At 37.2% G+C, this 72,089-nt stretch overlaps 1 long non-coding RNA gene across 1 annotated transcript; it reads right to left on the reverse strand.

Annotated features, from left to right (window-relative positions):
* Positions 1-8,243: 8,243 nt before the first annotated feature.
* LOC140497187 (uncharacterized) lies at positions 8,244-54,163 on the reverse strand. Its single transcript, XR_011964563.1, has 2 exons — positions 54,021-54,163; positions 8,244-8,329 (listed from the first exon to the last, which is right to left on the reverse strand). It is a non-coding gene; the product is annotated as an uncharacterized lncRNA (long non-coding RNA).
* Positions 54,164-72,089: the final 17,926 nt, after the last annotated feature.

A 72,089-nucleotide genomic window follows, 5' to 3' on the forward strand; every position in this document is an offset into this window, starting at 1 on the left:
ATGATAAGAAATATCTAAAACCAAGAGCAAGCACTACCTGTAATAAGCATAAACTTGAAGCCTTCCCAATATTATCAGGGTAAAAGCAAGAATGGCCATTATTACCACTATTATTCAATATTGTACTAGAAGTGCTACCACCTATAGCAATAAAAGAAGAAAAAGAAATCAGAGGAATAAAAGTAGGCAATGTAAAAACAATATCACTCTTTGCAGATGATATGATGATATACTTAGAGAATCAACCAAAAAAACAAGCTGAAATAATTAACAACTTATACAAAACTGCAAGATGTAAATAAACCCACATGAATCATTGACCTTTTTCTATGCTACCAATAAAACCCAGCAGCAAAAGATAGAAAGAATTTCCATTTAAAATAACTTCAGAAAAAAATAAAAATAAAATAAAATAAAATAACTTCAGATAATATAAAATACTTTGGAGTCTACCTGCCAAGAGAAACCCAGGGAAAACACTTCAGACAAATAAAGACAGATCTAAATAATTGGAGAAATTAATTGCTCAGGGCTAGGTTAAATCAACATTATAAAAATGACAATTCTACCTAAGTTAATTTACTTATACAGTTCCATACCAATAAAAGTATGAAAGAATTATTTTATAGAGCTAAAAGTAATAATAAAATTCATCTGGAAGAAGAAAAGGTCAAGAATATCTAGGGAATCAGTGAAAAAAATGTGAAGCAGCTCCAGATTTCAAAAACATTTGTTTATTACAAAATCATCAACAACAATAATCATCAAAATAATCTGGTACTAGCTAAGAAATAGAGTGGTGGTAGATCAATGGAATAGATTAGGTACACAATACACAGCAGTAAATCTCCATAGTAATATAGAATTTGATAAACCCAAAGAACCAAGCTCGGGGGAGAGGGGCAAGAACTCAACATTTGACTAAAATTGCTGGGAAAATTGGAAAGCAGATTGTCAGGAGCTATGAATAGACTAACATCTCAAACTATATACCAAGATAAGGTTAAAATGGACAAATGATTTTGACATAAAGGGTAATATCATAAATTAGGGGAGCACTGAAAAATGTACCTGTCAGATCTTTGGAGAAGGGTAGCACTTTCCCAAGTGGGAGGTTTGGCACAAAATTAAGAATTAAAACAATATTTCTTTCCATGTTAAGCTTTTTAAAGTACATTCAACTTTGAATTACCAGTGATATTTTCTGAGCTGCAAATATAGTCTTGTGAACCTCTGAGCAAATTTCATCAGGTATAACACCAGTCTAACTCTAGACTTGCACTTTAGTAAGATCCATTAAATTAGGAATTGCACGATTCGTTTCATAATAGCTAGTTGGCTGTCTCTTTGATCTTTCTTTGGATATGGACAAGGATATATTTTTGCAAATTTTTATAGCTGCAAGTGTCCTCCTTCCTCAGGGAAATGCTAAAGAATTGAAATTGCTTGCTCAAAAATATATACACGCCTACACACTTCTTTGTTGTTCAGTCATTTCAATCATGTCTAATTCTTCATGAGCCCATTTGGAGTTTTCTTGGCAAAGATATTGAAGTGATTTATCATTTCTTCTCCAACTCATTTTACAGATGAGGAAAATGAAGCTAACAAAGTGATTTACCCAGGGTCACACAATTGGTAGACGTCTGAGGTCAGATTTGAACTCAGGTAAAGGAATCTTCCTAACTTCAGTCTTGGCACTCTATCTACTGCACCACCTAGCTGCCCTCACACATTTATATATAATCATATTAATCACTGAGGCATTTTTCCTCACATTGGGATCTTTGCATTTTGGAAATGTATGCCTTTCTCCTCTATATAATCTGAACTAGCAATTATATATAGAATCTCAGGGGGAATAAAAATGTAAACATGCAGTAGCAGGGGACCTCTGATCTTCATGTGTGAGAATAATCCAAGACCATTACTCCTGGCAATGGCCAGGCAATTTTAGAGGTGGTACTCCCAGGAAAGAATCATGCTTATGCTGATCAGTTACTATCCTGTATACAGAGTTAAAAGAGTAGGTGATACAGTGGATAGAGCACTAGATTTAGAGCCAGAAGATGTGAATTCAATCCAACCTCAGACATAAGAGTTCTGTGCCCCTGGGCAAGTCATTTAAAAAAATCAAGATAAGAAAAGAAGAAAGGAGGAAAATATAAATTAACATTTCTTGGAAAAAGGTAACACAAATGAATTTTACCCAGTAAACAGCTGAATGAGAGGGAGAGAACATTGGAATTTTGAAACTTTTATATGGGAAGTAGAAGGAAGGGAAGGAAAGAAGAAAGGAAGGAAGAAAGAGGAAACAAACAGAGTAGTTGGGGAAATCAAGATAGGGCAGGTAAGTAGAAGTACATGGGAAGAGCCTATGAAAAAAGCATGGAATCAAATTAGTGAAAGCAAAACTAATTGCTAGGATCGAGTGCCAACTTAAAAGTGGAAAGAAGGAAAAAATACAAAAGAATTAAACAAAAACGCAAACCTAACAATTATAACAACTCCCCAATAAAATGTTAGAGAATGATAGCAAAATCCAACAATTTCATGCACATAGAAATTACATTTTAAAAGCAAAGGCATATTTAGAATGAAAATGAGAAGCTGGAACAAAATTTACTACATACCGATAAATTATAAAAAACAAAAGTTAAAATCATTATGTCAGGCAGAACAATAGTACAGACTCATGGGGTCAAGAAAGATAAACAGGAAATGGAATTAAGTTTAAATGTATCATAGACAATGAAATAATATAAATACCAAACATATCAAATGGAATAGTATCTAAAGTCATTTTTTTAAAGCTAATTGAAATAAACCAAAAATTAACAATGTAATAATTATAAGAGATTTTATTGCTCTTCTCTTGGAGTTGAATATATAAAAAAATTAAAAGATGACCAAAAATATAATAATATATATTGTAGTATAAATATAATAATAAATACCTGAAAAGATGATTAGAAAATTTGAATTTGAAATACATTCTGAATGGATTGTTAAATATATATGTATACTTTTTTCATCCTTACTTGGTACTTTAAAAAAAATAAAACATCACTAGGACCCAAATAAATGTTAAAACATGGAAACATCTTTTACCAATCAAAATGTAACAAAAATAGTAACAAATACAGAGAATACAAAACATTTGTAGCCAAATGAAAACTAATGGAGATTAATGGCATCTTAAGCAATGAATGGGCAAAAGAACAAATCAAACACACAATTAATAATTACATAAAAGACAGCATACCAAAACTTGAGGGCAGTAGCTAAAGTAGTTCTCAGGAAAAAATAGATTTCTTCTAAAAAATTTATTTGTGTGTATGTATATACATATATACATGAGGATAAAGTGAGCATGTAATTCGTAAAAACTGGAAAACGACAACTTAATGAACACAAAACAAGCACAAAAGAAGAACTACTGGAAAAAATGAGAAATAGACAAAAGAGAAAGCAAAAAGTCTATAGTAAGAGTAAATAAAACTAAAACTTTTTTTAAGACTGATAAAGAAAATATACTTTTAATCTGATAAAAAGAGAGAAAAAATCAAATTAAATTAAAATCAAAAAGGAAAAAGTAAATTCACAACAGGAAAGAAATTAAAAATTATTATCAGAAACTCCTACACAAAATTAAAATTGAGAAAAACTGAGAATTTAAAGGAAATATATGCTTACCAAAAAATGCAAAATAACACACTTCCCCAAGAAAAAGCCTAAACAAGCCATAAATGAATTATTAAAAGAAAAGGACCTCAGTCCAGATGAAGACACAAGCAAATACTATCTAGCATTCAAAGAATAATTACTTTCTATGCTCCAAAAATTATTCTTAATAATTGCAAAAGAAGGCACTCTAGCAAACTGTTTTATGAGACAAAAATAGTCCTGATCCTCCAGCCAGAGTGAAATAATACAGAAAAAGACAACCAGACTCTAATCTTGCTAATAAATATTTAGGCAGAGACAAAATAAAATCTTTTTGTAAAGTTATAGTAATAAAATTTATTTTTATTAATTTATTTTCAGTAAGAAAAACTGGCTAATGGTAGTTTTCAGCAAAAATCCTTTACCAGACCATTGCATCACAAATATACAGACACTATAAAACTGAATTGTGGCAGTCTGGGTTCTGAACAGGTATGCAGAGGGTCCCCATTACACTTTCCAATAAGGGGGAAATGTGTTTAATTCTTAATAGACTATAATTATAAAATTTCAAAACTAATTATGACCAAGTTGGATTTATAGTAGGAGCAAAAGGATGGTTCAGCATTAGATTAACAATTAACACAAATAATCACAGAAACAAGAGAAACAAAATTTTTAAAGCACATGACTAAGTCAATAGCTTCAGGGGAAATAAAACCGCATACTTGGCACATATTTATTCCAAAATATCCAAAAAGCATTAAGATGAAACAATCCTTATTCAATCAAACAAAGTTTTTCTTTAAAACAAGAGTCATTATTATTTGCAATGGAGAAATATTGGCACTTCCTCAATAAATAAAGGAATAAAATACTCCTTACTATTATTTGAATCTAAGGTGAAATCAAATAAAAATAAGTATAAAGAAACTAGCCTCCTTCCTATGGAAGGAGGTCTGGCTTGTGTATTGTTGATAGAAGAGTTGATGGTAGGATCCTGTTTGGGCAGTGCATAGTGTGTGCAAAAGAGTCAATATGTGTAAAGGAGTGTCAAGGTTTTGGGACGCATGGTGGTTTGTGTTGTCACAGAACAGAAGGGAGTCTATGTATAGAGGAAAAGGAAAGAGGAAGTAGGAGTGGGAGAATCAGACTGACTGCAGAAGAGGGTAGGAGGGGGGATTCTGCCTTTGAGATCTACCTCCCCTCCTATTCAGCTATACTAGTTAGCATTGGGGAGATGCGATGAGAAATCCTAGACAGATTGTGCATTACACAGCATATCTGAATGACAAGTTTCTGAGCTTCTGGAAGTCTCCCCATGGGAGAAGGATGTACTGGAGCACGAGAGGAAAGAGAACATGGTTTTGAATGAGAAGGTTGTGTGAGTGAGAGCAGCATGATTGCAACTGACAACAGATAAAAGCTGCAGCAGCATCACAGATGCTCCTCCTTCCTGGGTCACCTGAGATGGGTTAGGAAAGATAGCAGACCTCTGGGAACAATTAGGAGAGGTCCAAATGTGTGCTAAGTTGATGAAATAGTCCATTTGGTCAGCACAGATGATGTACTGCTCCCCTTTACCCGAAAGCACATATTTCCATATTAGTATTGGAAGAGAAACAGGAAATAATCTTCGCCTTTGTGGAGAGATTGTCAAGTTACCTGGGCAGATGTCTTAGGGTTGGAAATACAAGGGATACTCTGGGAGGAGGGTGGTTAAATCAGAAGGCTTGGCAGACCCTGGCTATAGCCATGCCAGCACTAGTGTGTCCTGAGGGACCTGAAGTAGGAGAAGCTTCCTTCATGTGGCAATGGCGATAGTATTGCTGCCAGCTGCCCCTTGCTGTGTAACAAGTCCTTAACCTCCATGGCCTCAGTATCCTTGCCTGTAAAAGAAGGAAATTGGAGTAGATGGTTTTGAAGATCCTTTCCAACTCTCAATCTAGGAGCTGTATGATACAAGTAAATAAATAAATAAAAGAAAAAGCGGAAAATACCTTCTTCTCACTTAGATCCACAGTTGACTCTCCTCAGTGGCACAATAGGTAGAGTGGCAGGTCTAGAGTCAAGAAGATTCATCTTCCTGAGTTCAAATCTGGCTTCAGACACTTTTACTAGCTGTGTGATCCAGGGCAAGTCACTTAACCCTATTTCCCTCAGTTTTCTCATCTATAAAATGAGCTGGAGAAGGAAATGACAGACCACTCCAGCATCTTTCCCAAGAAATCCCCAAATGGGATCATGAAGGCTCAGACACAATTGAAACAACTGAGCAAGAGCAGTCTCCTCAGGCACATCAGCAGTGTCCAAGGATGGGGAATCAAGCATTGTAAAAAAGTGTGAAGTTTAGGAAAATTGGGGACCCCCTATATTTCAGCTTCCTAATCTCATAGATTTTAAATCTCTATTTGGCAGCTGGCCTTCTTAGCCACCAGTTCTTAAACTTTGGCACTCTGCAGATACCCTGGCATGATCCCAGTCTGGCATTTCAGTTTATGCTTGCTCTTTGTGAGACATGAGGGGTATCTGAGTTGAAAAGAAGAAAACTAGATAAGGAAAGGCAACACTACCATGCAGCTATTGGCAGCTATTTGTTATGCGTGCAAATTCCCCCTGCCACTTAGACACCATCAAAATGCTCTTTTGATGGAGTTTTGGCATGGTGATAGGGGATCTGGACCCTGGGTGTTTGTGACAGAGTGTGTTGGGAGTGGAGTATGGAGGATTGGAGGATAGAGCACAAAAGGGAATCAGCATTATGACTGAGTTTATTCAGGAAGTAGACCAAGTCAGAGGCTGATTGATAGAGCAGAAGGTGTGCTGGATTTAGGTGTCAGGGGATCTGGATTCAAATCCTAGCTCTGCCTTTTACTAGTTGTGTGACCTAAGGCAAGTCAATTTACCCTCTCTGTGCCTTAATGTCCCTCTCTATAAAATGAGAGGAATTAAACTAGATGGCTTCCCTTGTAGCTCTAAAACTATAGTCCTATGATTATGATTCAATGGAGAGAGTATATTCAGGTATGGATCCAGGCCAGTTTATATATAGGTTTAGGTATAGACTATATACATACATATATACATATATACACATGTGCATGTGTGTATGTGTATGTATATATGTAGCTATATAGAGAGAAAGATATGTAGATAGACAGAGAGATAGATAGATAGATAGACAGATAGAGAGATAGAAAGAAAAAAGAGAGAGAGACTTCTCAACAAAGGGAAAGAGATTAATAAGACCAGAATGTTCTATGAGTGAGGTATAACATTATCACCAGCTCTGCAACAGAGCATTGGATGCAGTTGCCCATTCAGAATCACTTATAAGAGATCAGAAAGTGATACATAGGCCAGCCCATAACACTTCTGATTGGGGCTCAAATAAGATCAAGATATAATTGGGAAATATTTAGCAAAATAAATAAAAATACAATGGAATATAGATAATGTTAATATGTGGTTTTCTAACTCACTTTATGGTCCATGGGGATCCTTATGTGTCTTAATGAACCCATCTCCATTTGTGTTTGACACCACTTCTGGGGGAAACTTGAAAAAACAGCTCTAGAGACTCCCTTCTCCTCATTTATAACCCTGTGGAATTGACTTACAGGGCAGAGTACTCTGACTCAATGCTTTGAGAGAAGTGGAAGCTGCCATGGTAGATTGTGGTTGGGCAGATGTGTCTGGAGCCCACATGACTGGGACCACATGGCATGGGCAGGTACTTTCAGAAAAGCAGAATGAACTGAAAAAAATAAAAAGGAAAAGGAACAAGAATGACTCTAGGCCGAAAAAAAATGTGGGACTGAGAAAGAACAGTGAAAGGAGGAAATTAAGGCCAAGAAAAGAGGGACAATATCTGGCCAAAAGTCAGTAGAAATACCAGGAAAAAGGGAAAACTGAGGCTCAGAGGAAACCATTTGAGCAACTGTAGAAGGAAGAGAAAGAACTGAGAGAGAAGATCCCACTACAGGATCTAAAGAAACTCCCTGTCAATTCACAGAATACGTAAAATGCTAATATTTTTCAACTGTTATGAGGCTTTCACAAAAGAAGCCCCCCTCCCCAACCTTGGGACCATCTGTAGTTTAGTTCCACATTCCATCACCATCCTTCCCTATGGAAGGGGGAGGAAAAGGGAAGAGCGAAGTTAAGGGAGAATAGTGCTAAGTTCAGGGGACACCTAAACTGAAAAGCAGACCCTTGTGTAGAGAAAATCTGTGGATACAGCAATTAGTTATGCCCACATGTTATTTATGTAGCATCAAAATATTCATGGCCTAATATAATGAAAACACATATACCCACTAAATTGTTGCCAAGTCCTGAGTAGCTGCAGTAACCAGTCCTGAGAAACAAATAATGAAATGCAGTGGGGAACTGGCCAGCAGGAGCCCAGTCATTCCAGTGTGTGCCATCTGTTCTGTCTTGTGTCAACCCACATGGACGTTTAGGGAGCCTGCTTCTGGACACTCATAAATGAGGCCTTTTCCTTTACAGAAACATATCTCCCTCCAAAGAAGCAGAAGCCCATGGGGACTGACTATACATTGTCATGCTATCAATTTCTTAATTATTTTTTTTATTAGAAAGGAGGGTTTTATTCTATGATTAGGGGAGGTAGGTGATGAAAGTTTATATGCAGAGTTGGCTGTGAGGAAAGAACAAAAGACATTAATAAAACATTAACATTTTACAATAAACATCAATGCCTGGTCTCACTTCTTATCCTTCTTGACTTCTCTCCTGCAACCTATGCAACTGACCACTTCTTCCTTCTGAATATTCTCTTTTCCCTGGGTTTTCTCCTGATTTTCATTCTTGATGTCCATGGGCTTAGCATGCCAACTCAACACATCCAAATTATCTTCCCTTCTAATCTTATCTCTTCTTCATATTATTAGAATATAATTGTTTACATTCTCATTATCTTCCCCCTGACCCAATCCTATCTGTCTGCCATACTATTAGAATGCAATTCATTTCAAATAGTGATCATTTCATTCTTTGTATTTACCTCCCCAGAACCTAGCACAGTGCCTGCCACATAGTAGGTACTTAATAAATATTTGCTGACATTGATTAAACTGCGTCACTTCTTTAAATATAGAAAATTTATTTTTCCCCAACTACACGTTAAAAAAATTATTTAATATTTGATTTTTTAAGTTTGAGTTCCAGATTCTCTCCCTCCCCTCCTTCCTTCCTGAGACTGTAAGCAATCAATTATAGATTATACATGAGTAATCACAGCAAATATTTCCATATTGAAGATGGCAAAATAGAAGGAGAGACCTGGTAGAGCTCTCCCCCACAAACTCAAAAAACTCATAAAAAATGATTCTAAACAAATTCAAGAGCAGCAGAAACCACAAAAGGACAGACTGAAGCAAATTTCTAGCCCAAGACACTCTGGAAGATTGACAGGAAGGGTCATTCACACCAGGCTTGGAAGGAAGCAGAGTTTGGCATGGGCCATGCCATGTTGACAGAGCTGGAGCAGGTCTTAGGGGACTGAATCACTGGCTGCTGTGGTTTCCAGACTTCTCAACCCACAAATTCCAAAGACAGCTTCAAAGGTCAGTGGGAAGGATCTCTCACGTGACTGAGACAGAGGCATGGTCTGGCCTCTCAGTCTCAGCTCCTGTCACAGCCCCAGAGCAGCAGCAGCCACTGCTGAAGCAGAGCTATTTCTGGAGCCCTACACTTAACAAAGAGCTCAAAAGTCAAGTAATTGTTTGAGAAAATAAGAAAACACAGAAAAAAGAAACAGATTATAGATTCTTAGTTTCTTGGTAAAGAGGTATTTTCTTATGTCATTGGTGACAAAGAAGATCAAAACATACAACCAGAAGAAGACAACAAAGCCAAAGTTCCTGCATTCAAGGCCTCTAAGAAAAATATGAATTGGTCTCAGGCCATGGAAGAGCTCAAAAAGGATTTTGAAAATCAAGTAGGAGAAGTAGAGGGAAAATTGGGAAGAGAAATGAGAGTGATACAAGAAAATCATGAAAAACAAGTCAACAGCTTGCTAAAACAAACCAAAAATAGTGAAGAAAATAACAGCTTTAAAATTAGACTAACCCCAAATGACAAAAGAGGTCCAAAAAGGCAATGAGGAGAAGAATGCCCTAAAAGGCAGAATTGGCCAAATGGAAAAGGAGGTTCAAAAGCTCACTGAAAAAAAAAATAGCTCTTTAAAAATTAGAATGGAGTAGATGAAAGCTAATGACTTGATGAGAAACCAAGAAATTACAAAACAAAACCAAAAGAATGAAAAAATAGAAATCAATGTAAAATATCTCATTGGGAAAACAACTGATCTAGAAAATAGATCAAGGAGACATATTTTAAAATTATTGGTCTACCTGAAAACCATGAGAAAAAAAGAGCCTAGACATCATCCTCCAATAAATTATCAAGGAAAACTGCCCTGATATTCTAGAAGCAGAGGGTGAAATCAAAACGGAAAGGATTCACCGATTACCTCCTGAAAGAGATCCCAAAAGGAAAACTTCTAGGACAAGGAGAAAATATTCAAGCAACCAGAAAGAAGCAATTCAAGTATTGTGGAAACACATCAGGATAACAAAAGATTTAGCAGCTTCTTCACTAAGGTATCAAAGGGCTTGAAATAAGATATTCCAGAGGTCAAAGAAGATAGGATTAAAACCAAGAATCACCTACCAGAAAAATTGAGCATCATACTTCCAGGGGAAAAAATGGAACTTCAATGAAATATGAACTTCCTGGAAAGAGGACTTCCAAGCATTCTTGTTGAAAAGACCAGAGCTGAATAGAAAATTTGACTTTCCAATACAAGAATCAAGAGAAACATGAAAAGGCAAACAGGAAAGAAAAGCCATAAGGGACTTATTAAAGTTGAACTGTTTACATTCCTACATGAAAAGATGATATTTGTAACTCATGAGACTTTTCTCAGTATTAGGATTAGTTGGAGGGAATGTGTGTGTGTGTGTGTGTGTGTGTGTGTGTGTGAGAGAGAGAGAGAGAGAGAGAGAGACAGAGAGAGAGACAGAGAGACAGAGACAGAGACAGAGACAGAGAGACAGAGAGAGAGTGAGCACAGGGTACCCTGAATATGAAGAGATGATATCTAAAAAAGAAAATTAAGGGTTGAGAGGAATGTACTAGGAGAAAGAGAAAAGAAGAGGTAGAATGTAGTAAATCATCTCACATAAAAGAGATAAGAAAGAGCTTTTACAACGGAGGGGAAGAACTGGAAGGTAAAAAGGAATAAGTGAGTCTTTCTTTCATCAGATTTGGCTTCAGCAGGGAATAACATACACACTCAATTGGGTATGGAAGTTTATCTTACCCTACAGGAAAGCAGGGAGGAAGGGGATAATAGAAGGGATGGCAGATTGAGGGAAAGGGTAATTGGAAGCAAGCACTTTGGTAGAAGGACAGGTCAAAGGACAGAACAGAATAAATGGAGGGTGGAACAGGATAGAGGGAAATATAGTCTTTCACAACATGACTGTTATGGAAGTGTTTTGCATGACTACACATGTAAAACAACATCGAATTGCTTGCCTTCTCAATGAGGGTGGGTGGGGAGGGGGGAAGGGATGGAATGTTGAAACTCAAAGCTTTAAAAATGAATGTTAAAAATTGCTTTTTACATGCAACTAGGAAAGAAGATATATAGGCAATGAGGTATAGAAATCTATCTTGCCCTACAGGAAGAAAAGAAGGGGAGGGGATGGGAGGAGAGGGTGATAGAAGAGAGGGCAGATTGGAGGAAAGGGTAATTAGAAAACATACTGTTCTAGGAGAAGGAGGGGAGAGATGGGGAGAAAATTTGAAATTCAAAATTTTGTGGAAGTGAATGTTGAAAACTGAAAATAAATAAATTTTTTTTAAAAAATTTCCATATTAGTCATTTTGTACAAGAAGCCTCAAATTAAAAAAAAAAGAATGGAAGAAAGTGAAAACAGCATGTTTATCTGTATTCAGACAATATCAGTTCTTTCTCTGGAAGTAGATAGAATGCTTCATTCTTAGTCCTTTGGGATTGTCTTGGATCATTGTATTGATGAAAAGAGCTAAGTCATTCACAGTTCTTCATTATACAATATTGCTGTTGCTGTGCTCAAAATTCTTCTGGTTGTGCTCACTTCACTTTGCATCAGTTCAGATAAATCTTTCCAGGTTTTTCTGAAAGCATCCCTCTTGTCATTTCTTATAGCACATTTCATCACAATCATATATCAAAGCTTGTTTAGTCCTTCACCAATTGATAGGCATCCTCTCGACTTCCAACTCTTAGCCACCACAAAATGAGTTGCTATAAGTATTTTTGTACAAATAGGGCCTTTTTCTTTTTTATGCCTTTGGAGGAACACTCTCAAGGTCTTTCTCAAGAACTTTGGATTTGACTGTGCAACATGGGAGACACTGGCACAGGACTACTCAGCGTGGTGTGCCCACATCAGAAAGGGTGCTGTGCTCTATGAGCAAAGCAGAATTGAGGCAGCACAAAGTAACCATAGGATGTGCAGATTTGGAGTATCCACCCCCAATATTCATACAAACTATCTGTGCCCAGTCTGTGACAGAGCATTCCGAGTTCATATTGGTCTGATCAGCCAAAGTTGGACACACTGAAATTTCACTTTAACATGGTGATGCTACTTTGGTCCTCTTCCAGAACAAAGGACAACAACCAAACCATGCCTTTGGGATATATACTGAGAACTGCCTTACTTCTCATGAAGGCAATCCTTTCCAGTCACCCAGATGCACAATCATTCTTGACTTTTATTTCTATTCTACCTCAGTTTCATCCATATCCAACTTCCAAATCTAGTTGAATCTTTCTCCACAACATGTCTCCCATACATCCCCTCTATCCTTATTCAGTCCATCATCACTTCTTGCTTAAACTATCATACTGGCCTTCTAATTGAGTCCCCTGCTTCCAGACTTTCCCCTCCAATTTATACTCCACATACAACTGCCAATATTATCTTCCTATAACATAAATCTGACCTCATCATTCCCCAGTTTAATTACCTTCTTCAGGTTCCTACTGCCTAAAATACAGCTTAAAATACAAACTACTTAGCTTACCTTTCCAACCCTATTTTACATTACTCCCCTCCCATACATACCTACATATACACACACATTCATGTAAACATACATACATGTCAAATATACATATATGCACATACATGTATGCAAATTTGCATATAACACATACACCTATCCATAAACATATATACATACATACATGACACACATTCATTAATATATACATGTATATAATACACACATGTACACATGCACATAATGCGAAACATGCACTGCAAATACATGCACATCCATATGCAAATATGCATGCACATACATATGCCTACAAATGCACATACACACAAACATACATATATGTACTTATACCCATGCATACATACACATAATCATAATCATACACTCTACATTCCAGACAAACTACCCTACTTTTCCTTCTTGAACTTGACATTCTACCTCTCATCCCTGTGCCTTTGCAAAAATTGTTTCCCATGCCTGTAATGAACTTCCTCCTCTTTACCTCTACCTCTTAGACCCACTAGCCTTCTCCAAGATTCTGTTCATGTGCCATCCCCGACAGGAATCTTTTCTTGGCCATAGTAATAGTTGGTTCTCTTTCTTGTCTCTGTGTCTGCCTTTCTTTCTGTCTCTGTCTTTCTGTTTTACCATGTCTCTTTCTCCTCAAATTATATGTATATACAGATATATTTTTCTACATAAATAGTTTCTACTTATGTAGGTATATGTAGACATATCAATATACACATATAATTTGAGGATAAAGAAATATGTATATGCATATATAGAGAGATATGCTCTGCCTTCAAGAAGCTTACATCCTACTAGGTGGGGAGATGCAACACATAAAGAAACATATATGTGTGTATGTGTGTATACATATGCATGCAAGGACAAATACATATGTATATATAAAGACAAATATATGTATGTATACACATGTATATACAAATATAAATATATGTATGGATATATACAAATATGTGTGTACATACATATATACAAATATATGAGTATACATATATATACATACACAAATATGTGTATATATATAGTTATATAAATATATGTATGTATAATTGTCTCTATACTTACATGTCTCTTCATTTGTTACATCTCACACACACACACCCAGTAGGATGTGTCTAAGTTTAAGGTCCTTGAAGTCAGGAACTACTTTTCATTTGACTTTGTGCTCCTAGTCTCTAACACAGTGTAGATGATTCACAAATGCTTTTTTAAAATGACAATGCACTCCTTTGATGCAGATGATCATTTTGGTAGGGTGACAAGAAATCCATCCTCTGGGTGTTTGTATTGGAATATAAAAGGCAAAGTACACAGGGCACAACTACCCAAGAATCCATGTGGCCTGAGAAACTATGTTGATGAAAAGGATAGTTTGTGAATCAAAAGGTAGGATAGTACTGGGTTAGACTAAGTGACCTCTAAGGTCCCTTCTGGGACAGCTAGGTGGCACAGTGGATAAAGCATTGGATTTGGAATCAGGAAGACTCATCTTTATAAGTTCAAATCCAACCTCAGACATTTACTAGCTGTATGACCCTGGACAAGTCATTGAACCCTGTCTCCCTCAGTTTCTTTATTTGTCAAATGAACTAAATGAGGAAATGACAAACTACTCCAGTATCTTTGCCAAGAAAACCCCAAATGTGGTTTTGAAGAGTCTGACACAACTGAAAAATGACTTAACAACAAGATCCCTTCCAACTCTAAATCTACGAACCTATGGTCCTATGTCCCATCATCATCCACAAAGGACTAAAAAACAACACCTTGTGATCCTCTATCCTACCCCCCTCATACCTCACCCCCATAAGTAGGAAGATCCATTTGGTAGAAAGAGAGCGGAGACTATCTGACTTTTTTATTTTTTTCCCCAAGGCTTACTTAGCATAGTATAAGAGATTAATAAATACCTTTTCATTCATTCATTCAGCTCCATTCACCGGCTTCAAAACCTCATATAGAAAATGAAGGGGAAGAGGGGCAAAACTAGATGGCCTCTAAAATCCCTTCCACCTCCAAATCTATGTATCTATGGGCCTATGAAATAATTTCCCATCATCCTATACAAAAGACCAGAAAACAATGACTTCTTATCCTCCACTCCACCTTCTTACCCACACCCCTCCAGTAGGGATTGTTTTCAAAAAAAAAATTTTTTTGATGAAAAGATAGACAATTCATCTTAGCAATTCCCAAGCCATGCTACCTGCATTCTGACCATTCTCCTCATCATTCTTGTCCTCCTACCACTGGAACCTTGGATTCAGCCCCCTGAAACTATCCTGGGTTTTAATGAGTGAGGTTTTTGCCTTATATGGTCCAGAACTAAACCTAATTCTCATTTCTGGGACATCTCTCTCCACTATCTAAGTCCCCTTCCCAACTCCATTAGAATGTAAACTTGTCAAGGAAAGAAATAGATTGTTTCTTATCACAGTGCTTGACTATCCTTTAAGTTAAATATGAGCAGAGCCTTCCCAGGTTTTAACTAAACATTTCCCTATGAAAAAACTTTGAGCTGAGAACTTAGAAGACAAAACTAAAAACTTAAGAAATGGTCCTTTATCACTTAAACAATATTTTTTGCAACTGTTAGAAACATCTTATGCCTCCCACAGTCATCTGTTAATGATCTGATCATCATATTTTAAGCAAAAGTTATCTCAGTGTTTAATTTTTTTTATTTTTCAATCACTTGTTTCTGTGATGCCATAAGGTGCTGCTTTTGTTAGCTTTCTTATATCTGTCATCATCATCATCATCATCTGCTGAAACTTCTGCCTAGAACAATAATCTTCTCTCCCTCTTTTGTGTAGTGGGATAGGGAAGGGTCTTTTGAAGTGTTAGGGTTGAGTTGGGGAGAGGACTTTGCTTTATCTTTTTCTCTTAAACTGTTACTCCCTAAAGTCATTTATAGATTGAAATGAAAACTTTTCGTAGGATAAAGTCTGTTATATGTGTAATTCTATCCAATGAACTGTTCTAAAGGCTTCTGTCATTGTGGACTTTTGGCAGCTTTGGCTGTAACACTGCTTCAGACAGGAGCCTTAAAATGACCAAATTCAGCATTTCAGCTTTGATAACTTCCTTCTCTTCTTCTCCTCCTTGCTAGTTGATTTCAGTGGCACTCTGCACACCCCTGCGTGAAAGATCCATTCCCTCCCCTGACAACAGATCTCACCTCCCTAAGCAATTACCAGCTTCGAGATGTGGTACCAGGAAATAATGTATGATTCATAAGAGGCACTTGGCCTGGGAATGAAAGCCAAAAGGGAATATCATGTGGCCTGCAGAAAGCACTTTGGTTCAGGGAACATCCTTTCATTGATAACACATCTGCACTGCCTGGAAATGAGTTAAAGAAAATCATCTGTGCTACTATTTTTAAATAGCTTTTGAATGTAAAAAGGTACCCAAAGAAGATGGTGGAGAATACTGAGCTGGAAAAGCATCAAGTACTGCATTTTTTTTTCACCTCTGTCCTTGAGACAAAATACTATGTGGTCCTCAAACATTCCAAGGACTCTGAAAATAATGGATTGAAGGATCATGTTTTTTTTTCTGAAGTTAGTACTACGGAAGGCTCCTGGCTCCAACTTTGTTGGATCCAAGGCTAAAAGGAAGCAACACTGGTACCTCTGATAGATCCCCTCAGTAGCAATGTTTTCTTTACCTCTGCCTAACAAATGACCTTTTGTACACTCAGGTACACTTAGTAACTAAAGCATCTCTCCCTTTTGAGACTTAAATTTTAACAAGGATGGGTTGCCACTAGATCTCTGATCTGGCACCTTTATCTTTTATTTCTAGTTCTGAATTTTTACTTCAACATCAGAGGAAAGCCTGGGTACACTTTGGGGAAAAGAGCCTCTCACTTTTTCTCATAGGCTTGTCTTCCCCCAGTCAGGAAAAAATCTAAGCATGTTAGCATTTGAAATACCCTAAAGGATGGCCATTGGCTCACTTTTTTCAGAAGTTAGACTTGTATGCCCTCATTCAGGTAGCACCTGGGAATATCAACATATGTTTTTTTCCCAGACATTTTAAGGACTTCGAAAATGGTAGCCTAGAGAATTATATTTTTATCTGAGATTAGTGTTGTAGAAGACTCCTAACGCTAACAATGTTAGATTCAATATCAAAAGTTAAATAATCCCTCCTGAAGCATTGCTACCTCTGATAGATGTTCTGAACAGGAATGGGAAAAAATAGGCAAGCATTTATTAAACACCTACTGTGTTCCAGGTATTACGCTAAATGTTTTACAAATATTATCTCATTTATTCACAACCATGTGAGGTAAGTGCTATTGTTAGCCTTATTTTACAGTTGAAGAAACTGAGGAAGACAGTGGTTAAGTGATGTGCCCAGGGTCATATAGCTAGTAAATGTTTGAGGCCTGATTTAAACTCAGATATTCCCAACTCTAGGCCCAGACCTCCATCTACTGTGCCATCTATCTACCTTTACCTCACCTAAAAGAAGTGACCATTGATCCCCCAAATGTAAGCATTCAGGTTCAGAAGGCATCAAACAGGATGGGGCTTATTTAGTCCAGTAAAAGATAATGAAAGAGCTCAAACATGATCCCATTAAACCCTCCCCCCCAAAAAAACCTCTCTATTCTTTTGCAGTGAAACTCCAACTTCCTGCAGACACGTACAGCATCCTCTAGACTTAGAGTACTACTCTGAGTAGGGCACCCATAAGAAAAAATAATTCAAGTTCCCTAGGGAGTATAGGAAACATACTTCCACGAAATTACTACAGTTTGTGTGACTTACAGTATTGCCCTGAATAGGACCCCAAAGAGAGATAGTGCCTAGATTTGCTCCACTTTCTCATGCCTCATGACTCTTCTCTAGGCAATACTCCATTATTCTGCTATCACTGATCTCATCCATACCAATCTTGCTTCCCCATTGGAAACTGCACTCCATTACTACTATAATCCACCATCAAAACTGATGTACCGCTCTTCCCCCAAGTTGCTTACTATTCTGGCCCCTGATTATCCACTCTTATATTTTTTTTTCTCATTACTACAGCTAGACAAGGAAGGAATTACACTGGCATTTGTATTACAGCTCTTCCAGAGTTAAATAGCCAGGACCAGGATAGCTCTAGGCTATTCAAAACTTTCAGTTCTTTCAGGCAGGTCTGTGGTCAGAATACCTCTTGATCATTTATAATTTCTGCTCCTGCTTTTCAGTTGCATAATCTTGCTTTCAATCAATCAACCAACAAGGATTTATTAAGTCTCTACTACGTGCCAAGCATGCAGTATACAAAAGACAAGAATAAAATTCTCTCACTTCAAGGGTCTTACATTCTATTAGGAGAAGAAATATGTACATACTTAGATATGTAGAAAATATATACTAAAATAAATACAAGGTCATTTGGAGAGGGAAACAAGAATAGGAAGAGCTTTGTGTAGAAGGTGGCATTTGAGCTGAATCTTGAAGGAAACCAGAGATTCTAAAAGGTAGGGGAATGGAAAGAGTGAATTCTAGACGTAGGAAAGCCAGGATAAAGGTACAGAAGTGGAAGATGGAGTTTCATTTTCAAGGCACAGGAAGAAGGCATCTTGACTAGATCATAGGGCATAGGAAGGAGAGAAATGGTTAACAAAGTTAGAAAGCTAGCTTGTGACCAAGTTGTGAAGAGATTTAAAAAGTAATGTGGCAATACATATTGGATCCTAAAGAGAAGAGAGAGCTACTGGAGTTCATTGAGTTATGGGTTAACAAGGTCAGACCTGTGCTTAAAGAAAATGACTAACAGCTGTCTAAAGAGTGGATTGGAGTAGGGAAAGAACCAAGTCAGGGAACCAATTAAGAGTCTATCAAGAGAGAGAAAAAGAGAGAGAGAGAGAGAGAGAGGGAGAGAGAGAGAGAGGGAGAGAGAGACAGAGTATTGCAATAACCCTGGTGAGAGATAATGAGTACCTGCACTAGAATGGTCATTGTCTGGGTAGAGAGAAGGGGACATATATGAAAAATGTTGTGGAAGCAGAACTGACAAATTCTAGCAATTGATTGAATATGAGGAATGAAAAAGAGTTAGGAGTCAAGGATAAGGACCTGGAAGACTGAAAAAATAATTGTGCCCTAAGACAAAAATATAGACGTTTGGAAGGGAAAGTTTTTCTGTGAAAGATAGCAAGTTCTATTTCGGACACGTTGGCTTTGATGACTACAGAGATCTAGCCTGAAGTGTCCAATAAACAGCTGGATACTCATAACTGAAAATCATGAGAGAGATTAGGCCTAAATATATAGAGCCAGGAGTCATCTGCATATAGATGATAACTAAGCCCATGAGAGTGGATGGAGTCTCTAAGATAGAGAAAGCAGAAAAAGAAGAGTGCTCAAGGAAAAGCCTTGGTATTCACCCTCTATTCAGAAATAGAATATAGATGATGATGATCCACCAAAGAAGAATGACCAAGGGTGATCAAACAGATGGGAAGAAATCCAAGAGAGTAGTACCACAAAAGACCAGAAGGAAAGGGTGACCAAGTGTCAAATGCTGCCAAGAGATCAAAAAGGATGAGGATTATAAAAAGGCCATCATGCTTTGCAATTTAGAAATCATTAATAACTTTGATGAGTGAAGTCCTAGTTAAGTGAGGAGGTCAGAAGTCAGATTATAAAAGGTTGAGAAGCAAAGATGAGGAGAGAAAGGGGAGTCAATGACTACAGACAGCTTTTTTTCTATGAATTTGCCTGTGAAAGCAATGCAAGATTTAGGGCAACAGTTTGAGGATATGACAGGATCTAGTAAGAAGTATGTTTTTAAGGATGGGAGAGATTTGGGCATATTTGGAGGGAGAAGGGAAGGAGTACATAAGTACATAAGTAAGTAATTGAAGAATAATAAGTACATAAGTAAGAAGTTGAAGAATAAGGAGAGGGTGTTGGGGGCAATCCAGAAAAAGATGAGGGGAAAAAATCAATTACACATATAAGGAGCTGACCTTGGTGAGGAGAAGAGCCATTTCATTATTAGAGAACAAAATAAAGGAATATAGAATGGCAGATGATATCAAGGGGTTTTGAGACACTAAGAAAAGAAGAGGAAGGTCACAGTGAATGGTCACTATTTTTTCCTAGAAGAATGAAGAGAAGTCCTTGGGTTAGAAGATGCCAAGATATACTAATGTTCCAAAGCCTTTTTGGGGAGTGGGAGACAGAATCAATTAGGGAGGAGTAAAGAGATTATGTTGTTGCCATGACAGTCCAGTTAATATCAGGTAACAGTTTGTAGCGGACCAGTTTGCCTCAATTGTGTGATTTCTTCCTAGCTCCATTTAACTGCATGCGAGGAGTGGAGGAATCAAATGGTGAGAGAAGTCCAGAGTTGGAGTTTGGCAAGACACAAGCATCAATAGAACAAGAAGGCAAGGTATTTTGAGAATTGAAGATGATGTAGAGTCAAACTGTTTTCCCATTCTCTTCATCTCAAAAACCCCTTGACATCATTTCCTATTCTCTTTTCTTTTTCCTCAGTCTCTAACAAAAAGGTTGTCTTTACCCAGATCAACTCCCCTAAATATATTCTTGATCCCTTCCCCTCTCATAATGTCTAGCAGATTTCACCCTTAATCATTCCATCCCTCTCAAATCTTCAATCTCTGAATATCAGGTGCTTCCTTCACTACTGTCTTCAAATATGATCAAGTCTTTCCAACCTTTAAAGAAAGAAAAATCTTCACGAGACCCTCTGTCCTTTCAAACTATTGTCCTCTATCTCTCCTCCCTCAAACTCCTTGAAACATCTTGAAAAAGTCATCTACACTCACCATTTCCACTTTCTCTATTCTCACTCACTTCTCAACCCTTGGCAATCTGTCTTTTTTTTGGTGAATTTTTATTTTTTTTTATTTTATTTTATTGTCAGTTCTAGATTCTTTCCATTACTCTACTCCCTCGCCCACCCATTGAGAAGGCAAGAAATATAATACTCATTAGACATACAAAGTCATGCAAAATATAATTCCACATTATGCATGTTTGGGGTAGGGAGTGAAGGGAGAAAAAGAAAGAAAAAGCTTCAATCTGCATTCTGAGCAGTACTATGTTTGGGAGTGGATGGTATTTTTCATCAGAAGTTCTTTGGAATCGTGGTAGATTGTAGTATTGATCAGAGTTAATAAATCTTTCCCAGTTGATTATCTTTACAATATTGTTGTCAGTGTATAAATTGTTCTGGTTCTGCTCACTTCATTTTGCTTCAGATCATATATGTCTTCCCAGATTTTTCTGAAACCATCCCTTTCATCATTTCTTATACCATAATAGTATTCTCTCACATGCCTATATGATAACCTATTCAGCCATTCCCCAACTGGTGGGAATTCCCCCCTCAATTTCCAATTCTTTGCCCCCCAAAAAAAAGTTGCTGTTAGTATTTTTATACATATGGGTTCTTTTATTTTTTCTTTGATCCATTTGGGAGATCTAGTAGTGATGTTGCTGGGTAAAAGTGTACTCCACTATTAGAAGTAATAACCTCCCTAGGTCTCAGTTTGTTCATCTATAAAATGAGAGAGTTGGATTAGCCTTTGAGGTCCCTCCTACTTCTAGAACTTTAATCCTATTATGGAAAGAGTACCAGTTTAGGATTCAAGATCCTTAAATTTTAGTATCAACTAACTAATTGTGTGGCCTAGGATATCTTCCCTTAGTCACCTCTATCAAGCAATCAAAATTCTCAAGCTATATGACCTTAAACAAATCACTTTATCCCTCTGGGCCTGTTTCCCTCATCCAAGGACTGGACTAGAAAATCTGTAAGATCATCTCCAATGAATCAATCAATATTTATTAAGAACTTAGTATGTTCCAGGAATTGTTCTGGGCTCTTGGGATAAAAGTACAAAGAACAAAACAATCTCTACTTGCAAGAAGCTTACATCCCTAGACTCTATGGGTTGATTTGAGCAAGCAAGCATTTTAAAACATTTCTTTTTGTTTTCTTCTACAGCCATTGAATCTTTGCTCAGATGGATCATGGGAATATCAACATGAGGATATCAAAGAAGACAAATGTATCTTCCAACTCCTCTAGGTATCACCTTCTCTTTATTCAGGATGAGTGAATGTGCCTGGTGCATCAGTTGGCCCCTATCCTATTTCCTCATTACTCATGTCATACTTTTTCAAATAGCTCCTGAGAGGAACAAGAGGCCTTTACCTTGCCAACTGCTAATCAGAGATGCTGTCCTCTAATTTTGTGACAGAGGCTCAGGCACAATGAGGGTGAACACCATACAGACACAATGACCCTCTGAGAAGCACCAAGAGTAATGATGTGGAAGGCTCTCTTCTTTGTCCGAATCTTCCTCTGTTTCTCTGCTTTTGTGCTAATAGCTACTCTCCTCTCAGATCTCACCTTCTTCAGCACCACCTGTAATTAACTTTCATCTTTTTCAGGCTCTTCTTTTCCACTTTGAAACAATGAGTCTAGGCATTGTTCTCCATCCTTTCATTCCCCTAGCTTCCCCACTCCTCTTCTTTATCACTGAAGTAAACTCCAAAACCAGAAATGAGTTTGCCAGTAGCCTGAATTGTGTGATCCTTGGACAAAATGTGCCCATACTGACTTTAATGAAAACTTTTTACCTTTCTGAATTCAGAACTCCAAGTTTAACTAGACCTATTTGCAATTTTAAACTTTCGGAAAAGATCACATAAGTATACCTAGAATGGTCTCCAAGGACACCCTGTTCATGAAAACATAGAGTGTTTGATGCAAGAAGGAAATCATCTAATATATTCCCTTCATTTTATAAAGGAGAAGGCCAAGGCCCAGAAAAGTTAAAAGCCAAAAGTCATCCATCAAATTAGTGACGAGACTAAGACTAAAATCCAGCCTCCTAAACTCCCCATCAGTGCTCTGTCCACTATGTTCACATCATTCCTTGTCCTACTGATATGTAAACAAGGCTAACCATAGGCAGAATTTTGAAGCAGGCTAAATTTGTCTTTAACTCCCACCCCTATTCCCTTCTAACACTTCAGAACTTGAGTACCTGGTGACTTTCCCAAGAGCCCTCGATAATGATGGTTCATTTAGATCCACCTTCTCAAGCTCATATCTGCCACAGCTTATTGGTGCTGGTGATTAAAGCTAATTAAAAGAAAGAACTCTGGAGTAGGGAGAGAGATGAATGAATGAAGCATTTATTAAGTGCTTACTTTATGCTCAGCTCTAGAGACATAAATAGAACAGTAAGACAATCCCTGCTCTCAAAGAGTTCACATTCCTGTCAGGAAAACAACTCATAAGGAAGCTTTTGGCTAGAAGTCAGATGGGAAAGTTTCATGGTTCTTAGGGTGACAAAGCAGAGAGTAACCCCTCTTTGTTAATGTCATCTCCACAGATAAAATGATATCGCTTTCTGATGTTGAACTATTTAATAATGTCAAGGATGTTGTCAGCAAGAATTTCCTTTTATTTTCTTTTATTCTGTATATTTTGTTTCCCTCCAATAGAGGGACTTCTCTTTGGAGAAGGGACTCTTATTTTTCTGTTTGCATTTCTAGCACTTAGCACAATGCTTGACATAAAGTAAGCATTTAATAAATGCTTCATTCACTCTCTCATTCATTTATTCATTGGTACATCTCCCCTCCCCCTTATTCCAGAGTTCTCTCTCGTTTATTGGCTATAATCACCAATTGTGGCAGGTACCAGTTTAGCAGGGTGACTCTAAATGGATCGTCATTAGTGGGGGCTCCTGGGAAAGTCATAGGGTGCTTGGGTACTTCTAAGTCTTTAGTAGCTATAGCTGTAGCACCTGCAGGAGCAGTTGCCAAGTTGCATCACCCCAGGGGTTGCTTCCCAAGATGCTGAGGGCACTAGGCTAGAAGCATTGTTATTCCCAAGACTCTTGGGCCAAGGTTCTTTGGCAATATCCATAGAGAAATGGTGGTCAAGGTGGTGGTGGTGGTCTGACTTCCCTGGCTCATACTGCCTCCCATCTCTTTCTCCTGGTACCTTAATGCTTCATCTACACTGACTAGCCTGTCCTGTGTGTGGCAGTTAGTTGACAGAGACAAGTAGAAGAACATGGTGCAAACTGTGGCTCAAAAGGGTAGCCAAAACATTGTGCCAAGGTCAGCTGAAAGAGTTTTCATTTGGGTCAAGAGATCTGGAGAATTAAGCAAGAATTGTGAAGCATAAGCCAAAAGTGGTCCAATGTAGACAGGGTAGTAATTAGCACAAAAAAGCAAGGCTAACATCATGGAAAGAAACAAGCAATTACACACTGTTAGTTTCTCACGAAACCTCAAGCAGAACTAACATCCTTTTATGGTAACAGTGTGCTAGCTCTGTTCATTTCTCTTTTAGTTATGTTGATGCTCCTATGACTCCTTCCTCCTTTCACTCTTCTCTTCTTCTCTTCCTTCTCTTCTCCTTCCCTCTCATCAAAACATAACTGTCTTAGTTTTCATTCTCACAGGGCCTTCTTCAGTGACTGAGTCAATCCGAGTCCTGATCTCAGCTCTATCATGAGTATGTTGGATGACTTTAAGTTGAACCTTAGAAGACAAAGAAGGGAACTTTTTACCAAAAGAGTGCCCAAAATTTAAAATAAAGGAAGGGAATGGAATCTATTAACTATAGACCAGTGAGATTGATTTTGATTCCTAGCAAAATCATAGAACTATATTACTAAAGATATGGTTAATGAACATCACATTAGATTGTGATCTCCTTGAGGGCAGGTACTACCTTTTGCCTCTTTTTGTATCTCCAGCTCTTAACACAGTGCCTGGTGCATAGTATGGGCTTAATTTATTAGTTTATTAACTGACTGAAGTGGTGATCACAAGATCACATCAGTCCAACCAACTTATTTTATAGATAAGGAAACTGAGGCGCAGAAACCTTAAATGACTAACCTGATATATCAGAGGCAAGATGTGAACCCAGATTCTCCAAGTGCAGAGCTTGATACTTTTGCCATTGTCCTACATTGGCTCCCTTTGTAGCTGACAAAGATTTTTTAGCAAAGCACTTGACAAAGTCTCTCATACTATTCTTGTGGAGAAAATGGAGAAATGCAAGCAAGATAACAGCAAAGCTAGGTGAATTCAGACACAAAGAGTAGTCATTAAGGTTCAACGTCAACTTGAAAGGAGTTCTCACTAGTGGGAGACAAGGGATCTGTGCTTGGCCCTGTGCTATTTAACATTTAAATCAAGGACTTGGATAAAAGCACAGAGGGTATGCCTATTAAGCTTGCAGATGGAAAAAAAAAAAAAAGCTAAGAGGCATAGAGAACACATTGAGTGATAAAATCAGGATCCAAAAAGTTTTTGACAGACTAGAGCTTTGGAATGAATATAATAAGATGAAATTTGATATGAATAAGACTAAAGTGGTTCAGGGAAAAAAAAACTTGAGAAGTACCAGATGGTGGACATGGCTAGACAGCAGTGCATTTGCATAATATTTAGGGGTTTCATTGGTTTACAAGCTCAATACAAGTCAACATTATGATAAGGGAACCAAAAAAGTTAATAGGATTTTAAATTACATTATGAGAAACATAGTATCCAGAACTAGGAAAATGGTAGTCCCATCGTATTCTGATCTTGGTCAGATCACATGACATGTTTAGTTCTAGCAATTTAAGAAAGACATCACTTGCTGGGAGAACATCCAGAAGAGGGTGACCAGGTGGGTGAAATGACTTTAATTTACACTATGAAATCTTCAGTTGAATTGATCAAGATGTTTAGCCCAGAAGAAAAGATTTCAAGGTTATACCCTAGGTGTGTTCATGATGCTGTTGATGTTTGCCCTTTGTTTTTGAAGAGGAGCAGGGATTTCAAGGGTGATGTCTTAACTCTGCATGAACTGGATATGAGTGGGGCAGAACTGGGCAAAGTCATCAACCTCACTCTCTCCTCCAGAGTCATTGGAGTCCAGGGGCAAAACAAAGGCCAAAAAGACTGTGATGGCTCAAGATGCAGTGGATGACCTTGGCCTTTATAAATTAAGGTCTTTCCCAAGTCTCATTATGTCTGAGGCCATGCTCATTCAATGACTAAGGGTTGGATGAGAGTTGAGACAAAAGTTGGCTTAGTTTATCATCGCAAAGCTATCAATCTGGGAGAGAAAGACCCTCAGAGTTTCTGGTCAGAACAGAAAATATTCACTACATATACTTATTCCAAGCCATCAACACCTAAACAATGAACCACCAAGGCTTGGATTAAGACTAATATTTACTCCTTCCTGCAAATACAACCTCCACAAATGGAGTAGGCTTAAACTTAAATGTGTAGTGAGGCACACATTTAAGAAATACGTGACTAGGTTTAACTCTTAACACCTAGTTAAGGTGTTCGTTCTCTCTGTGTAGAGGCTTCATACAAACCCTTGTAGTTCATCCTTCATTCTTACAGAGGACCAATGACATCATGGGGTGATGTCTTAACTTATGCATGAATTAGATTTAAGTAAGACAGTGCACTGCAAAGTCATCAGCCTTACTCTGTCTTCCATAGTCATAGAAGTACAGTCTCAAGGCAAAAGTCAGGATGACTAGAGATGGCCCAGGATGCAGTGGATGACCTTGGCAACTTCAACGTCTGACCAAGCTCTAAGCTCTCCACATTAGCTACTTCAACTGCCTTCATGACTATTGGAACAAATTGTTCTCATCTACCCATTCCACCAGAGGAAGTCTTTACATGATTGGGGTAGACACCCCCCTAACTCACCAATAGGTTTGAGGTCCATCAGTTACCCTCAGCCTGGTCTAGCCCATCTTGGTACTGCTCATGCTACAGCTTCTTGGAGCCACAGGTGAGAATTGAGTATTGGGTTGACACCCAAGGTAGATGAGCAGCCCTGAAAAGAACTGGCAAGCCCTCACACCAGAGATGCTAGACCTCCTTGAGCACCCCATACACCCCATTTCCAAGTACTTGAAAGACTATTATCATGTGGAAGAAGGATTAAATTTGTTCTGCTTGGTCCCAGATGACCAGAAGCAATGAGTAGTAATTACAAAAAAGCAAATTTTGGCTTAATGTAAGGGAATATGACATAACTATTAGAACTACACCAAAGTGAAATGGGTTGTCTCCAAAACTATTTCATTTCTCCTCACTGTAGATTTTCAAAGAATGAATGAATACTTGTGGGTCTCGATGTTATATGTTCAGGTAGGATTGGGGTCAGATGACTGCTGAGATCCCTTCTTATTCTGAGAGCCTGTTATTCTTAGGTGTTCTCTATGGTTCTGATAATCTCTAATATTCTAGAATTTAGAGATTCAAAAAATCTTAGAATTACACATGACCCCAAAGGTCAACCTCCTCCTCCCAAAGCAAGGATTCCCTCAATAACATCTCTGATTGAAGATATCTGGTGATGGAAAAACTAACTACATAGAGTTCCTTCTCATTCTATTCCATTCTCCACTTAGAGGTCAAACTGATCTTAAAGCATAGGTCTAACCAGGTCACAGGTTTATTCAATAAACTCCAGTGGCTCCTGACCATCTCCAGAAACAAATATAAAACTCTCTGTTTGGCACTCAGAGCCCTTTATAACTGACCCTTTCCTATCTTTCCAGGCTTCTTACACCTTACTGCCCTCTAAATACTCTGTAACCCATTACACTATTCCTTGCTGTTCCATGTATAAGATATTTCATCTCTGACTCAGGGCATTTTCACAGGCTGACCCCCATGCCTGAATTCTCTCCCTTCTCTGCCTCCTGACTTCCTTCAAATCCCAGTTAAAATACCTTCTTTTACAAGAAGCCTTTTCTGATCCCTCTTAATTCTACCGTCTTCTCTCTGTTGACTATTTCCAATGATTATTTCTAGTGGATCCTATAATCTTGTTTGCACATAATTGTTAACTGTTGGTTCCCTCCTTAGATTGGAAGCTTGAGAGCAGGGACTAACTTTTTGCATTTCTTTGTATCTACAGTGCTTAGTGCAGTATCTGGAATGCAGTAGGTACCTAATAAATACTTATTGAACTGACTTGATTTTTCCATGGCAAATTCTTTTAGAAAGCTCTTATTGTTATGAAGTGTTTCCTTATGTTGAACTGAAATCTGCCTCTTGATAATGTCTACCCATTAGTTCTCATTCTTTCCCCCAGGGCTAGAGAACACATGTCTAATACCTTTTCCATGTGAGTGTATATGATTTTTAAAATTCAAATGTGTTATTGGCTTCACATATTGTTGTAGCTTTATAGGGGCCTCCTAAAGCACAAATCCTCAACCCAAAACCCAAAAGAGACATTCAGGAAAATATCAGGCCAGTGGTTGGGACAGTGAGGCAAAAAACCAATGGCAATAGTCCTCACATACTTGGGTATATATTTAAAACCAACTACAAAAGAAAAGAGACAAATAGTAAAGAGTCTAAGCAACCAAATCTCACTCAGTTCCCAGTATGAGCAAAGATGAAATATTTCGATCAATCAGTAAACATTTGTTAAGAACCTGCTACATGCCAGGTACTATACTAAGTACTGGTACACAAATTCTTACAGCATAAATACTAATAATTCTCAAATTTTACTCCTCTGGGAGTCTGTAAGAAGCCAAATGAGTAAAGTAGTCATCCCTTATACCTCTGTTTGTCATCATTACAACTCTCTCATTACTAAACATCAGAAAGTCAAAATCAAGGCTGATATAGTGAGAGCACAGAAACTTAGAATGCTAAAATATCCAAAACATGGTCATTATCTAAATTCATATCAGGTAGAGAACAACTTGCATGAAGGAGCTATTTCAGCAACTGCAAATGAAAAATCAAAGAGAATGTATAAGCAACTGTTTGATGGTTAGGTTTTCTTAAGTAGATAGTAGCATTTCATTATTTATGGTCACCTATGTGGTAGGCACTCAACTCTAAGATGTGATTTCAGAATACTGAGAAATAGCTGCCCGATCAAATGCTATCTTAGCCTCCTTTTACCAAGTGCTATCCAAATGACTTCTGAAAAAGTCTTCTTCTACAGCCCACATTTATCTAGGGCAGGCATTCTTAACCTTTTTTAGTGTCTGAGGAAACCTTTGGACCCTTTCTTAGAATAATGGTTTTAAATAATTGAAGAAAATGCTAAATTTCAGTTAGAGGATAGTGAAGATGAAGACATAAAGATACTATATTTAAAATATTTATTTTCACATGTTAATGTATATTAAAATACTTTAAAATATTTATATTATTTTTAATAATATAAAGATTTTTCCCCTCCAGCTTCACTGACCTTATAAAATCTATCCATGGACCCTAGATTAAGAATCCCTGACCAAAATCCCCCAAGAAAATAATATTTTCTTATTATTTCATTAAAGTTTGCCAGGTATAAATGTAGATATATTTCTGATTCTCTCCTTTTCTGGGTTTGGAACCCACAATAGTACTCTCTCTTTATCCTCTACCTTCATCACAAAGTTGTTGCAAAGACAACTTTTCCCATAATCCCTTAGCTTTAATACTCTCTGTAAAAGCAACTAGATTTTATTTCATTCTGCTTTGACAAGCAAGTGTGCAGAAAGGGTAGAATGCATTCTGTGCCAGATAATTCTGTAGCAACAACAGTAATAATTTCATTTATACAGTGCTTTGAGGGTTGTTTCATCTTATTTTCATAACAAACCTGCAAAGTATGCAGGGCAGTTTTTATTATCCCCATTTTTCTGTTTTAAAAAATGGCTCAAAGAGGTTGTGACTTGGTTAAAGTCCCGCAGGTCATATGTGGTGAAACTTTTGCAATATCAATGCTCTTTCTTATAGCTCATTGGGTTACAAGCACTTTTCTCTTATATCTATCTCTCAGAAATGTCATAAAAAATAAATCAATTGATGCACATAAGGCACTTGTTATCCTTAAAGCATTATAAAAATCTCAGCTATTAACATTGTTATGATTATCATTATGCAAATGTCAGTAAATGTGTACCTTCAATAGGAAGTTCCGCTGACTCCTGTCAGAGAACCACCAGCAAAGAAATTTTTGTTCTCATTGAATTCCAGTTACCACTGGATACCACCACTTTCCCAGTTACATCACAATTCCCCTCTCTTGTCTCTTTCTTTCTTTTTCTGCCTACTTCGCAATTCTCTTTAATTCCAAAAACCATTTTTTTTCTATTGAGGAAAAAAATGCTAACAAGAATGATCTTTGAGTCCCAACGCAGTCATCCAGTCCTAGGTAACACTGAAAAGTAGCCAAAATCTGTCTTTGGGGCCTCTGCCTTCTCTATCGGGCCCCTCTGGAACCTCAGCAGAGCTATCCAAAAAGATAGAGCAAATCATGGTTTTCCCCCTGAACTCCAAGGTTTGAGGAGCCCCAGTCAAGCATACAGTAACTTAAAGTAAAGTAACACTACCTGAAAGGACAGAAGGCCATGTTAGCAGATGATACTTTTTTTTAAATTAAACTAAACTTAAAAACCAAAGTCTTGCCTCTAATTCTCATAGATCAATCAATCAACCAACAAGCATTTATTCAATGCATACTTTGTGCCAAGCACTATGCTAGGTGACGGGGAAACAATTACAAAGACTGAAGAAATCTCCACTCACGAGTCTTACATTCTAACAAACAAGTCTATTTGTAAGTTTACACAGAATAACTACAGGGAGTCTCAAAAGTCTTAGTGCAGTTTTAAGTGACACAAATCTGTCGTTCACTCAATTTTACTGTCACCAAGGTAACACCTACTAGGATTTGATGCCTAATAGCCAGCTTACCCTCCTATCTTTTTTCTTTCCCTTCCACATACAGTAGCAGCCAAATATTTCCATCTACCGTCATAAATCTAATTTTTTTCATTCTCCTAAATAGTGCCTCCTACTTTTAGCCAGTGTAGTACAGTGGATACGGGGACATGCAGGGCTGCCTTGGAGTTAGGAAGACCTGGGTTCAAGTCTCGCCTCTAACATCAACAGGCTATGTGATCATGGGCAAGTCATAATTTCTTAATGCCTTAAGCAACTCTATAGAATATAAATTTCAAAGAAGGAGCTGATGAAATCACAAATCCAGAAGAGGAAGCAAAATACCGCATGCTTCTCTGGTCACCTAGTATTTTTTTTTTTAAGAACATTTTATTTTTTCCCGAAGTACACGTTAAAACAATTTTTAACATTTGTTTTTTTTATTTTGAGTTCTAAATTCTATCTCTCCTTCCCCTCCCCTTCCCTCAGATGGTAAGCAATCTGATATAGATTATACATGTGCGATCACATAAAACATTTTCAGTCATTTTGTACAAGAAGGCTCAAAGAAAAAAGAAAGGGAGAAAGAGAAAGAAAAAAGAAAAGAAGAGAAAAGAAAAGAAAAGAAAGAAAAGAAAAGAATAGCATGCTTCAATCTATTCAGACATTATCAGTTCTTTTTCTGGAGGCAAATACGTTTCATCATGAGTCCTTGGATCATTGTAATGCTGAAAACTGCGAAGTCACACAGAGTTCTTCATCATACAATATTGCTGTTACTAGATACAATGTTTTCCTGATTCTGCTCACTTCACTTTGCATCAGTTCATGTAAGTCTTTCCAGGCTTTTCTGAAATCTTCCTGCTCATCATTTCTTGTTGAACAATAGTATTCCATTACATTCGTATACCACAACTTCCTTAGTCATTGCCCAAGTGATGAGCATCCCCTCCATTTCAACTCTTAACCACTACAAAAAGAGCTGCTATAAATATTTTTTTTATAAATAACACCTGGCATTTTAGAAAGGGCATGTTCTTTAAGAAAGAAAGTTCTTTAACTTTATTCATGAAACATTGACTATCACATCTATGTAAGGCATTGTGATAGGTTCTACAGTACATATAGATAAGGATGGGACCTACAATTTTATTACTCTAGGGAACTCCTAAGTGAGGAAAATCCCTCTACTAATACTGACTACATCCTTCTCTGAAATTTATAGTCTTAGAGAATTCTCTAGAGCACTGAGGATCTGAAGTTTGCCCAGGGTAATAGAGCAAATACTTCACAGAGAAAACCCCAAATGGGGTCATGAAGAATCAGACATGACTGAAAAATGACTGAAGAGCATAAGGCATATTTAAGTCTGGTAATTATGTCACGATCTCAATTCTACAGAAGAGTTATAAAATGAAAAAACAACTATTAATTTATAGGACCATAGAAAATATAAACAAATTAGAACCAATTCAAAGAAATTTTGCTTGAAAATCATCAAGTTTTCCCAATTTCAAGGTTGAATCTCTAACCCCTACACAATACTACATCTTTATAGCATATATATATATATATATATATATAAGAAAATTAGCTCACATTAATAGAGCACACTTTTTAAAATAAGTCTATGAAGGAAGGTACTACAGAGGTATTATTCTTACCACTTATAAATAAGGAAACTGACACTCAGAGAGGTTAATGAAAACATATGGAAAATATGTCAGACCTGGAACTCAAACCTATTCCTTCTGACTCTAAATCCAATACCCCTTCCATAAACCATGTTTCCTTTTCTGTTTTGTCATCATTACAGGAGTTAAGGTACAAATAATTGTTTGACTAATTTAATTTAGTTAATTTAATTAACTTGTTTTAGTTTAATTTAATTAGTTCATTTAAATAATTAAAATTATTAATTTGTATACACAAATATTTATTTAACAAGATAAAATGTGAAACAGTAATAAGAAAGGCACAAAGAGCTGTTAGTTGAAAAGAAAGAGCTATCGTTTCCAGCTGGAAGAGTCTTTTGTTCTTTGGCTCGAAGGATGGGACTTGAAAAACTGGACAGATGGAGCTAGTAAGAAGGGTATTCCAGGTAGAAGGAACAACAGGAGCAAAAGTAGGAAGTTCAGAAAATTCTATTTTGTTTCCAGAACAGCAAGAAGTCAAATTTGCTTGGAGCGGATCAGCCAGTATAATGAATCACTAACAGATCTTCTCACTGTCAGTTATGGACCTTGGAGAAAATACACATTCAGCTTATCAAAACCTTCTCTTCTTCTGAACTTCCCCATCTCTGTCTGGGGTACCATGATCTGTTCAGACACCTAGGATCATAACCTCACCATTATACTTAACTCCTCCCTCTCTGTCACTTCAGTTATCCAATTGGTTGCCAAACTATATTGATTCTACAGCATCTCTGACATCTTCTTTCAACTCATATAGCCACAGTGAGAGTTCAGATTCTTGTCCCCTCTCACCTGGACTATAACAAATGTCTCCTAATAGATCTCCCCATCACCCCCCCCCCCATTCCCATCCACTGATCCCCCAGCTGCCAAAATGATTTTCTCAAAACACAAGTCCATTTTTAATCAGCCATGTAACTCCCTTATTCAATAAAGTCTAGTGGCTTTCTATTACTGCTAGTGCCAAACATTCTTCTCTTCGGCATTTAAAGTCCTTCACAACCTGACTCCGACCTACTTTTCCAGCTTTATTATACATTACTTTTTTTTCACATTCTGTACCATCTAGCCAAGCTGGCCTTCTTGTTGTTCCTTGTACTCTCTCTAGTATCTGTGTCTCCACACTGGTTGGAATGTACCTCCTTCTCACTTCCAGTGCTTAGAATCACTAGTTTGCTTCAAAGCTCAGGTCAAGTGTCTTCTCCTGTAGGAAGTCTTTCTGGTTTCCCCAGTTGCTAATGTCTTCATCTTATTATTGTTGAGTCATTTCAGTCATGTCCCCATGACTCTCCATGACCCCATTAGTGATCTTCTTGGTAAAGACACTGGAGTGATTTGCCAGATATGGGACTGAAGCAAACAGGGCTACGTGACTTGCCCAGAGTCACAGGGCTAGTATGTATCTGAGGTTAGAATTGAATTCAGACCCTTCTGATTCCAGGCTGGAAACTCTACTGACTGTGCCACTTAGCTGCCCCCTCCTTCCTCTCTTTCCCCCCAAAATTACTTTCTAGTTATTTTGTATGTATATTTTTACGTACATCGTGTCTCCCCCAATAAAACGTAAGTTTCGTGAGGGCTGGTATTGTTTCATTTTTGTCTTTGTGTTCTGAGTTTCTAGGACAGTGCCCTGTACACAGTAGGGGCTTAATAAATGTTTATTGACTGGTTTGTGGATTGATCCTACTACATTCAGATAGTTGTGAGAATCTTAAAAATGTATGTCACACAGAAAATTCTACATCTCGTAATTCATTTAGACATGGAGTAAACCAACTTTTCACTTTTCTGTAAAATTCATAAAAGAACAAGAGGCAAAAAACAGCTACTTGAATGAAAATTTCTGAAAAGTAATCACCAGTGGAACACAGCCTACTGCTCCTCCATTTTATGGAGAAGGTGTTTCTTTAACTGTGAAAATGAATAGAACCGCTGTGGAGCATAAGGTGGGGCAGCAAGGTAGGGCAATGGATAGAATTCCCAGCCCAAAGTCAGGAAGGCTCATCTTTCTGAGTTCAAATCTGGCTTCAGTCATTTGCTAGCTGTGTGACCCTGGGCAAGTCACTTAAACCTGTTTGCCTCAGTTTCCTCATCTGTAGAATGAGCTAGAAAAGAAAATGGGAAAAACTCCAGTATCTTTGCCAAGAAAACCCCAAAGGGGGTCATGAAGAATCAGACATGACTGAAAAATTACTGAACAAGAGCATAAGGTATATTGAAACCAGGTAATTATGTCGCTTTCTCAATTCTGCAGGACAGTTACAAAATGAAAAAAAAACAACTATTAATTTATAGGACCATAGAAAATATAAACAAATTAGAACCAATTCAAAGAAATTTTGCTTGAAAATCATCATTTGGGCTGATATGTCTTAGCATCTCTGAAGCCATTCTGAAAATATCACAGCAAAGTCTTTATAAAGTAACAGACATGCAAAAGCTTTGAAAGAAGCAAAAGACAGATGATCCCTAAAGGCCTTTCTAGGTCTAAATCGATGATTATAATGGCAGTCAAATTAGGATCTTTTGTTGTTTTTGTTTTACTAAAAGTGCCTCTAATTGAATAATGTGATTAAGGAGGATCTTTCCCACCCATTGAGGGGCCTGCCCATAGAGGGAAGCTTGATTAGAGGAATTGTTTTGTAGGAGGGTCCCAAGTACCTTTGACTTTTTCTTTTGAGGCACTGGGTCAGAAGATTATGCCCTCTGGCTCTACAAAGTGTATAAATACTCTTGAGGGTGAGGTTTTAATTTGAGGGTTACTGACTGGAGGCATTTCTTTGGCCAGACTCTGGTAACTTTTTATGCATATAATGGTCGACATGTATATGTATGTAATGGTCAGGCATTTTGGAAGCGATGTTTGTTGATTTATTTTTGATTTCTCTGAAATTTTGATTTTGATTTTCTCTGATGCATGTGCTTGATTAAAGGGAATGTTGACCCTCAAAAGTTGCCTTTCCTATTATAAATGCAGATTTAAGAACCTGTGGTAGCAGGTCTCCCTGTGTATATTGGGGTGTTTACTCACACATTGGTCTTATTGTAATAGATCAAAACAAAGTAGAATTACACCAAGTGATGACAAGAGGATATTAATATGAAGAGGAGAAAGATGCTAAATTCATACGTTGTAAAACTTTCATTAACTGAGCCCAATTAGACCCAAAGCCTAATGTTAGCCTACAATCAACTTTCAGAGGAAGTCTGAAGAAAAGAGGAAAAGCACAAGAAAATGATAATATATCAATTATTTAATTGAGAAATTTGTAGCATGCACAGCAGCGGAGCCTCAGAGAAGAGTTTGATGATAGATGGATAGGTGGACACCAAATGTGGGTAGAACAATTTGTTTGAATAACTATAAAGGAAGGTAAAGCAAGCACTGTAGAGCACTTAGAACTTGGTCAGATATCAAAGATGCCAAGATCATTCCCCTGCAACCTGGGCCATCACCAGTCATCATGACTTTTGTCCTTCCACTGGACTTCAATGATTCTGAAAGAGAGAGTGAGGTGGAAAACTCTTCCTTACTTAAATCCAGTCCATGTGCAAGTCAAGACATCACCCTGTGCCATCCTGGATCCTCTTTGAAAATGAAAAACAAACAACAGTTGAGAAAGACACCCAGAGAGAGAGATGGCCAGGCACATTGGGCACCTTCTGGAAATGTCCTAAAATTGGGTACTCATATGTACATCCAGCATGATTTTGGATGATGAACATTCAAGTTCAGATTAATGACCAATAAACATTCCAATTCCTAAATGAAAGGTAAAATTATTATGTTCCAGTTCAATAGAACTAGCGTTTAGAGAGACACAAAGTTCTTTAGGTCTTTGCCTGAATAGAGTTTATGTTCCTAGCAGAAAGATGTACAGATACAAAATAACTGCAAAGCAAAATAATGCATGTTAAGAACAAAACAGACATGTATGAAAAGTAATATGTAATGTCTAAAGAGAGTAGGACTTTACTGAACTGGGAGTCAAGGATCAATAAGGGAAAGCTTCATGGAGGTGTTATTTGAATTGGGCTTTAAAAACTGAGAAACAATATGGCACAGTAGATTGGCCTCAAGTCAAGAAGGCATCCTAATGTTTAAATCCCCTCCTTGACCCATATAAACTCTGTGACCCTGGGCAAGTCGCTGAACTAGTGTTGTAGGCAAATTTTGATAACTATAAGTTGCAAATAAGAGGTCAAACTGTATTAGTTGAAGGATTTTCTTTACCAGAAGTTCTCTGTGCCAATGACATCAAATGTCCTTACAAAAACGTGGCACCTAGGACTGGGCACAATACTCCAGAAATTATCTGACAGATCCCTGAGTCATCCTGCTACAGACCTCTCTCCAAGTGGACATCAAATCATTAACTATTCTTTGGGTACATTTATTCAACCAGTTCCTGAAGACATCTAACTGTACTGTGATCTAGCTATATTTCTCCATCTGATGCACAAGGGTAGCATAACAGACATTGTTAAATGTTTTGCTGCATGTAGATCATCCAGGCCTGAAACTTTAAATCACTGGGGATAGCCAGGTACTCAGTTACCATGTCCCCATTTATCTTTGATTTCAACTCCTTTATAAACTATTTTTATTCTGTTCTCCTCTATGCAAATATCATTGTCCTTAAAGAGAAAACAACAAAATAAGAAGTGGATCACCTTCTCTCACTTCCATTCCTTCTCAGCATTCCATCTACCTCCAAGCAATGGTCCTAACCCTACTTTAGTAGGTACAACTCCAGAGGAAGCATTCTAGTCCAACTGACCCTCTGATATGATTTCTCTCTTTCCTCTATAATTTTTAAGAAACTCACTTTGTTGCTCTTAGCATTCATTATTAATTTGAGTTAATTCTGGGCATTCCTTATGCAATTCTTAGAAGTGGGTGGAGGGAGGGAGGGGCATAGAGAAGAAGGAGTCCATGTCTCCAGGTCATCAACTTCAAAGTGTCTCATAGGCAGTTGGAGGTGCAAAGATGGAGATTAGGAGAGAGGTTAGGGCTAGATAAGTAGATTTGAGAATAATCAGCACAGAGATAATAACTGAATCTAATTGGTAATGAGAGCTGTCCTTAGGAGTCATGATTCCAGGTATCTGCTATTTACACTGAGGTTACTAGTTCTAAAGCACAGGGAGGAAGCCTTGACCTCTGTCCAAAGAAAAAAGACAGATTTTTCCTCCAATGACAACCTTTTCAAGTCTCCCTTCTCATCAGCCAGTTGTCAGTTCCATCTGTCCATAGTTCTGTTCTATCCTACCATCAGGTACTTCCCCATCCTACCAAGTATCTCTTCCTCCTTGCTATGAGAAATATCATTACTTGTCAGGGGTCCTTTAAATTTTCCAACCAAGGGAAAATTTCCTGCCTTGGGACAAAGCCCTTATCTCCTCACCCTAGGTACGGTTCTATCTACCATCTCTACTTCTTCATCCAAGTTCCCCTCATTGATCAGAATCAGGTCCAAAATGTCGCACTGAATCCTCTGCTTTTTGAGAAATGATATGGCTAATAAGTAAAAAATGTCAAATGCTTCAGAAATGTCAGATTATGAGAACTAAAAGAAGACCATTAAATTTGGTCACTAAAAGGTTGCCAAATTGATGACCTCTGAACGAGCAGTTTCTAAGAAGTCATAGGAATACAAGTCATATTGCAAGAGAACAAGCTGAGAATGAGTGGTAAGAAAATGAAGGCTATGTTTTCAAGGTATGAACCACTTTTTCAAAACATGTATATCAGAAGGAAGGGTGGGAAATACTCTTGTTTGTTTACTAGAGACAAAAAGTCAATTTATAGATTTTAGAAAAATTGCACCTAGATTGATCCATAATTAAGTTTCTGGGCAAACCCCAAGACCTGAGTTTGAATACTTCCAGAGGTACTTCTTTGCTGTGTGATTTCTGGGCACTTAACATCTCTCAGCCTCAGTTTTGTCATATGTCAAATGAGGATAATAATAGTATCTACTCTCAATGTTATTATTAGGAGCAAAAGAAATAATATGTGTAAACTATTTTATAAACCTTAAAACACTAACAAGTGTTACATATTATTATTTCACGAGTATTCTATTTAATGAGGTTTTACCTCATTCCAAGTGTTTTTCTCCAAAATAATACATTCTGATTTCTGATCTTTCAAGAATTTCCCCATTTCCATATTTTAAAATATATTCATTTTCTCCTATTAGTATTAATGAATGAAAAGTGACCTGGCCCATCCATTGAAATGGAACTGGACATATTTCCCTTGATGAAATTCCAAGCTACAAATGTATTTCATTATAAACTAGAATTCTCAGGCTTAAGGAAATCTCAAGAATACATATAGTCTACCGTCCAATATAACTTCACCTGCTCAAAAAAGAAAGCAATTTTCCATTTTCTTGAAAAGCTTTGAAAAGAAATTGATTTCTCTACATGCTCCGATGATACACTGTGGCCTCTCCTGTTCAGGAGTATGCTAGTAAATATCTGACAACCACCTAATCTTCATTATTAACATTTTCTTTCTCACTTTATACAAAAAATTATTCCAATCTTGACTTGTAGTATTTGCCCCATTTCCAAAGTCTAAATGATCACCATGAAAATTTAACAATCAGTTCTCGAGAGATGTTTCAGGCTGGCCCCAGTACACTCCTGCTTAAACAAACAAGACACCAGGATTCAGAGTGTCTCTCCTTTCTTGAACTATAACACTGAATGTTTGGATGTTCATTGTCCTGGCAATCATTAAGGAGAAAGAATGAAGTTGGGTTTTTTAGATATGAAGGTGAAGTCAGTTTGGGTCACCAATTTAATCAATGACACCTACTCCCTCCCATTTCTGTCAGAGAGGGGCAGAGGATGCAGAGGAAATATTACTTAGTTAACAATGTTTATAGTCATTCTGACAAACTGGGGGGGTTTTTTGTTGTTTTATTTTAAATGCTTAACTTCAAAGAGGGGGAAATGATAAATAGATTAAACCACAACGTATTGCTGATTCACACTTCCTCTGGTCCTGAGCCCTCATCTAATAGAGATTTTGAGCAGATTCTGTGCTCCTTCAGTTTCACAGCTAGAATCAATTTGGCAGAGCCACACAAAGTGTGAGAAACTAATAAGCTTGGTTCAACTTTAAAGTAGCTTTTGCATCATTGTGTCCATTTTTTCCAAGAAATTTCACACCTTGATACAAATGATGGGCTATAGGAAAGAGAAACTTTATGTTAATTAACATTTCCAAGGATGGTGGACATGTGCAATGGATGGTGGAAATGTAGCTTCAATTTTAGGTAAATTTGATGACCTCTGAAATACAAATGAGTACAGCTTACTAGGAGGATGAAAAGCATACCTCCATGGAAAGAAAACCCTAATTTAATATATCTTGGAACCTGATAGGTGGATTCAACAATGATGACAGTGTTGTTGATGTTTCAAGGTACAATAAAGGGAATAACAATCAGGTTAATGATTGCAAGCCTTAATTCACCATGAATTAAAATGATCTATTAAATGATGCAGTAACATCCCACTATAATATGGTGTCCTAAAACCCTGTTTCCACAACAATCTAATCAGAGGAGAGAAATTTCTGGGGTAAAGGGAGAAATAAATATTCAAACTCTCCTGTTTGATGTGAAATAATTCATATTCATCTGCATCTGATAAAATATGTAAGCAATTTAACAGGAACATTTTGTGCTTTAGCGATTCATTTAACCATTTCCTCCAGGGGGCAGATAGTATATTCTCATCCAGATGTGTGGGGAGTTCAATGAATAAATCTGCAAACATCAAGAAAAGAGTCTAACCCCAAGAGTCTGACTTAAATCAATAAAACTAAGAAAGTTCAGACCAAAGGGAGTTGCTTTAACCTTAAGCTCTCCTCACAAAGGATCTGAGACAGTGATCCTGCCCCTCTGACCTATTACTTCAGTGAGAGAGAAAATACTATAACAGAGGTCTGAGTACTTAGAGATTCTTTCATCAAAAAAAAAAAACTCCAAATGTTACCAGAATGTTTATTTTACTTAGAATCTTTCTGGGACAAATATATCATTCCCCCTGTGTCTATCCCACTGAAACAAGGAACTGAAGAAATACCTTCTTTGTCTACTTTAACATGGTTCGGCTGAAAAGGACCACACCAAAACACATTTTGGCCATTCCAAAGTATCTCTTTGTTTGCAGATGCTCACTCACACTCCCTAGACATATCCCTGCCTGCCACTGAACTGCTCATTATTCCAGCTTCAAACACTACAGAGGATGAAATGTTTACGCTTCACATGAGCAACTGGAATCCCAAAAAATGCCTTGCAAATAAAAGATATGATTGAATACAAATGAATAACACCTATTTCTTTTCCCTAACATTATTTCACTCACCTTGTGGTCTTGGTAATATGAGTAACCAAATATTTTTTAAGTGTGTTTTAAATGTACCATCCTTACTTGATGCTGTGTTTCAATAGGAATATTTTCACTGCCTGGGAAATTAGGTATCATCTCCCATAAAGCAGCATGGGTCATATTTCAAATGTTTACGGAGTGATTTCATGTTTACAAAACCACTGTGAGGACTTGGCAGGCACCATAGCTATAAAAAATAACCTACCCTACCTGAAATAGGGAAACAAAGGGGAAAGTTTCAAATGGGACGTGCGGGTACAAGTAAGAGATGAGAGACGAGGGCAGAATTATAATAGACTTAGAGGTAAGGTCAGTGACTAGACACAGGTCCTAAAACAAAAGGATCCGGTTCATAGAACTAGGTCTTTAGGGAACTGCTCATTTTTTTATTTTAATTAGTTTTTATTTTTTTAATATACAATTCATTTATTTTCAGTTCTTAACATTCACTTCCACAAGAATTTGAATTCAAAATTTTCTCCTCATCTCTCTCTAATCCCACTCCAGGCCAGCATGCACCCCATCCACTCCTTCCTCCAGTCTGTCCTCCCTTCTGTTACCCACTCATCTTCCATCCCTCTTCCCCTCTATTTTCCTATAGGGCAGAATATATTTCTATACTCCATTGCCTGTATAGCTTAATTTCCAGTTGCATACTAAAACAATTTTTAACATCCTTTCTTAAAGCTTTGAGTTTCATATTCTCTCCCTCCCTCCCCACCCACCCTTATTGAGAAAACAAGCAATTCAATATAGGTCATACATGTGTAACAATGCAAAGCACTTCCATAATAGTTATATTGTAAAAGACTAACCTCATTTCCCTCTGTCCTATCCTGCCCCTCATTTATTCCATTCTCCCCTTTGACTTATACTCCCACAATAGTGTTTGTTTCTGATTATACCTTTCCTCAAATTGCTGTCCCTTCTATTATCTTCCCTCTCCTATTCCCTTCCCCCTTGTCTTCCTACAGGGTAAAATAGCTTTCCATATCCAATCGAGCGTGTGTTATTCCCTCATTAAGCCAAATCCCATGAGAGTAAGGCTCAATTATTTCCTTTCATCTCTCCTCTCTTCTCCTCGACTGTAAAAGCTCTTTCTTCCCTCTTTTATGTGAAATGATTTGTTACATTCCACCTCTCCCTTTCTCTTACTCCTAGTACATTCCATTCCACAGTAAATTTTATTTTATTTTTTTAGGTATTCTCCCTTCATATTCAGCTCACCCTGTGCCCTCTATGTGTGTATATATATATATATATATATATATATATATATATATATATATATATATATATATATATGTTATATATATATACATATATATGTATATATACACACATACATACATACACATACATCCATGCACATATACATATCTACACATATATAATACATACATATATATACCCACACCCACCTACATATGTATGTATTTATGTATATATATATATGTATTTTTATTTATATATATTTAAATATATTCCCTCTAACTACCTCAATACTGAAAAAGGTCTCATGAGTTACAAATAACATATTTCCAAGTAGGAATGTAAACAGTACAACTTTAATGAGTTCCTTAAGGCTTCTCTTTACTGTTTACCTTCTCATGTTTCTCTTGATTCTTGTATTTGAAAGTCAAATTTTCTATTCAGCTCTGGTCTTTTCAACAAGAATACTTGGAAATTCTCTATTTCATTGAAACACTATTATTTTTCCCCTGAATTATTATACTCAGTTTTGCTAGGTAGGTGATTCTTCATTTTAATTCTATCTCCTTTGACCTCTGGAATATCATATTCCAAGCCCTTTAATCTCTTAGTGTAGAAGCTGCTAAATCCTGTGTTATCCTGATTGTATTTCCACAATACTTGAATTGCTTCTTTCTGGCTGCTTGGAATATTTTCTTCTTGACCTGGGAACTCTGAAGTTTGGTTACAATATTCCTAGGAGTTTTCCTTTTGAGATCTTTTAGGAGGTGATTGGTCGATTCTTTCCATTTCTATTTTACCCTCTGGTTCTAGAATATTAGGGCAGTTTTCCTTGATAATTTCTTGGAGGATGATTTCTAGGCTCTTTTTTGATTATGGTTTTCAGGTAGACCAATAATTTTTAAATTATCTCTCCTGGATCTATTTTCCAGGTCACTTGTTTTTCCAATGAGATATTTCACATTGTCTTCTATTTTTTCATTCTTTTGCTTTTGCTTTGTATTTTCTTGGTTTCTCATAAAGTCATTAGCTTCCATTTGCTCCATTCTAATTTTTAAAGAACTATTTTCTTCAGTGAGCTTTTGAATCTCCTTTTCTATTTGGCTCATTCTTCTTTTCAAAGGATTCTCCTTCTCATTGGCTTTTTTGGACCTCTTTTGCCATTTGGGTTAGTCTATTTTTAAAAGTGTTAATTTCTTCAGCATTTTTTTGGGCCTCCTTTAGCAAGCTGTTGACTCGTTTTTCATGATTTTCTTTCATCACTCTCATTTCCCTTCCCAATTTTCCCTCCACCTCTCTTACTTGATTTTCAAAATCCTTCTTGAGCTCTCCCATGGCCTGAGATCATTGTATATTTACTTTGGAGGTTTTGGATGTAGAAGCCTTGATTTTTATGTCTTCCTCTTTGTTCTTTCTTATCTGAAAGGATGGAAGAAAATGCCTGTTCACCAAGAAAGTAACCTTCTAGGGTCTTATTTTTTCCCCCTTTTTTGGACATTTTCCTAGCCAGTTACTTGGCTGTTGAGTCTTTTGTCAAGTGGAGGGTACACTCTGGGGACCTGTAAATTCTCAATTCCTCCAAGGTAGCACAATCAAGGGAGAGGAGTTTATTCCTCTCCTGGCCTGAGCTCTGGTGTGTGAGGAACCACAAGCATTCTTTTGTGCCCTAGAACTGCGAGTAGAATTCCCTCTCCAGAGCCTCCACCAGCTCCACCACAGCAGCCAGAGCTTTTCCTCACCCCAGGACCACCACTCAGGGCTGAGATCCAGATCAACTGCACCATCTTTAGGCTGAGGGCTCCAAAAGTGCATGTTGCTGCCACCCTAGGGCCAGGTATGGGGCCAGACCAGGTTCCCTTCTCACCCAGGTGAAAGAACTTTCTTCCTGACCTTTGAAGCTGTCTTTGGAGTTTGTAGGTTGAGAAATCTGGAAACCACAGCTACTACCCATGATTCTTCACCCTGAAGCTTGCTCCAGTCCTGCTGCACAACCCAGGTTGGGCTGCAATTCGCTCTGAGCCCAGTGCGATAGACCTTTCCTGTTGACCTTCCAGGCTGTCTTGGGCTGGAAATCTCTTTCACTCTCATTTTATGGCTTCTGCTGCTCTATAATTTGTTTAGAGTCATTTTTTACAAGTATTTTATATGTTATGGGGGTAGAGCTAGAGCAGGTCCATCCTTCTACTATGCCATCTAGAGGACTACTACTGATTTTACAGATAAGGAAAATGAGACTCAGAGAAGTTAATGCCTTGCCTGGGGTCACATATCAGAGGAAAGATTTGAAAGCACATATTCTAACTTCAGAATCAATATTTTACCTCACTGCCTAGTAGCAATGTTTGAAACAGAAGCCAAGATCCCTAGCCAATCATGGAAAACTGAATGGGCCTAAAATAGTAGTCCTGTCCAATGTAGAAGTTCAGTCAAAACCAGGAGCACAATCAGGTCCATGAGGCAAGTAGAAGGCAAAAAAATCCAAGCTTCAATAATCAATAGTCAACAAAAATTTGTTTAACATCTACTATATGACAGGCAATCTGCTAAGTACTGGAGATACAAATAAGAAAAAAGAAAGACATTCTCTGCCCTCCAGGAGGTTATAGTCTAATGGGGGAAGGCAATAGACAAAAGAAAATTCAAAGGGGGGGGGGGGTATGGCTTAAACCAGAGAGTACCTGGGGAATAGGGCATGGTGTTCATGGAGCTGAAATCAAGCACAGCAACTGATGGAAAATTAAGTTACTTGAAAATTCTGAGCCCTCTACCAAAAGAAGCTTTGGAAGCAATTTACTTATTATTTCACCTTCCAGTCCTCCATTCAGAAGGAAGACAATGCTGAGGAGGTACTGAGTAGGTAGGTGGTACTGAGGAGGTACACAAAGCTGAGTATTGAGTTACAAGGACCTAAGTTCAAATCCAACTTCACAAAATTATAAATTGTGTACCCCTAGGCAAATCACTGAACTTCATTTGCCTCAGTTTCCTCATGTGTAAAATGACCTGGTGAAGGAAAGGGCAAACCACTCCACTGTCTTTGCCAAGAAAACCTGAGAAGGTGTCATAGAGAGTCAGACACAACTGAAACAACTCAACAACAACATGTATAGAAGAGTTTTTCAGCCAAGTCAGGTACTCATGAACTCTTGTCTTTAATTTCTCCAGAATTCTCTCTGTTAGAAAGCTACCACATCTGCTGAGGCTCTCATTCACTCACATTGCAACCAAGGAATCAACATGGCAGTTGACAGTCATAAGAAACACATCTCTCCTACAAAAAGATACTACACAGTTAGTGTCTATCTGTGCTGCATTCACATCTTCGGAGGTAAAGGTCCTGTTTCCATGACCTTGATGGATGTGAATTCAGATGCAAAGGCTCCCCATTGCACTCATGCATAAGACCTGCTGGAGCTCTCAACCAAAGAGAGGAGAAAAGCTACAGACAATGTTTGTCAATCCTATTGCCTACCTACACTGACCCAGTGAGATCAGGGTTGATTGTCTTTCATTACTTTTCCACTTAGCATACAAGAAACCTTTTATAGAACTAGAGCATTCTGTAATTTTATAGCAAAAAGGGACATTAAATATTTAAGAAGTTATCCTCTCTAATTTTGCAGATAGGGACTGGAGATAAGGACTAGGCCTATAATTTCTTTAGTACAGGGAACTCCCAGATATGGAAACTCCCTCTTCCAATGCAAGTCAGCACCCTCTCTACAACAGTGTTAGTGAGAGGTTGGTTAAATGACTTGCTTAGGATCATACAAATGACCTACGTATCAAAGATGGAACTTCCTGGGTTCAAGTGCAACTTGTTACCTACTATACCAAAGTACTTCTCTTATGTTTTATCGATAAATAAGGTAAAGACCAGAGAATTCAGTGATTTACCCAAGGTTTTAGAAGCCCTGGGACTAATTTCCAGTTCTCTTTCCTCTACAATATGAATCCATTTTAATTTGAAACATGTAAATGAATGCCCAGCCTGATGAAGGCTGGAAGTGGGCTGTGAGACTCTCATGAAGACCAAGGTACGAGGGGCAGGTCACCTGGAGAAGAATTCATGGACTCAAGCATTGTTGAGGTCAAAGTAAAGATTTATTATGTTTTTCAGAGGGCAAGAGTTTTTAGGGACCGTGCAACATTAGAAGGGCACAGGTAAGGTTTATATAGGATATGCTATAGTGAAGCAAGTGCCAAATATGCTGACTAGGTGATTCAGGGCAGGATTAGGAAGTGGTAAAGAGGTGGTTAGCTCTTAAAGGAACATGCACTTTGGGCATTTACTGAGCTATCTGGAAGTATGGTTTTAGGCCTGAAACATCACTAAGTCACCTAACAGTCAGGGCTGGCTCAGAAATACCAGGCTGCTCTCATCAATGTCTTCCTAGACAAGATAAATGTAAGGGAGTATACGTACATCTAAGTCTAGGATACATATGATTGGTCAGTGAGTAGTGAATGTTGTTATGACCCAGTGCACAGCCAGTTCAGTCAGTATATAGTTGGTTCAGACTAATAAGTTCTATGGGTGCAGCTGGCTGCTGTATCAGGAAAGGAGATAACAGTTGTTGGTGGGCAGGCTGTGTCCTTGGGCTGGGGAGAAACTGCCTGGGATGGTATTTTGAGGCTAGGGAGAAATGTGATTTTTAAAGACAAATGTGATTTTAGAATTGGGGCCCAAACACATGTACCCAAGCACCCCATCAAGCCTAGACCATTATTATAAAGTCACAATATATGACAGATTGAAGAAATGAATGAATGAATTAGAAATGATAATCTACCTGCTATAAGTTCTATTCATTGTGGGGTTTTTTTTCAATTTGGAACATTCTCACAAGAGAAATAAAAAAAAGAATGTCATACAGATTTTAAAAAAGAAATGAGAAAGAGGTATAAAAGAAGAGGTGGGTTTTTTCCTTTCTCCTAGAGTCAGTACATGTTTTATGTAACAATATCATTTTATTGCATTTGTAAATAATTCCAGGAAGAAGAAATAAAGTGGGTGGACTGGCAACCAAAAGAAAGATCTATAATAACATACTTTAATCAGAAATAAGAAAGCAAAAAAAGAATGACTAGAAACAAATTAATGGAGGAAAGTGTTGAAAAAGAATGTGATAGGCAAAGAGAGAGATATATATAAGGAGCAGTGGTAGGGAAATGAAGCCATCAAAGAAAACAGAATAGAGGTTAGATTTTCAAAATAACCAACAACAAAAGAAGAAAAATATACTGTGAAAAACTCCTCTTCTGCTAGATTACTTTATCCTCTTTATTGTTCATTCCAGAGGAAGGTCTCATGGTCAACAAGTTACTATTACGTTTTTTCCAGGGGAAATAAGATATTTCTTTGGTTTCTTTGGTAACCTTGACTGTTGTTTCAACTCACAGAAGTTTTAAAGTTCAATGGCTTATGGTTGTGACTACTTTTTTTAAAAATCACATAAGGTTTCTTTATACTCGTTGCTAGGTAACACTCTTATGGTGCCCTAGTGGGCAAAGAGTCTTCCTTCAAATTTTAGTTATGACTTCATTGAAAAAAAATACGGCATTTGATGCTAATGGAAAATAACTTTTGAAAAAATCACTCTACTTGTCTATTTCATATAACCAACAAGGAGGCAACCTATTGTTATGAAGAAAACACTGCATTTAGAATCCACGGTTCTCAGTTCAAATCCGGAATTTGCTGCTGAATAGCTGTGTGACTATGAACAAGTCCTTTCCCTTTTGGGATTAGTCTGGCTACAGAGGATTACTGTTTGATTTTTTTTTCCTCCTTCCGCACTCTAAAATAATTCAACCCACAGAAAAAGTCTTGAATACAAGGGCTTCACAAACACAATCACAAGATTATCTCTCAAATTTGTAGAAAGAGCTCCAAATCAGTATGTTTGTTTTCTTTGACAAGGCACACTACGAAATAATAATATAAAGTAACCTAAGCAACTTGAACTTCTCACAAGATTTGAAAGGGGTCTATTGACTAACATAGAAAACAGAGAGAGGAAAAGGTTCCCTCTGTCTTATAGACTTAGAGACTTTCTAGGTGTGTGAGAGCTAGGTATGTAGCTGAAGATCTAGATACATGAGATAGGGTGATGATTTGTTCAAATTTAGAGAAAATGTAGCAATACTGTGATAGGAGGTAACTGAGTAACAGTGAATAGAGCACTGGACTTGGAGTCAGAAAGATCTAAATTCAAATCCAGCCTTAGACACTTACTATCTGTACAACCCTAGGCATAAGTGCCTCCATTTTCTCAACTCAAAATGAAGATGACAATAGCACTTGCTTCATGAAGTTGTGATAATCAAAGGAGTTAATATTTTTGAAAAGTACCTAGCACATAGTAGACATTATGCAAATGCTTATTCCCTCCTTCATTCCTTTCTCAGGAAGGGGCAGCTAGGTGGTGCAGTAGATAGAGCACCAGGGCAGGAGTCAGGGGGACTTGAGTTCAAAAATCACCTCAGACACTTGATACTCACTAGCTGCGTGACCTTGGGCAAGTCACTTAACCCCAATTGCCTCATCCTGGGTCATCTCCAGTCATCCTGATGAATATCTGGTCACTGGATTCAGATGGCTCAGGAGGAGAAGTGAGGCTGGTGACCTGCACAGCCCTCCCTCCCTCAAAACAAAGTCAAGTGCAAGTCATGTCATCATTTCTCTGATGGCATGGTCTTCTTCGGCAACTAAGGATGAACACACATCTTTCCCAGGAATGTACCACAGACCACTAATTAATTAAGAAATGAAAAATGAGTTCTTGATAGAGTAGTAATAGGAATATCTACTATAATTACTTTTCAACTAAGAACAACTGAGCAATTATTGATGTAATAATACTTTCATTCATTTAAAGTGGAAGACACAAGAAGGGAAACTGCCATTCTATATGTGATTCAAATGACTCAGTTATAATAGTCTGCTGAAGGAAAGGTCACAGGGAATTTTGGGGACCAAACCATCTTAGGTTTAGGGGATATGTTAGGCATAGTCTGATAGTCAGATTGAGAGGAAGATCCTATCTCAAAGAATTCAGAGAAAAAAATTAGGTCAACTAATAGTTGACATTTATATGAGCACCTAAGACTTTGAGTACTTTGCATATATTACCTCATTTAATTAATGCTCACAACAAGCCTGAGATATGTTTAATTGTTCCGATTACACAAGGAGGTTAAATGACCTCACCACAGTCACACAACTGATAAAATGTGCTAGGATTTCAACTCTAGCATTCTGAATGCCCTATCCAACCTGAGACTTAATAAAGAGAATCAGCTCAAGGGGACAGGATGCTTGTCAAGAATTTAATTCCAGTGACACAATACATGTGATTCCAGTAGAGGAAGAGGCAAAGAAAATAAAAGAAGCATCCCAAAGAGATAGCTGTGACGGTATGTGGAATTCATTAATTAATTCAAATTTAAATTTATGTATATGTATCCAAATACATATTAATTACATTAATTAATTTTAATGTGTATTAAACACACATATATTTAAATTTAAGCTGATTGATAAACATATATGTATATATATGTAAAATATATAATCAAGGGTCAGTTACTGAAAATTCTTACAGAAAAGCGACAGTCTTCTAAGAAAAATATTAAGGGCACTATAGACCATAACAAGCAGAAGCTACAATAAATGCTAAGAACAACAAAAAGGACCCTTTTTTTAAGCTATCTTGGGGCACAAGAGGAAGATCAAAAAAGAACCAAGACAGCTGCATGGAGGCCTTTGTCATGAAGATGATGATGATGATGATGATGATGACAGATGATGGAGAGAGCAGACAAAAGTTCTTCAGCTTTCATCTGACTTTTCTTTTCCCTATCAAAGAGAATGATCTTCAGACTGGGAAACACAGAACAAAATGTTTAGCAGAAAATTCAAATCCAAGATAAATTAGGACATAGAAAGGTGGTTGCCTTCAATGAGTTCAAATCACCAGACATGGATAAACCATGTCCTGGAATACTGAATTACCTGCGATTGAGATTACTAGGCCAATATCAGCGGTCTTTGAAAAATTATGAAGAACGGGAGAGGTGCCACTCTCCTGGAAAAATAAATAAATGTCCCAATTTTAAAAAGTGGAAGAGGGAAGCTTCAAGCTTCAGGCCAGTTGACTCAACTTTGATTACTGGCCAGAATTCTAGAGTATACTATTAAAGAAATGGTTTGTGGGAATTTAGAAACAGAAATCAGCATGGCATCACCAAGAAAGAGTTTTGTCATATTATCCTCATTTTTCAATGTAACAAAATTACCAAATAGCAAATCCAGAAAATACTGTATATACATGTCCCAAACATGTCCCAAAAGTCTTAGTGCTATTTTAAGCTTGAATAACTTTAGTTATATAAATTCTATAAGCTTACAAAAAGCACTATTTGAAAAGTTTAGATTTTTTATTTTTATATTCCCTAATAAATTTCAACATATCCACCACTTTTCTTAAACATTACAGCAGTTGAAGAGGATTCTGGGAAGATGGTGGAGTAGGTCAGAAAATTCCAAGCACTTAAGATTTTCCCCCACTAAAGTGTTAAAATAGTACCTTAGGGCAAATAAAGTGGGGGTGAAGATAAGCAACAATTGGGGCACAACCCAGGTCTTCCTGGGACAATTTGAGAAGGTCAGAAGAAAAATCGGCAGGAAGAGTTTTGGTCAGTGAAAAGAATAACAACTCCAGGCTGTGTGTGTTCCTCCTTTCTTGCCGAAGACCAAACAACTCCAGGCTAGGTTCCACTTTAACCGCTAGGGGCAAGCTGCTTAAACAACCAGCAGCAGGCCCTGGGGTTATTTGGCTTGGGAGACTGCCTCCACCTCAGTCACTGGAACTTTTATCCCCAGGATAGTGAGGGGCATTTGAGCATGGGAAGATTGAGGGATACTGCTGATAAGGAACACCTGACCTGCTTTAGGATCCAGCACAAGCCCAGTGAGTGCAGAAGCAATTGGGCAGAAAGCCTCTGGCTGCAGGCACATACAGGAGATTGGCGGTTTGGCTTTGGTTCCAGGCTAGAGGGGAGAACTGAAGATCTGGGGCAAAAGGCACGATTTCCCATACCCCAGGGCTAGAAGAGATTACAAAAATGAAGCTATCACCACAAAACAATGCACAGGCAAAGGAGAAAAAATCCAATCATAGAAAGCTATTATGGGAATAGAGATGACCAGAGTTCATCTTCAGAGAAAGATATTGAAGTAAAGAAAGCCCCAAAGAGTAATGTCAAATAGTCACTGGCCCAAAAAGAATTCCTAGAAGATCTTTAAAAAGAGTTTAAAAACCAAATGGCAGAGATGGAGGAAAAACTAAAAAAAAAAAAAAAGAATAATCTAAGAAAAGTCAGAAGGTTATGAAAGGAAAGTCATCCAATTAGAAAAGGAAATCCAGAATCTTAAGGAAGAAAATGACAGCTTAAAAATTAGAACTGGGATGTCCATCAACTGGGGAATGACTGAACAAGTTGTGGGATATGAATGTAGTAGAATGCTATTGTGCTATAAGAAATGATGAACAGGAAGACTTGAGAGAGGCCTGGAAGGACTTATATGAACTGATGCTGAGTGGAAGGAGCAGAACCAGGAGAACTTTGTGCACAGCAATGACCACAGTGTGAAAGAAATTTTTCTGGCAGACTTATCCCTTCACAGAAATGCAAGGACCTAAAACATTCCTAAAGGACTTGAGGTAAAATGTCATCCACATTCAGAGAAAGAACTATGGAACTGGAACAAAGAATGAAGCAGAATATTTTCTCTTGTGTTATGTTTTCTTTTGTTTTGTTTTTTCTCATGGTTTCTCCCATTCATTTTAATTCTCCTATTCAACATGACCAATGTGAAAATGTGCTTAATAAGAATGTATGCATAGAAACCACATAAGATTGCATGCCATCTCAGGGAGGGAGGGGAAAAAAAATCTAAGTCTTATGGAAGTGATTGTGGAAAACTGAAAACAAATAATTAATAAATAAAATAAAATAGAGATGATATCACCTAAAAAAAAAAGAAAATTAGAATTGGGCAAAGTGAAGTCAGTGAAATTATGAGATCAAGAAATAATTAACCAAAATATGAATAATGAAAAAAGTAGAAGAGAAAGTGAAACATCTTCTAAGAAAAACAACAGATTTGGAGAATAGATCAAGAAGAGAAAATATAAAAATAATTGGACTAACCAAAAGTTATGATCAAAAAAAGAATCTTGATACAATAATAAAAGAAATAATTTAAATAATTGTCCTAAAGCTTTAAAACAAGAGGGGGAAGTAGAAATAGAAAATTCATTGATCACCACTTAAAAGAGATCCTATGAGGAAAACCCATAGGAATATCATAATCAAATTCTGAAACCCTCAGCTCAAGGATAAAATATTAAAAGCATCAAAATTAAAACAATTTAAATATGGTGGTACCTCAATTAGATTCACACAAGACCTAGCAGCAGAGACATTAAAAGACCACAGGTCTTGGAACATAATATATAGAAGTGCAAAAGAACTTGGGCTCCAGCTGAAAATATCATACCCTGCAAGGTTAAGTATTATCCTGAATGAAAAAAAAAATGGACATTTGATAAACTCTCAGACTTTTTAGACTTTGTTTTAAAAAAATCCTGAATATAATACAATATAATATAATATAATATGATATGGATTTGACATACAAGAACTAAGAGAAATATAAGGTATATACCAAAGACTGATCATAATGACAGATTGTTTACTATATATATATATATATATATGTATGCATATATATATATATATAATGTATGTCTAAGATTCTTATTAATAATTGGGTAGCTCATAAATAAGATTGGGAAAAACCTGAGTAGGATATGAATTTAAAAAGTAAAACCATAAAGAATAGCTAAAAAGATATTTTATACGAATCAGGTGCAAGAAGAGGAATCAATTCAGAGGAATTAGATGGGGAGAAGGGTTAGCAGTTCTGGTAACCTACTTCCATCAGGAATGGGTTTAAGTGGGAACAATACACATAGATTTAGAAGAGTATAAAAGTCTTCTAAATTCAGAAGAAATACAACGGTAGGGGCATAGGGAGGGAGTAGAGGACAAGGGAGGGATATTTAGAGAGGAGGGGGAGGGAATAGGTAAAAGAGGGATATAGAAGGGTGTTTAGATTTATGGAAATGGGAGGATAAAGGGAGGTATCCTTGAAGGGGGGAAGGCAAATGATAGAAGGGCAAGGTAGTGGGTAGAAGTAAAGTAGAGGAGGCAGGAGGGATAGGAAACAAGATATGTACAAACATAAAAAAGATCAGGAGTAGAATATGCTTGGGAAAGTGTATGTCTATATGTATATATATATATATATATGTATATGTGTATGTATATATCTATAGCTATAGAGAAATATATCTAAACTACATTATAGCCTTCTGGGAGGGGAAGGGGAAGGGGAAAAAAGAACAAAGTAAAAAAGCGTACCTCAGAGAACAAAAGAACTCACAAGGAAGCAAAGAAAAGATAAACAATTTTCAACATAAATATTTATCATACAGACTTTATTGAAATGAAAATTTACTGTATCCTCTCATGTTCTGCTATGCACCTGACATTCTTTTTTTTTCTTTTTAACTTTGTATTTAAGTTCCAATGTTTAAGTTTATGATATGTTTTTGGTTCTTTTCTGTTTTGGTTTCAGACTAAAACATTATTCACAATTAAGAAATACTTTAGAAATGCCAAGAAGTTGACCCAGACAAAGAAACTAATTCTACAAATGGAGCCTCAGAGGAAAAAACACGGTTTGGCCAACAGGACTACAAGGATATATGGAAGAAATAAAGAAAGGGAAAGGAAACAGAAATAAAAGTGTTAGGAGAAAGAATTAGAAGGAGAATAAATACCTTAGGGGAAAAGTTACAAAACCTTACCTCAACAGCTGACTTCCTGAAAATTAGAGTGGAATAACAGAACTCATTGACTTTAGGAGATATTACAATAAAATTAAAAAACCATTAAAATTAAAGAAAAAGTAAAGTACCTATTATCAAAAGCAACTCACTGGATAACAAATCAAGGAGAAATCATTTAAGAATCATCATACTCCCTGAAGACCATGGCTAGAAAATCAATCTCGACACCATATTTCAAGAAATCATAAAATAAAACTTACCAAATATATCAAAATTCCCAATTGCTCTCTTCAACTGTCTCTGAGAACATAACCTTTCTTTAGTCAATGCCTGCACTTCACTCCTCAGTCAGGAGTAGACTAAGTAGTGAGCAAAGTGGGTTGAATTTTCCTGAAGCGTGTCTCTGAAAGAAAAATTATTTCTTCATTATTCATACAGTTTCCTTTCAACCATTTAAATTTTGTTACCCATAACTCAGACTTTTGTCAAGAGGAATTCTCTTGACAATTCAACTGGAATTTCATAAAATATCACAATCCATAAGATTCTCTCTCAATTGACTCAGGAACCGCCAGCTAGGATAGAATCCTGGCAATTTAAACAGAATGCCTGTGCCTCTGTTCTTATTCTTTCTATAAATGAAATATACCATTTACTTTACTCCCCATCTCTTTCTTGCAACTTTCTTGCCATTCATAGGTAATAAAACACTTAAACTAGAGCAATTAGAATAAATCATTTTATGTAACTGGTAAATTAAAAGCTAATTAAGCAGAAATGATAAATGTAACATTAAGGAACAAGATATCTTTGGCTTTTTATATACAGTCTCTCGGTAGGAGAAAGACAGAATATTATCATCCATGGGAGTTTTCTTGAAGACAAAGGATGAGTTCAAAACAATCAGACCTGCCTTTTGCCCCAGTCCTAAATATGTCCCATTTAATTGCCACTTTAATCATAGATGCTTCTACTCCTTTTTTTAATTTTTCATTTATTTTAAATCTAAATGCACAAGAAAAGGAGAGGAGGAAGAACATTTCCATGTACGGCAGAACACAAAATAGGATTCAATATAAGGTGATAAATTTTCATTTCAAGAAAATCTATCTAATAAATACTACACATTGTTTTCAAAGCTACCCAGCTTTTCTTTGCTTCCTTCTAGATTTTCTTTTGTTCTCTGCTGTTCACTTAATTACTTTTATTTTTTTCTCTCTCCCTCCCTGTCCCCACCCTGAAGAAGGCTACAATTAAAGATGGATATATATACATATACATGGATATCTATAAACATACACATATATACTCATTCTACCAATGTGCCCTCCTTTCTAACACCCTTCCCTTCTCTTATCCTCATCTTCTCTTTTGTCCTGCAGGGCAAGATAAATTTCTATACCCCATTACCTGTATTTCTTATTTCCCTGTTGTATGCAAAACCAATTCTCAACATTCATTCCTAAAACTTTGAGTTCTAACTTCTCTTTCTTCCTCCCTCCCCACCCATCCCCACTGAGAAGGCAAGCAATTCAATATAGGCTATATATGTGTAGTTTTCCAAATGACTTCCATAATAGTCATGTTGTGTAAGACTAATTATATTTTCCTCCATCGTATCCTGCCCCCCATTTCTTCTGTTCTCTCTCTTGATCTTGTCCCTCCCCAAGACTGTTTACTTCTAACTGCTCCCTCCTCCCATTTGCCCTCCCTTCCATCACCCCTTCCACCCTGCTTATCTCCTTCTTCCCTACTTTCCTGTAGTGTAAGATAGATTTTCATACCAAATTGAGTGTGCATGTTATTCCTTCCTTGAGCCAAATGTGATGAGAGTAAGTTTCACTTTTTCCCTTTCACCTCCCCCCTTTTTCCCTCCATTGGAATAGCTTTTTCTTGCCTCTTCTATGAGAGATAATTTGCTGCATTCCATTTCTCCTTTTCATCTCTCAATATATTCCTCTCTCATCCCTTAATTTTATTCTTTTAGGTATGATCCCTTCCTATTCAACTCACCCTATGGTCTCCGTCTCTCTCTCTCTCTCTTTCTGTGTGTGTGTGTGTGTGTGTGTGTGTGTGTGTGTGTGTGTGTATCATCCCTCCAACTACCCAGATACTGAGAAAAGTTTCAAGAGTTACAAATATTATCTTTCCATGTAGGAATGTAAACAGTTCAACTTTAGTAAGTACCTTGTAATTTCTCTTTCCTGTTTACCTTTTCATGTTTCTCTTGATTCTTGAGTTTAAATTTTAATTTAATTTCAAATTAAGTTTGTTTTCTTTTCAGCTCTGGTCTTCTCATCAAGAATGCTTGAAAGTCCTCTATTTCATTGAACGACCATTTTTCCCCTGAAGTATTATACTCAGTTTTGCTGGGTAGGTGATTCTTGGTTTTAATCCTAGTTCCTTTGACTTCTGGAATACCCTATTTAAAGCCCTTCAATCTAGAAGCTGCTAGATCTTATGTTATCCTGATTGTATTTCCATAATACTCAAGTTGTTTCTTTCTAGATGCTTGCAATATTTTCTCCTTGACCTAGGAACTCTGGAATTTGAGTACAATATTCCTAGGAGTTTCTCTTTTTGGATCTCTTTTAGGAGGTGATAGGTGGATTCTTTCAATATTTATTTTGCCCTCTGGTTCTAGAATATCAGGGTAGTTTTCCTTAATAATTTCATGAAAGATGATACCTAGGCTCTTTTCTTTTTATCATGACTTTCAGGTAGTCCCATAATTTTTAAATTGTCTCTCCTGGATCTATTTTTCCAGGTCAGTTGTTTTCCAGTGAGGTACTTCACATTATCTTCCATTTTTTCATTCTTTTCATTTTGTTTTGTAATTTCTTGGATTCTTATAAAGTCATTAGCTTCCATCTGTTCCATTCTAATTTTGAAAGAACTATTTTCTTCAGTGAGCTTTTGAACCTCCTTTTCCATTTGGCTAATTCTACTTTTTAAAGCATTCTTCTTCTCATTTGGACCTCTTTTCCCAATTAAGTTAGCCTATTTTTGAAGGTATTATTTTCTTCAGCATTCTTGGGGGTCTCCTTTAGCAAGCTGTTGACTCACTTTTCATGTTTTTCTTGCATCACTCTCATTTCTCTTCCCAATTTTTCCTCTATCTCTCTTATTTCATTTTCAAAATCCTTTTTGACCTCTTCAATGGCCTGGGATCATTGCAAATTTATTTTGGAGGTTTTGGATGCAGAAGGCTTGACTTTTATGTCTTCCCCTGATGGCAAATTTTGTTCTTCCTCATCCAAAAGGATGGAAGAGAATACCTGTTCACCAAGAAAGTAACCTTCTATAGTCTACTTTTCCCCCTTTTTTGGGCATTTTCCCAATCAGTTACTTGAATTTTGGGTCCTTTGTCAAGAGTAGGGTATACTTTGGGACCCTCTAAGATCTCAGTTCCTCCAAGGTGGCACAGTCAAGGGAAAGGAGTTGACTCCCTGGTCACACTTGCAGCTAAGATTCAGACCAGCTGCTCAATTCCCCCAGGGACTTTAAACTGAGGCCTCAACAATGGAAGCTGGCTGCTGCCCTCTGCCACCTCCACCACAGCCACAGTTGGTTGCAGCTGCTGCCACTGCCACCATCTGAGGCCAAGGCCAGGGGAGGGCCCCACTCCCTTGTCACAGAGGTGAAAAAGCTCTCTCACTGACCTTCAAATTGTCCCCGTAGGCTGTGGGTTGAGGAATCCATGAACTGCCACTGCTGCCTGGGACCCCTCCCCGAGGCCCGCTCTGGTCCTCCTCCTCTCAGTGCCATGAGGCCAAGGCTGGGCGGTGCTCCACTCTGCATTCAGTGCAAGACCCCATCATACACAACTCAGCCTAAGCTTTTCTTTCAAACTATCCAAATAATTATGACAGTCGTAAGAGTACTGATAACATTTTACATATAATAAGTAAGCCATTTGACCTTATTGAGTCCCTTATAATTGGTCTTTAATGTTTACCTTGTATTTTTCCTGGATCTTGTATGTCCAGTTTTCCATTAAGTTCTGCTGATTTTGTCACAAATACCTGAAAGTCTTTCAGTTCATTAACTGAATTCAGTTCATCTTTTTCATTCAGGATTATACTTAAATTTACTGGGTAAGTTCCCCTTGGCTATAACCCCAGCTCTTTTGCTCTATGAAATATAACATTTCAAGACCCAGGGTCTTCAACATGATTGCTGCTAGATCTTGTGTAATCCTCGTTGTAACTCCATAATAGTTAATTTTCTTTTTTTTTTTTTTTTTTGTGGTTGTTTCCAATATTTTCTCCTTAACCTGGGACCTTTTCAAACTTGGCTATGATATTCCTGTAAGTTTTTCTCCTGGGATCTCTTTCAACTAGTGATTGGTTGATTTTTTTTCTGTTTCTGCTTTGTCTTCTTGCTCTAGCAATTTTCCTTGATATTTTTTTGTAATATTGTATCAAGATTCTTTTTTATCATAATTTTCAGGTTGTCCAGTTATTCTTATATTGTCTTTCCTTGATCCATTCTCTAAATCAATTGTTTTTCTGATAAGATGTTTCAGATTCTGTTCTACTTTTTCATTCTTCTGATTTTGTTTTATTATTTCTTGGTGTCTTATAATGTCATTAAGTTCCCCTTGCCCAATTCTAGTTTTCAAGGAATTATTTTCTTCCTTGAGTTTTTGATTCTCTATTTCCAGCTGATTGACTTTCTTTTTATAATTTTCTTGAATTGCTCTTATTTTTTTTAATTTTCCCTTGATATCTCTTACTTGATTTTTAAAGTCTTTTTTAAGTTCTTTCAAGAACCCTTTTTGGGCCTGAGACCATTTGACATTTCTCACTGGAAAATGGAGTGGCTTTTTTAGTTCCCCTATCTTCCTCTGAATATGAACCCAAATCTTCTCTGTCCCCATACTAGCTATCTATGGTTGGATTATTTCTTCTTTGCTTACTAATTTTTATATTCATATTAGCAGCTATTATTATAATCAAGTTCCAGTCCTGGAGTGTGGTGAATGATGCCCCAAGCCTCAGGTTCTTCTTACTGTTATTTTCTGAATTCTATAGAAGGTCCCAACCTTGGGCACTCCTCTCCATCTCTGAGTCATGGGTAGGGCCCCCATCCCACACTGTCCTGCAAATGCTCTTGCTCCCTGTGGTCCCTCTGGTAGTTACAAACTACAGCTATCCTCTCTGTCCTAGAACTGAAATCAGGGTCTCTCCTCTCCTGCAAGTGCCCACATCCAGCAAGATCTCCGCCCTTCTGCTATCACACTCCCCAGGTAGCTCAAGACAGCCACAGTCCAAGACCAAAGCAGGTAAGCACAACTGTGCGTGGCTTCCCTCAAAAATGGAAGGTCCTTCAATCTTCTCCTACTCAGCTATCTGACCCCCACACTGTCCCTCAGGTGAAAGTTCCTGAAGCTGAGACTGCCTCCCAACCCAGTTGCTTTCAGGGCTTGCAGTTTAGTGACTCTAACCTCCACCCCTAGAGATCAATTCTTTCCTGGGGTCTTTTCAAGTTGTCTTAGGAGGATAACTCCCCCACCTTGACTCCTGTTTCTTTGTGCTGCTCAACATTCACTCAGAGGTATTCAGTCTTTTTTTGTGGAAGAAATTTAGAGAGCTGAAAATTTTCTGACTTCCTCTGTCATCTTCTGAGAATCTTCTCTACTCCCTTCTTATATAGCAACCTGAATCAATATCATCTCCACTCATCACAAACTCACCAAACTGTAAGTAAAACATATTTCAAACTCCAATGGCTCATACTGCCAAACCATAGGTCAGTTCAAAAACTCCTGGGATATAAGAACTCTTCTCCAATTTCCATATCCATGAACTCCTCTCATAACAGAACAGGCTAAGAGACTTCATTCTGACCCACATAACTCTTTCTTGCAGCTTTCAATTTCTCCATGTTAGAGAGATATCCATTGTTACACTACCCTTCCCACCCCTCAAGGTTAGGAATTTTGCAATCCCTTCCAGAATCAGCTACTTAATGCTTGACATCTGGAATTAAACATTCAGAATAAATATCAATACTTCACAGAACAAGAATGACTAACACAGGCAATCATCACAGTTACCATTTGCAACAACTATTCATTAGCAATACATGAAGCAGACATAGCACAGTACAGAGTATTGCTTGACAGGCAACTTCAATGACTACAGGCTTAAATTATATGTGGGACATATTATATACTTTATATTTATATGCATAAAGCACAAGTAAAAAAACACAAGAAAAAGTAAAGCAATAGTCTTTTCAGTAGGTCTACCAAATAATAACAATCAATTAACAAAGATTTATTAAGCACCTACTATGTGCCAGGCCAAACACTATGGTAGGTGCTGGTATACAAGTATAAAGAATGAAATGGTCCCTAATAACAAGGAATTTCTATACTAATGGGGAACATATATATAAAGCTAATAAAAACAAATATATACAAAATTGTCAAATACAAGGTTATTTTGAAAGGAAATGGTTCCTAGCAGATGGGGTAACAGGAAACATGCCATGCTGAAGATGATGCTTGGGTGTAAGGAGAGAGTACATTCCAAGCATGTAGGATATCCAGTGGAAAAGTAAAAAGATAGGAGATGGAGTGGCATGTGTGAAGAAGAAAGAGGAGACCAGTTTGACTAGATCACAGACTGCAGGAGAGGGAGTAAGAGTCAGTGAAATCAGAAAGACATTTTGCATAGGGCTTTTAAAAGATAAAAAGAGGAGTTTATATTTTATCCTAGAAGCAATAGGAAATCACTTGAGTTAGCTAAGTAGGGGAGTCACCTAGTGAGGTCTGAGCCCATGGAAAATTACTTTGGCAGTAATGTGTAAGATGGTAGGAATTACAAATAGGAGGAGGTGGCAATAATATAACTAAGAGTTCATGAGGTCCTGAACTGCAAGGGGAGAGAAGAGGTTGAATTGTAAGAGATTTTGTCAAGGTAAATACATCAAGATTTGACAACTAATTGAATATGTGGAACAAGGAAGAGTGAAAAGTCAAGGATAATTCTAAGTTTGCAAAGCTAGGAGACTGAAAAAATAGTGGTGCCTTCAACAGAAATAGGGAAGTTTGGAAGAGAGGAGGATTCAGGGGAAAGTGCAAATACTTTTGTTTTGGCCATATTCAGTTTGAGAACTCTCTTGGACATCCAATTTTAAATGTCCAATAGGAAGCTGGTAATTCAAGCCTGAAGTTCAGGGTATATAGACTGGGGCTGGATATGGAGATCTGATAGTTAAATCTGTGGAAGCCGATAAGGTTACCAAGAAATATTAGAGAGGCAGATGAGAACCAGGACCAGACCTTGGAGAAGAGTTGGGGTTATTAAATGGATAATGTTGCAGGAGACTACGAAGGAGCAGTCAGACATATAGGAGGTGATCCAGGAGAGGGACATGTCATGAAACCCAATAAATAAAAAAACATCGAGTCAATAGTGTCACACGTAGCAGAAAGACTGAGAAGGATTAAATCTGAGAAAAGTTCATCAGGTTGCATAGCATTCCACAATTAATGGGCACTTACTTTGTTTTCAGCTCTTTGCTTCTACTGAAAGTACTGCTTTAATATTTCAATATATATAATATCTTTATTTTTATATTTGACTTCTTTGAGTATGCCTAACAGTGGGACCTTGGGTCAAAAAGTATGAACATTTTAGTCATTTTCTTAATAAATTGCTATCCAGAACAATATCTTGGCATGCCTTTTCTCCCACACCCCTTTCTACGTTGACCATTGCCACATTTTGTCATCTTTACCAATTTATTACTTTGGGAATTTAAACCTCACAGTTGTTTTGATTTCCATTTGTCTTATTTTTACTGACTAGGAGCAGGCTTTCCTATTTTTTTTAATAATTTGCTATTGTTTTGAGAACTATTTACTCATATTTTTTGACTACTTATCCATTGGGTAATGACTGTCTCATATACTTGTGTTTGTTAGTTTCCTTTATATATATTAGATATCTAACCCTAATCAATATATATGTAATGGGAAGACTTTTCCCAATCAAGTATTCCTTCTTACCCTAATTTTGTTGGTGCAAAAGGTTGTCACTTCATGCAATTAAATTATCTACCCTTTGTAATCATCTCTATCCTTTGGCAAATCCAAAGATTTTATTTCTATTATTAAAAAAACACAATGGGATTTTTTATGTGATTAGAAAGATGTTATTTGTAGTAGAATATCATCTATCATTTCCTTCTCAAACCTTCATTAAGAATGTCCCTTATACATGTAAAAAGCTTTTTTTTTACATTTTGTAAAAATGAGAAAATGGGCATATGGTTAATAGTTCCTCAATGACCTTTTTTCAGTAATTATAACATCCAAGATTTTTCCCACATTTGCTATCCTTCCTTCTTTCAGATATTTTGACAATCAATACTTCAACTCATCTAACCTAGTGACCTCCAGTATAGACCCCTTCTATGTATATCTGGTCTACTTCAACTGCACTTCCTTTCTGTTTTCTACTTTCTCAGAACACTGGGTATTGTTGTGTGAGAGTCAAAATGTCATGACCTCACTGTCAGTAATGAAGAAAATAGTTTGTTGTAGAAATCTTTATCTATATATTCCTTTGATTATTATTTTCCTTCCAGTGTTATACTTAAATACTCCCAGGATTATTTGACTTAACTAGATCCCTTGACAAGCTTTCTCTAAATTTGTTTCTATCTACACTGATATTTATGAATTGATACTGCTAATAATCTTCCACCATCATCCTCAATAATATTTTGCAAATATACTATATATATATAGAAGAGAACCAGGACCAAGCTATATATCTATATGTATACACACACACACACACACACACACACACACACACACACTAAGCTGGCACTGCCTTTGAATGTCATATCTCTCCACTTGCAAGGTTGTATTTTCTGACAAAGGTGATTTCTAGGCTTGCTTAGCCTCTTCTTTGTGTTAATCAATTTGCACTGAATTAAATAGTTCTTAGGATATAGTCATTGTCTATATTCATATGTAGAAGAGATGGAATGAGCCTATAGGGGTTGTTCCTCAGAACACGCTTACAGTTGTTGCTCTTCCTGGTTCTGACCAACCACAGAGGAGCTTTGGAGACAGCTTCTGGCCACATATGACTCAGGAATAATGAGCTTACACTCACATGATGAAAAGTTCCCTAATTGACTGAAGAGCTAGAGAAGCAGATGATTCATTGGACGTGATAAAAGTAGACAATTTCTACCATGTTTCTCCTAGTTATGATTCTCCAAGTGAAATGATGGGATTCCAACGAGGAGTGAAGAAGGATGATTCCTTCTCCACCCCATATCATTTTAACTTCACCCACCTGGCAGCCAGTGCCAGGGGATGCAATTAGGTGAGCTTGCCCCTGGTCCCCTGACTTCCTTTGCTTTTTTCTTTTATTACTTCCTGATCTTAGGTGAATGACTGATCACACACAAAATGGATGTAACCAGGGTTAGAAAGCACTTTGGGTCCCATGAGGTTAAAACTAGCTGGTGGCAGGGATTCTTCTGCTTTGGAGAAGTCAGTCACCAACAAAAAGAGTATTGGCCCTAGTCAAGCCCTTTTACTAGCAGAGCTATTCAGACATTATCAAGCTGAGGTGAAATGTAAAATGCCAAATTATCAGTGCGGCAACATGTTCTGATAAGATTAAGTATTAGCCTCCCAATTGATTATTTTATTAGTTATGATTTAAGTTCCTGAGTCCTGTTTAATTGCTTCTGGTGATGCATGCTTGTGAGTGTTTAGCATTCCATTTATATGTATAAATAAATTACCTACACTTTTTGGATTTTGCACTGAGAATATGTTTTTCTACTTTCTCTCTTTTGATCTAGATGTTAGCCATAAATAAAGTCATCCCTGGTACAATGAAATGGGGGCATTGGCAACGATGAAAAGGGGAGTCTAACTCCCCTGATCAGAGGTTCCCTCTGAACTGAACCCAGTGAGTAAATTATGATTGGATACCAAACAGGAGTAGTACCGCATTGCCTTCAGACCCAGCCAATTCCTTAAGGCTAGACACGTTTTCCTTTATCTGTTTCCCATCTTTCAGTGTTAATAGCTTATTTTAATAGGTCAGGTTGGAGCTATTGTAATTTTGCATGTATCTTTCGAACTGTTATTATCTCTTTTGATATAGTATTGAGTTTTACTTGTGTTCTAACAACACAATGCAAATAAACACAAACCCTGAAATGGGATTATAGATCACAAGAGCTAGATTTAAAGTTGAAAGATGTCATCTACTCCAATCCACTCATTTTACAAGTGAAGAAAATGAGCTCCAGAGACAGGACATGATTTGCCCAAAGTCACAAAGGTAAAAAGTAGAAGAGTTAAACATATGTTTAATAGTCATCTGCTTTACAAAATATAGAATTTTTCTCCTCCTTTTACTAAGGATATGCTTCATCCCAAAATTCCAACTTGGTCACAATCCAAGGAGAAGGGGGGAGGAGGGTAAGTATAAACCTGGGAAGAGAAAATTTCAGTTCTTGGTTTTATTGTGTTTTTTATAAGTGTGTTTTCATATGCAGCAGTTTTTATAGACTTTGAGTTCAATAGTCCAGGAATTGAATACATTTGTTGAGACTACATATTCAGCACCCTATGATAATGAATAATAGATTGGCTAATGCCTACCTATTACTGCTTCAGAAAAGTTATAAACAGTATCTAAGTAGCTCATGTTCATTCATTAAAAGGTTTTTTAATAAAACAACTATCAATGCTAGATAAAGCTGATTACATGTTGAAGGAATATATTTGTAGAAGACACATGGGAGATATTATTACAAAATAATTGAAAGAAAATCTCCTTTTAATGATAACATTATGAAGAAAAACAATTCTGAAAGATTTTAGAATTCTGAGCAATGCAATGATAAACTTGAGTCCACATTCTACTCTTCTCCTGACAAAGAGATGATAAATGCAGAGAGGCATATATTCTCTAATATGGGAATTTGTTTTGCCAGACTATGGAACTATATAGTAAGGGCTTTATTTTTCTGTTCTTATTTTTTTGTAATTTGCTCAATGGGGAAAGGGCAATAGTGGAAGAGTCATTAATTTAAAAACAACAACAACAAAGAATATTTATGCTATAATATGCCACATTTCTTTCTACCTAATGTTGCTCTGAATTAAAATCCACCAAATCACACTGTCAAAGAAGAATGGCAAAAATGCACTGCACAGGGGCAGAGCCAAGATGGCAGAGTAGAAGCAGGGATCTGCTTGAGCTCTCTCTACCAAGCTCCTCAAAAAAACTGTAAAAAAATTACGCTAAACAAATTCTAGAGCAGCAGAAGCCACAAAAGGACAGACTGAAGCAGATTTCCAGCACAAGACAATCAGGCAGCTCAATGGGAAGGGTCTCTTGCACCAGGCTGAGACCAGAGTACAGTTCGGTTTGGGCCACCAGTGAGGACTGAGTGGGAACAAGCTTTAGGGGACTGAATCACTGGCGGCTGCTGTGGATTCTGGACTTCTCCACTCACAAATGCTAAAGACAGCTTCAAAGGTCAGTGGGAAGAGTCTCTCATCTGGCTGAGAGGGGAGCTTGGTCTGACCCTAGCCCCAGCCCCAGGGCAGCTGAAGGAGATGCTGCTTCTGGAACCTTCCATTTTACAAAGTTCAAAAGTCAAGTAATTGGCTGGGAAAACAAGGAAACAGGGGAAAAGAAACAGACTATAGATTCTTACTTTCTCAGTGAAGAGTATTTTCTTACATCATTGGTGACAAGGAAAACCAAAATATAAAAAGAAGACAACAAAGCCAAAGCTCCTGCATCCAAAGCCTCCAAGAAAAATATGGAATGGTCTCAGGTCATGGAAGAGCTCAAAAAGGATTGTGAAAATCAGGTAAGAGAAGTAGAGGAAAAATTGGGAAGAGAAATGAGAGTGATGCAAGAAAGTCATGAAAAATGAGTCAACAACTTGCTAAGGGAAAACTTACAATGCAGAAGAAAATAACACCTTTAAAAATAGACTAACCCAAATGGCAAAAGAGGTCCAAAAAGTCAATAAGGGAAAAAATGCCTTAAAAAACAGAATGAATCAAAAGGAAAAAGAGGTCCAAAAGCTTATTAAAGAAAATAATTCTTTAAAAATTAGAATGGAGCAAATGGAAGCTAATGACTTTATGAGAAATCAAGAAATTATAAAACAGAACCAAAAGAATGAAAAAATAGAAGACAATGTGAAGTGTCTCATTGGAAAAACAACTGACCTGGAAAACAGATCCAGCAGAGATAATTTTAAAATTATTGGACTACCTGAAAATCAAGAAATTTTCTAGGAATCCTGCTCTTATATTCTAGAACCAGAAGATAAAATAGAAATGGAAAGAATACACTGATCACCTCCAGAAAGAAATCTCAAAAGGACAACTCCTAGGAATATTGTAATCAAATTCCAGAGTGCGTAGGTCAGGGAAAAAATATTATAAGCAGCCAGAAAGAAGCAATTCAAGTATTGTGGAAACACAATCAGAATAGCACAAGATTTAACAGTTTTTTCACTAAGGAATGGGAGGGCTTGGAATCAGATATTCCAAAAATCAAAGGTGATAATATTAAAACCAAGTATCACCTACCCAGCAAAATTGAGTATAATACTTCAGGAGAAAAAATGGAACTTCAGTGAAATAGAGGACTTCTAAGCACTCTTGTTGAAAAGACAAGAGGTGAATAGAAAATTTGATTTTCAAATATAAGAATTAAGAGAAGCATGAAAAGGTAAACGGTAAAGAGAAATGATGAGGGAACTATTAAAGTTAAATTGTTTACATTCCTACATGGAAAGATGATATTTATAACTCATGAGACCTTTCTCAGTATTAAGATAGTTGAAGAGAATATATGTGTATGTGTGCATGCGCGTGTGTGTGTGTGTGTATGCATATATAGAGGGGGGACAGGGTGAGTTGAATATGAAGGGATGATGCCTAAAAAAGAAAATTAAGAGTTGAGAGGAATATACTAGAAGAAAGAGAAAGGGAGAGATAGAATGTAGTAAATCATCTCACATAAAAGAGGAAGGAAAAAGATTTTACAATGGAGGGGAAGAAGGAAAAGGTGAGAGGGAATAAGTGAGCCTTCATTTCATTATATTTGACTTCAGGAGGGAATAGCACACCCATTCAATTGGGTATCAAAGTTTATCTTACCCTACACAAAATCAGGGGGGAAAGGGGTAAGAGAGGGGAGATGATAGATGGGATGGCAGATTGGGGAAAGGGGTAATTGGAAGCAAACACTTTGGGAGAAAGACAGGTCAAAGGAGAGAATAGAATAAATGAAGGGAGGGACAGGATAGAGGGAAATATAGTTAGTCTTTCACAACATCACTGTTATGGAGGTGTTTTGCATGACTATACATCTATAACCTATATCAAATTGCTTGCCTCTCAATGAGGGTGGATAGAGTGGGGGGATTGGAGGGAATGTGAAACTCACTTTAAAAATGAATGTTAGGGGTTGGTTTTATATGCAAGTAGGAAATAAGATATATAAGCAATAGGGTATAGAAATCTATCTTACCCTATAGGAAAATAGAAAGAAAGAGGATGGGGGGGCGTGCGTGATAGAAGAGAGGACTGATTGGAGGAAATGCAATCAGAATACACACTATCCTGGGGTGGGATAGGAGGAGGATGGGGAGAAATTTTGAAATTCAAAATTTTGTGGAAGTAAATGTTGAAAACTGAAAATAAATAAATTTATATGAAAAAATAAAATAAAGATCACAACAAATGCCTGCCTTCTAAAAAAAAATACACTGCACAGTCTTGCTACTAAATTATATTTCAATGCACAGCCTTGACCAAGTATGATTACTATTAATGTTACTGCTCTTGGCAATGAATGGAAACTATTGTTTTAAAGTGCTGATATTTGTGTTTATACTATATAGCTACAGGTTTTGGACTTGTCCCAGATGATCTTTGCAAGGGACTTATTTTACCTTGTTACAGAAATTTCAGAAACACATGTAAAACTTAGGTTGGCATTTAGACAGAAGCAAAGTTATACTAATGTTATGTAAAATAACATTGAAAGTTATTTCTTCTTAAGACTGCCCCAAGTGAGAATGGTAAAAGTAGCAAATTCTATGTCTTCCTCCCTATCTCTTCTTCCTTGATCCTTTGTTCCTTTCCCCCTTCTTTATAATCTCTTTGCTCTTTTTTATTCTCCACACTCTCTTATAGTTATCAATCAACCCTAGGTCCCTTCTGTCACCAAATTAATCTGATAAATAATTCTAAGGTATTAGTTTGTGTATTTTCAAATAGCATAGTTATATGGGGTGATGCTCAAGCAGAATAAGTAAATCTCTAATATTATTTGTGCACACTATAGTGCCTAAATAGAAGAAATATTTGAGGAATGAATGAATGCAATAAATAACATTTACTAAATGCCTAGATATTAGACAGTATGCTAAGAACTGGAGCTAGGTGTACAAAAGTTAAACAGTCTCTGACTTTGAAAAGCACACTTTTTTTGGAAGCAATGGGCAGAGATAATACATTCAGAGATTTGGTATCTGGGCGGGGGGGTCATTTTGGACTGAAGCAGCACAGGAATCACAAGTGGCGCCACATGACAACCATATACTCAATAGTCCATAGAATATGTTTAAACTTGCTATAGAGTGATCCAAATGGCAATAATGATTTCTTTCTTCCTATTGAGGGAAGAGGGTAATGTTATTAACAAGAAAGAAGAATCTAGAATAGATCACAGTTATGAACTAACATTTTATCAATTTCCCTTAGCAACTTCTTCATGTTAAATGCTGCAAATAGCTAGAATATTGAAAAATTGTGGATAAGCTTCATATTGTAATTAGTAAGCCAGGTTGTAAACTAGAGATGAAATAGATAATTAAAGCAGAGCTGAAGTTAACAGTCTACATAGTTTGTTGTATTGCTTGAAACTGATACATGGTTGTTTCTAGCCAATAGAGGGTAACTTTATCCTTAGGAAAAATAAACATGTATGTCACTTTGGTAGAGCTTATAATGTGTTCCAATTTGCCTTGTAATGTCCTAAATACCTATAAATATGTGTTTCTGCAAACAGAGTGTAATATCATTAACAGGAAAGAATGTCCTTAAGTAGAATGCAGCTATGATTTGACATTGCACCAAGTCCCATGAAAGGCTTCCTATTGATGTTGCATTGATATGAAGAGTTAAATTACTGGAAATTTTGCAATGGAAACCCAATATCATTATTTGAAAGCTCAATAATTAACCAGAGATCATGTCGCTCTTTCACACTTCTAATGAGAGGGTCAAAAAATTCTAGTATGACTGACAAGAGAGAAGACAAAGAGATCTAGAGGATAAGATCATTCCCTTTAAAGTCTCCTTAGGACACAACTTTTTCTAACTTAGCAGCTAATTCTTTCTGAAGTATTCACTTCCACCTGCTGCCATAATGAGGAGCAAAAGATGACCCAAATTTTGCTGCCTCATCCCAAAATATCACATCTTTCAGCACTGAGACAGCACATGTAGCCCTCCTGCAAGCTATCAGGGTCCAAATTCAGCACTACATTGGGATGGCTACTACAAGAAAAGTTTAGTTAATTTTGATTTACTGATTTTCCCCCTCTCTTACTTTTTTGCTCTTTATTACGAGGGACAGCATTGTGGGCAGAGGGGAGAGTAGAAGGATATATTAAGAAGCAAGTTTGATGTAAAAATAAAGTCTCCAAAAAAAGAGAAAGAAAATATTTTTAGAAGAAAAAAGAAACTTCCCCCAAAGAAACATTTCTAGCATCAAGTGACTCCAGGACCTCAGTGTTGGGAAATCTATTCCAGCTCTTCAAAAGTACCCCAGTGTTCCTTCTGCAATTCTTAACTTTGAATTTCTTGGAAGTGAAGAGATCTTTGGTAAAGTTTTTGTTGTTATTTTTCCTCTAGATGAAGAATTTACTTTCTTTTCTTTCTATGTTTTGATAGCAAAAAATGAAGAGTTGTCCTCAGTTGGGAGAGGGAGTCATTACAGATGACACTGGATGCATTTCAAACCAACTGCCTCTTATCTGAGATTCAGCACCTCTAAAGTACTCCTCATATTTACCTTACCAATCTATCACCCAAGGAAATGGGAAGTTGCTGTCATAATTATCTGAGCCAGTTCGAGACACGAATAGCATGAATTGAAATCTACTGATAATACCTAGGTCTTAATATAGCATGAGGTTCAAACTATTTTCCTAGCAGTACATTTTGTCAGAGGTGCTAATAATTAGATTTTTTTTAAATATCAAATCCTCATTTCATCTTTTTGTCTTTCTCAACCCACCCTTTTAAGGGAGGTGCTAATGAACCCCAAAATAATCAAAAGATTAGTGGCAAAAAAAAGAGAAGATAAAGCAAGTGGTCTGAATAATGAGTTCTAAATAATCAGGAGCTGTATGTTAGGACCCATTGCCTACTTTCAGAATTCTGTAGGTATGAAAAAAAGTTTTTTAAAAATTCTTGTTGTCTTTATGAGCAACCTTACTATAGTCAAGATCTCTATAAAGAAGGGAGAAGGAGAGTTTTCTCTTCTTTACCAGTCCAAAAGATGAGCCAAGATGACTAGAAAATACAGTTGCACTCTCTAGTCATAAAAAACAATATGACATAATTTAAAAATTCAATGAACTTGAACTTGACCTAGATACAAATCGTGTCCCAACCACTTACTATCATTTCACCTCTTTGAACATGGTTTCTCACGTGTTAAGTAGGTAATTATAACATTTATTCCGTCTATGCAACAAGGTTGTTTTGAGGAAAGTGCTTTATAAACTTTATAAACTGTGCTTTATAAACTGCATCTCTATATAAGTGAGTTATTATTATTCTCTATTTGTCTCTGTAGAGTGAAACAGTGTTGGGTTGCCCAATGCCCTAAAGGAGCTCTTTTCTATGGATGGTGACCAGGAACAAGCTCAGCTGATAAAATTCAGATAAGTAGCATTAAACTGGTTGTGATGCCACACCTTCATCACTTGCAATCTGCGGTGGCATACTCTGGGAAATTACAGAAGCAGCTAGTTTATGGACTCAGACTAACATAGATACTCATGATCACTCCTACACACAGCACAGTGATAATCAGTCCAAGGAGACTCAACACCAAAATAGGTGGCTATAAAACTGTATCTTCTCCCATTCCCATTTTTCCTACAACATTGAGTCAGTACCACCTTAGATATACTCTACCCACCAATAAGCATTTATTAAGTTATTGTTCATCTTTTGTTTTCAAAGAGGACCAGTGACCTCACGTGTGATGATTAGACTTGCATGTGAATTGGATTTAAGTGAAGCAGAGTTGCACAAAGTTGTTAGCCTCTCTCTTCCTAAGCCATCAAAGTCCAGCAGCAAGACAAAAGTCAGGACAACTGGTGATGGCCCAGGATGCAATAGATAACCTTGGCATCTTTGAGTCTCACCAAGCTACAAGCATTCCACCACACCTGCTTCAGCAGCCTTCATGGCCATTGGAACAGATTGTTCTTATCCACCCATTCTACCAAGTGAAGTCTTCATATGCTTTGGGCAAACATCCTCCTAATTTACCAATTAGTTTGAGACCTCAGTTGCTCTCAACCTGGTTTAGCCCATCTGCCAAGATGGTTTTATTGGGGTGTGGCCTCTGCACATGCTACAGCTTCCTGGAGCCACAGGTGAAAGTTGAGGGCCAGGTAGACACCAAAGAGAGAGGGGCAAGCCTGAAAAGAGTATGGCAAACCCTCACCAGAGGAGTTAGCTCTCTCTGAACACTCAATGCAACCCATTTATTAAGTACTTATTATGTATCAGGCACTGTGCTAAGAAAGCGCAATACAAAGACAAAAATGAAACACTCTTTGTCCTTATGGAACCTATAAACTATTAGAGGAAACATCTACATATATATAGTATAATAAATGAGTGGAAAGATCACATGTCTCACAAGACATGTAGATGCCTAATCACTGTGAATTTGTTCACTTACTCAACCTGCCTTCATACTGGCAAGGCTAAGTTTCCAGAAAAGGCCCATAGTTACATCCAAATTCTCTCAAGTTCCTAGAGGCAACATCGTTATAGTGACTGTCCTCCCCTTACTCACTACTTGAGTCTCAAGTCCTATCAATGCACTTCCATTTACACAAAACCAACTAATCACAGTAAAGGCACTTTTGGAACTTCTATATAATCACTTCTATATATAATCAAGCAAATAAACGATAATATCATCACAGGCAAAGCAAATCCAGGATAACAAACATACCATAATCCATACATAAACCTGAGTCAT

The sequence above is a fragment of the Notamacropus eugenii genome, chromosome 3 (genome assembly GCF_028372415.1).
Source record: "Notamacropus eugenii isolate mMacEug1 chromosome 3, mMacEug1.pri_v2, whole genome shotgun sequence".
NCBI lineage: Eukaryota > Metazoa > Chordata > Mammalia > Diprotodontia > Macropodidae > Notamacropus > Notamacropus eugenii.